This window comes from Canis lupus, chromosome X (genome assembly GCF_003254725.2).
Source record: "Canis lupus dingo isolate Sandy chromosome X, ASM325472v2, whole genome shotgun sequence".
Taxonomy (NCBI): domain Eukaryota; kingdom Metazoa; phylum Chordata; class Mammalia; order Carnivora; family Canidae; genus Canis; species Canis lupus.
This window is the reverse complement of record NC_064281.1, coordinates 89,709,891-89,781,979: the sequence shown is the minus strand read 5'-3', so window position 1 is coordinate 89,781,979 and position 72,089 is coordinate 89,709,891. Positions and strand designations below refer to the sequence as shown.

At 39.8% G+C, this 72,089-nt stretch overlaps 1 protein-coding gene across 4 annotated transcripts; it reads right to left on the bottom strand.

Moving 5' to 3' along the window:
- Nucleotides 1-30,710: 30,710 nt before the first annotated feature.
- Nucleotides 30,711-45,308, bottom strand: LOC112649384 (splicing factor, proline- and glutamine-rich-like). 4 transcript variants are annotated; one of them, XR_004813103.2, is made up of 4 exons: nt 44,754-45,308; nt 40,550-40,609; nt 33,613-33,763; nt 30,711-32,018 (listed from the first exon to the last, which is right to left on the bottom strand). XR_004813103.2 is itself a non-coding variant. In XM_025431623.3 (3 exons), the coding sequence occupies exon 3, from the start codon at nt 39,289-39,291 to the stop codon at nt 37,297-37,299; it is 1,995 nt and encodes a 664-aa protein (XP_025287408.1). In that variant the 5' UTR covers nt 39,292-39,440; nt 40,550-40,609; nt 44,754-45,002; the 3' UTR covers nt 36,178-37,296. The 4 variants fall into 4 exon arrangements, 3 of the variants coding, with proteins under 3 accessions (XP_025287408.1, XP_025287406.1, XP_025287407.1); XM_025431623.3 differs by lacking the exons at nt 30,711-32,018; nt 33,613-33,763 and adding an exon at nt 36,178-39,440 and having other exon boundaries at nt 44,754-45,002; XM_025431621.3 differs by lacking the exons at nt 30,711-32,018; nt 33,613-33,763; nt 44,754-45,308 and adding exons at nt 36,178-39,440; nt 42,620-42,800.
- Between the last annotated feature and the right edge of the window lie 26,781 nt (nt 45,309-72,089).

Sequence of the window (72,089 nt, the reverse complement as noted above, 5' to 3'; positions counted from 1 at the left end):
TTTGCACTTTACAAATCGGACTTTTGGCAGTGGCAGAAGTGAAAAAGAGCTCTTATGAGATCCAGTATAGTTCCTGGCCTGTCTGGAGGGCTCCTCCCTGTTTATTTTGTGTTGCATTCTGTGCTCCCCCTTCCCTTTTTTTGCCTAAACCAGGTTTGTTCTCTTCTGTACCCCACTGCTACCCTGGTTGTTCCCTGGCATCACACTACAAAGGCTGCAGCAGCACAGTTTGGGTGTTAGATCTTTGCCAAGTCAGCGCCCCCGCCTCTGCACACACCCAAGGGGAAGAAAAGAAACTTTATGAAACATAACTCCAAGCTTCTGTTAAAATAATTTTTCTGTTTCTTTGAGTTCCAATTTAAACCCAATCATTCTTTTTTTCTTTCTCTTAAATTTACACTGCCTCGACTTAATACATCTTTTCTTAATTTTTGGGACTTCTGGTTGGAAAAATTCACAAGTATCCAGTATGGAATTTCTCTCTTTATGTGGTTCATAAATCCTTCTTAATTTTGATTCACAAACTCCATTTTTCATCTATAGTTGCCATTGTTTCAATTTTTCCTTCCTTTCTCATCATACAGAGGCCAAGAAACTGTATATCTTGGATGATCTTTCCAGACTATCCTGTATGGCACATTCTTCCTTCTGTCTGGTACGAACTCTGTCTCTCAATTTCTCTCTTTCTCATGAAACAAATGCATAACTTTTTGCATCCCTTTAACCTGCCTCTACTTTATCTCACTAATTTAGCTGTCAAAAACATCAACAAAATAAGGCAGAGCCTCTTCTTTCTGTCCTTATCACACTTATGCTGTATCTCTGCAAATATTGAGTGTTTATCCCAAATGACCAGGTTAGCTATAAAGAATGCATGTATTTGGGGATGTAACAACAGGGGTAGTGATAGAGAGAGAGAGAGAGAGAGAGAGAGAAATTTTTATTTAGAATAGGAATTCCTTCTTCATACTCTTCACTGAATGGGGCCAAGACCACAGGGCTAGAAATAAGTAAACAAAGTCAAACTAAAACTGAGTTTACCATGGGAACAAACTGCTTTTAGGGTATTTGGGAAGATCCAGAAGAATGAGCTCAGACAATAGTAAATCCAAAATATAATCCCCTCTTGGAGAAATTATGGCTTAAGAAACTCAACTTTCCATGGTCAAGAAACTAGCCTTTCCATGAGAAAAGTCAGTCTGTACTTACTTTTCCAATCAGGTTAGGCTAATAGCACAATTTATCCTCATGCTATCCATCTTCAAAATGTGCCCCAAAGTCTGTTGTAATGTGGATGTGAATTAGACTTATTTGTATCCCTGGAGAAAATAGCTAGGGCCAAAAAGAGGAAAGTACAGAGAAGCAGATTTCAGGCCAACATAAAGAGTAAGTTTTGAACTGAGAAAGTTTCCTGAAAATCAAACCAGCTGCCCCAGGAGATAGTGTTTAAGCAGGAGCTAGGTGACCTTGCCAGGAATGTCATCAAAAGGACTCAAGGATAAATGTGGTGGGGAGGAGCCTAGGATTTTTTTCTGACCCCCTAATAATCCATAGTTTTATCATTTTCTAAATAACCTCTAGCAAGCGTTTATCTGAATATGTTCTTTTATTTTTTATTTTTAACTTTTTAAAGATTTATTTATTTTTGAGAGAGAGTATGCAGAGGGGTTGAGGGAGAGGGAATGACTCTCAAACACACTCCCTGCTGAGCAGAGTCTGATGTGGGGCTCCATTTCACGACCCCAAGATCATGACCTGAGCTGAAAGCAAGAGTCAGATGCTCAACTAACTGAGCCACCCAGGTGCCCCTGAATATATTCTTTTATACCATTGCCTTCCATCCAGGCATTCCTACTTAATCTACTTTTCCCTGTAGTTCTTAGGCTAGATAAGCCCTGGGACTGGTCCCTGCACTAATAGAAAACATAACATGAAGTTTCCTGGCTGGGATCAGTGTTCACATGAAATTCAAACGTCCTTTGTGCTAATCCTCAAAGTTGATTTCTAATCCATTTTGCCCTGCTCTGCTCCTTTGCTGTTTGAGGCTCTTCCGAACTTGGCCTTTTGACCAGTGGCTGGCTGGCTTTGCTTTTCAGTAAGTTGGTCCTCCAGGTTCTTGCTTTCCCCCAGATTGCTGACTCCTTGCCCTGACCTTCGATTTGCATGAGCTTTTGGACTCCAGATTTCCTCTATCATCTGCAAAATTGAAATATTTGGGTTCTAAAAACAAACTATAGAACTTTAAATCCAGGCTGCTCTGTCACTTACCAGCTCTGTGACCTTAGACAAGAGAGTGGCCCTCTTGGGATTTCAGTCCCTTCTTCTGAAATGTAGAGGATCAAAGCATCACCTAATTAATTAGATTGTTTCAGAATTAAAGTGTATGAGAAGCCAACAGCATCAGTGATTCTGAAAGTCCTGAGACATGCTCCAGGAAATGCTGGAGTAACCATTAGCAGAGATCATGTTTGGTGGCTACAGCATTACTCCTTCAACCTCAGCTCCTTGCAGATGTTCTCCTTGGGGTTCCTTGTGGATGTCTCAGTCACTACCCATGTCCCCAGAATGATTTTTGTCTTTCTGCATAATCTGCCCCTTGAACCTTCCCAAAAGAAATTTAAAGTGGCTTATAGTAAGACAGACATAGGATAGAGGCTCTATACAGATCTTTTCTTTTTCCCTCTTACATAGCATCTGAGTGGCCATGCTTCTAAGATGCAGTGTAGCAGAGTAGGAAAAAAGGTAGCTTCTGGAGTCAGACTGCTTTAATTCAAATTCCACCTAACCTGGCCATGTGAGCCTGGCCAAGTCACCAAATCTTTCTGTGCCTCCACTCTCCCAAATGAACCAGAGATGATAACAGTAGCATCTACTTCATAAAGTCTATGTATGGGTGATATGCATGAATTATGAATTAATGAATATGAATATATGAATGAATATATGAATTAATATGCCTTAGGGATGCCTGGGTGGCTCAGCGGTTAAGCATCTGCCTTTGGCTCAGGGTGTGATCCCAGGGTACTGGGATTAAGTCCCACATTGGGCTGCCTCAAGGAGCCTGCTTCTCCCTCTGCCTATGTCTCTGCCTCTCTGTGTCTCTCATGAATAAATTTTAAAAACCTTTAAAAATAATAATAACATGCCTTAACACTATGTTCCTGGCACCTAATAGGTATTCAATTGATGTTAATTACTATCATTTCCTCTTGTACAAAGGGGATATGTCACACCCCTATGAATAAAAATGATTCTTTGTAGGTTTGGAGGAAGACAATATTAGACAATCCAGGAAAGGAAGCAAGCGTACTTGATTTCCATGTCCTCTGGTAGTATGGATAAAGTTATCAAACATGCAAATGAGAATCACTAAGCTCTTCAGTTGCTCATCCAGTTGTCTGCTCTTTAGTTTCCCAGTAATAGCCTCTAACCAGTCTCTATATTCTGTTACTGTTACCCGTATTCCTGACACCAATTTTCTATAGGCTACCACAGGGGACATAACCCACAACCTTTAAGGGCTCCAAGGAGGTGCTATATTAACATAGCAATACTAAATTCCATATTCATAGGCCTCAAACCTCATGAATTTATACTCATGTCTGGAAAAGAGGAGTACATCAAGGTCCTCACTAACATTAGGAGAATTAGCCTAAAATGATCCAGACCTGGGAAGAAGTGACAGAGGCTGACAGGAGATAATCATCTGGAGACAATGATGGAACTCATCACAGAATCCCATGGAAATTAGGAATAAATGGACTGTGGTTTCACAATTTTTTACTAAGGAAAAACTTATGGGGGATGACATTGGGAGGAAAGGAAGATATCATTTGAGAGTAATATAGAATTCTCAAGCACACTTGCAAGTTCCCCATGGCCCTTATCTGGGTATAGGCTGGGAGTATAGGTGGGTCAGGATTGCCAACTGCCAGCTTCTGTTCCTGCTTCTGCCACACCTTAGACGTGTGACTTGGGGACAGCTTTTTGCCCTCTCAGTGTCATTTATATTCACATCACTAAAAAAAGGGAAAACCATCCTTCACCCCAAAATCTGATAAAGGAACATGGGGAATGGTATCAGTGTTGCCTTTGGGAGAAGCAACAGAGATATAAAGAGCAGTACTCTGATCTTCATTCTGTAAGCCTGTATAGAGGCTGGACTCCAGTCAGAGTCCCAAACAATGACTTATTTGCTAATAATACACTGCCTTCCCATAAGCCATTTTGTAAGGGGAGAGAGTAAGAATTAATTAGGAGGCCAGGGTTTAGAATCAGATTCTGGCTCTTGCACTAACAAGTTGTATGACCTTGGGCCAAGTTCATTAGTCCTTGACTGAATTCATTTTCCTCAGCAGTGAAATGGGGGCAAACACAGTACCTACACTCACCAGGTTTCTGTGAGGATTGAAGAAAAGCATATGAAGTACTGAGCTCAGTGCTTGGCACATGGCACGTGTTGAGTAAATGTGACCTATTATTATAATTTAGCCTTGCTATCCCACATCTGGGCACATCATGACAGAGAAGGGGATGAAGAAATGGAATGTTTCAAACAACTGCATGATGTGAGTTGTTGCAGGGGTGGGCTCAATGCCATTGAGGAGTATATATTGTTGGACAGGGGGTGGGGGTGAACTGGTAAAACCAAGGTGAACCTCAGGAAGAGATAAGGCAACAATCAGAAGCAACTGAGGCTGGGACTGGTTTCAGGCAAATGAAAGCACAAGAGAACTAGTTGGGGCATTTGTTCTGGGAGACTGAGAGCTGCCAGGAGGAAAGAATCAGTTCATCAGCACCATGTTAGCCAGAGTCATAGCTTGGACCACATTCCTTACGTTTATTGGCAAATCTGGGTGCCAAGCGTCATGGTAGAATCTAAATGCACAAAGGGAAAGGAAAGGAAACCAAAAGCCTTCAGTCTCTTGCACACTCCAGGCAAGGGCCTACTCTGCCGATCACCCAAACTCCAGCGGGTCCAACACACGGGCAGTCAGATAGCCAGTCTTTCCACTGTTCCATCATCCACAGAACAACGGAGTATGCCTCTTGTGAGTCACAAAATTTGCTTACATGATCATCCAGCTTGATTCAGAAGATTGTTTTCTCACAAGATTCAGTTTTCCTCTGATTGAATTCCCAGACTCTGTTCTCACAACGCTATTCCCAGAGCAGACCTCTCCCTAGGTCAGGGATTTTACAACTCTGATTCAAAGACCTTTAAGACGCCTTAATGAGGTTATGGTTTCTGAAAGTATTTAGTTTGAATTACAATAATCATATTGTTAAAGGTATCTTTCAAAACATAGTAAAATAATAAAAAACACTTAAATGGAATAAATATCAAATTGTAATATAATAGAAACAACTACAGTGTTAATTTGTGCTACCGGGTCAATTAGTTTTTAGGGCTGCCTTGATTGATAGCTATTCCTACCATTTCTATTTAATTCGAGAGTCCGCAGAGATTGTAAATTGAGCTATCCAAAACACTGCTTCTACTTGCAATTTATCTGTGTGAATTAGGAATGTGTCTACACTGTGCAACCAAAATCTTATAGAAAAAATAAATTAGATACTGAAGCCGAACATAAGAATACAACTGTCACCCAGAATTCCAGATTTCCAAGGTGTATATTCATCAAAACTTCATTCATGTACTGATTATACCTTAAGTAAATGGTATAAATTTGAACTTCAAATATTCTAACATATGTTTACATACTACAGCTTTCTGTAATATCCCATTGATAACAATAAAACCTCCTGTTAAAAATAAAATTTAGAGGGACACCTGGGTGGCTCAGCAGTTGAGTGTCTCCCTTTGGCTCAGGGCATGATCCCAGAGTCCTGGGATCGAGTCCCACATTGAGCTCCCTGCATGGAGCCTGCTTCTCACTCTGCCTGTGTCTCTGCCTCTCTCTATGTCTCTCATGAATAAATAAAATATTTAAGAAAAATAAAAAAAATTTAGAAACTATTGTCCTGGGGATCCCTGGGTGGCGCAGCGGTTTGGCGCCTGCCTTTGGCCCAGGGCGCGATCCTGGAGACCCGGGATCGAATCCCACGTCGGGCTCCCGGTGCATGGAGCCTCTTTCTCCCTCTGCCTATGTCTCTGCCTCTCTCTCTCTCTCTCTCTCTGTATGACTATTATAAATAAATAAAATAAAAATTAAAAAAAAAAGAAACTATTGTCCTAAGTGAACTCTGAAGTTCAAAGTTTAGTAGGGTGAAGTCAATTACAAAGCATAAGCAAAACACATGGCATCCCAGTGAGGAGCCTGCACCAAGGAGACTCCTGGAAAGGATGGGCAGCTATGTTTCCACATCAATGTATTCTCTCACGAAACTGGAGGATATTTCTGTAGAGCTCTCCATATTGTTAAGGCTCTTCAGCCTCAATCATTTCTCTTTTAGGTACTGTCCATATTCATGACACTCTATCTGCCCACTTCAATTAGAATTGACTCTGTTCTCATCTTACCATGACTGTATTCCTTTCTGAAGCAGTAAATGGCTCAGAAGAACACAAAATACAGATTGTCCTGGATCCCCAATTCTACACAACAGTGACAAAGTACTTAGGAGGCTGGGAAGAATATGGAACAAAGTGCGCTACATCAGATAATTAGCCAGCCATTGCTATGCTTCACCTAGTGTCCTTCAATCTGCCCCACTAAAATCAAGCTCTCTTCCTCAGGGCACCTGGGTGGCTCAGGAGTGGAGCATCTGCCTTTGGCTCAGGTCCTGATCCCGGGGTCCTGGGGTCGAGTCCCACATCAGGCTCCTGCCGGGAGCCTGCTTCTCCCTTTGCCTGTGTCTCTGCCTCTCTCTTTGTCTCTCGTGAATAAGTAAATAAAATCCTTTAAAAAATTAAATATAATCAAGCTCTTCATACCTCGCTCTGATGGGTTCCTCACAGTTATTCAAACTGAAGATCAAACAATTTTGGTGCAACTCATTTCAGAGATGTAACTTCTCAACAGTGGCCCTTTCTTTCCAACCTTGTTCCCTGCAGACTCAACCTGGTCCACTGAAGTGGTCTACTTGAATAGTCCTTAGGTGTCTGTATTCCTGTCCCTGACTGGCTTGATTGAGTTCTCTCTTGACTTCTGCTCTGAATTCTGCTCTGGTTCCTGCTTTCCTCAGTGTACCTCCCTTTCCTTCTCCTACATTCTCTCAGCAAGGGTCTTAGCCTAGCTCTTCATGTTCTTGTCTCTTCTCTGTCAACTCCAGGCTTCCTAGTGTACCTTAAACAATCTGCCTCTCCAATGATCCCACCTGCATTACTCCACACAATATTTGGCTGAAAAGAAACAAAAACCAGTAACCAATTCTGCTTTGTGATCATCCTAGAAGGATGAAGATGATTCCATCCTTCATAAAAATTGTAAAGTGAAAGATGGTGCACAGATCCTTTTTTACACAGTAATATTTTTTACACAGTAATTCAGACTGCTTGTTTTCTTGGTCCTGTAAACATATATCAATAAAACCAGCAAAAATGAGAATAGAAGTAAACCATGCTATAGTTAACAATTCAAATAAATCCCTCTGATCCTGGGGCCTTTCAAACATGTTATTTCACTGTTGACTTACACAGGCAGGTGCCTCTACTTTCTGCTTCCTGTTAACTGCATTCTGTTTATTTTTGAGAATTTCCCAAGTTCCTTTTGCCTTATTTATATTTCTAAAAACCTGATCATCACTGCAGTTGTACTTAAAAGCAGCTAATTGTATTCCCTCTAAAACATAGCTGGAAAAGGGGAGTGGACAGGTTCCGGGTCCCTCCCTGCCTTTCCCTCCTCAGATACATTTATCCAAATAAAATCACATTAAAGTGAACATCTAGGCATCCTTGAGGGGCAGAGCAGATAAAAACTTGCAGTTTAAAGGGTTTATGTAGAAATTGGAAGGGAAAAATGCTTTGGGCAGGAAACGGTTGTTTAGGAGGGAGATTTCAGGTGCAGTCTGTACATAATTCTCAACAAAGGAGCTTCATTATTTTTCCTATCATCACACAGCCCACTGCTTCTTCATTGGGCAGTTCACTGCCCTGTCCATTTAGCAGCAAAGGAATCTATAACTGGAGGAAGTCTGGTGAAATAAAAGACCCAGTAAATTATGATGCATCTATATAATGGAATACTAAACTGATATTAAAAGAATAAGGTAGGTTCATGTGGGCCAATGTAAGAAATTTCCAGAAAATATTGCAAAAAAAAATGAAAGGAGGAAAAGGTTTATATCCATAATTCTATCATGATACAATTTATGCTATGTAAGACTATGAACAGTATGTGAAGGGAAAGGCATTAAAAAGAAGTGAAGATAAGGCCAGCAGGATACACGCTATTAATGTTGGCTACCTTTGGGAAGGGATACTTCCCAAGTGTTAATGGGCACTTTCACCTCTCATTTTATATACTTTGGAAAATTTTAACAACAATTGAGGATTAATTTTGTGACATACACAAGAAGACAAAAAATGAAGATGATTTCAGGACTAGAGTTGAGATAGGTGTGATCCTCATAAGCCTTGCCCTTGAACTCTATTCTTCTCATCTGCCAATACAAATTCAAAATAGCACAGGCTACAGAGGGTCAAGTTAGTTCCCCAATGAGTCAAAACTCCCACACATGCTTTCCTTTCAGCCTAGAATACCCTCTTCTCCTCCTTCCCCTTGATTAATTTCTTCTTGTCCTGCTTTTTGTGCTTAGAGGTCACTAATTCCCGACAGATACCCCCACATGCCATTCTACATCATACTTCTCCATTCTCCTACCCATCCTGCTTGTGAGGCAGGGCTGAATCAAGGACCAGGTGAGCAGGTTGTCAGTTGGCCCAGTTAAATACCTTCTCAGTGAAAAGGAGAAGTGATAAAGGAACTATAAGAGAATAGTTACACTTCTAAAGGTGAGTTGCCCTCAAATGTCTGGTCTTAACAGATACATACTAAGCTCCAAGAGAACCTGGACTTTATCCATCATAGCACCTACCATTCAGCATTATGATCATCTGCTTGCTTGTCTGTATCCCTCACAAAAATACACATACTATGGGACCTAAGGGAAGACTGCCTTTCTATCTTATTCCACTGTACCTCAGAACTAGTACAGTAGATGCAAAATATTTGTCTTAACTGGAGTTGCTATAACAAAGTACCATAAATGGGGTAGCTTAATCTATAAACATGTAGTTTTCACAGTTCTAGAGCTTAGAAGCCTGAGATCAGGATGCCAGCAGTGGCAGGTTCTTGGTGAGGGCCCTCTTCCTGGTGGCAGAAAGAAAACAAACTCAATCTCTGGCCTCTTTTTAGAACAGCACTAATCTCATTCATTGAGGGCTCCATCCTCATGATCTAATCACTTCCCAAAGACCCCCACCTCCTAATATAATCACATTGGAATTAATATTTTTTTTGGAATTAATATTTTAATGTATGAATTTGAGGTGTCAAAATATTCAGTATAGCAATATTTATGCAATGGAATAGATGTATATATACATCACAAAGATCAGTGACTTAAAAGAAGTGAGTCTGCAGATAGAAAAATATTGTATCCTTTACCCTAGAAATGTAGATTCTTCAGTCATAGGACTGAGAGAACCAAGAGGAAAAAAGAACTGGTAACTAAGCAGAGCTTCTAGTGGGAGAAATTGAAAGTGACCTGTCCTTGATTAGACAATTGCCTTGACATAGGGGAAGGTTTTTAAACCTCAATAGTATAGACATCTTGGGCTGAATAATTCTGACTTGTAGGAGGCTGTTGTGTGTATCATAGGATGTTTATCAGTATCTGCCCTCTAATACTAGATGCCATTGACACAACTCCCCAAGTTTTAACAACCAGTCTTGCCAAATGTTGCCTTGGAGGCAAAAATCAATGACGTAGGATTTTCACATATATAATTGAGCAGTGCTATGTAAAAAAGACAACACTTACATGCTCATAGGCAGTCCTTTTTTGACATATGATTTGATCTTTACAGGCAGAAGGGGTCCAAATGAGTGATTATGATTCCTGGGTACGTAGGGATTAGGCCAATAGTCTCACCTTAACTAAATGACACAAGGGTTAATGTATAGTCAACCTTTACTAAGCATTCCCAGGTTTGAAACTCAGTTCCAATTATTCTCAAGTGATTTGGAAGGTTCATGACACATAGTCATTTGTCAGTGTGCTGGGGCATGAAATTGTACCATGTACTCTCTGGGTGGTGTGTAGAGGTAAGTTACCTAGCTAGTGAGTGAACCTAGCTGCTCACTCAACACAGACATCTTTTTTTTTTTCTTTAAGTGCCTGCATCATAAAATAGCTTTGTTGTTCTCTATTGTATATGGAAGACATAGTAATTTTTAAAAATTGGGTGGGGTGAGGGGGTAAATTTCTCACAAAACGGCTGTACAAGAACGCCAATTTGCAATAATGCTGATGAAAGTGAAGCAATCTAAGAATATGGAGGCTTATATTATTGATAGAATTTAAGAGCTTTATGAATTATTTTAGACTGTATTTATAGGATTGTTATAGACCCAAAGGGTTCCCTTAAAATTTTCAGCCATACTTCACTACATTTTATAGAGATATTATATGCAATAGTGGTATTAATAAATTTGGAAATCTGCAAAGATCTTAAGACATTACCCTCAAGAATTTCAAGGATCTTTGAAAATTTAGAGGTCTCAGATGTGCCCCTTCCTCTCTATACCCAAAATCAAATTGCAACCAGCTGGATGGCTGCTTGTCTCCTTAATGCCATCAAGTCCCCTTCCATGTTAATGAGCAAATATATTCCCTATGTGAAAATCAGATTATGGAACTCCCCTATTATCAAGCCTGTAGTATACCACCCTAATAGGATGGCAATTCCAAACAATAATCTTGTGTATGGGTGAACTTTTAAGCTCTTCACCAACATGCTACAGTCTAGGACTTAGTATCCTCATTTTGCTGAACATTCTCACTCAGTTCTTCACTGTGGCATCCTTTACCTAAACCTAGGTTCTTTCCTGGTACCTCCACATTGTCCATCAGGCCAGGAGAAGTCCAAAGAAAGAGCCCTCCTTTCTTCTTTTCTACCATATCATGTTATTTCTTGCCTTACACATTCCACTAAAGATTAACTACCATGAAAATGTCATGTGGTATAAATGAAAAGAACATGAGGACACAGGCAGACTCAGATTTGAACCCATCTCTCCTACTCACCAAAGGTGTGAAATTGAGCAAATTATTCCATTCATCTCTACAATCCTCAGTAGGCATTTTGTGATAATTACGAGAATTAAATTTTTCCCTTGACCCCCCCCCACACACACTTACACCTCAAACTGGTTGCATTTTTTCATTTTCTCTATCATCCTTCTTTCAGTCAATGGCGCCCAGTATTTCATTCGAGAAACCTCCGTCATGAAGTCTTATCAGTTTTATGACTTGTTGTCTCTCATCCACATTATTACCATTCTTCCTTCATATCTTGCCTATACCATGTTAGCCTTCTAACTGGTCTTCCTCCTTTCATCCCCCATACTCTCCATCAATTCCCCTCGTAGTTCCCAAGATGATCTTTAAAAAAAAGATTAATTAGGTTGTGTCATTATCTTCTTAAAACCTTCCAATGGCTTCTACTTGAATTAAGATACAACCACATTTTGTATTATGACCTTCAAGGTCCTATTTAATTTAGCCTCAGACTACCTCTCTGACCTTATTTCCTGTCACTTCTCCGTATTTCACACCACTTCCTCTCCATTCATGAATTGTAACCATTCTCCCTGCTTCCACTCTTGCCCACCTTCAATCCATTCCTCACACAGCAGACAGAGTAACCTTGAAATATATAAAAAAATAAAGAGAGAAGATATTTATATATCTACCAATTCTACCTCTAAAACATACCTTGAGTTTACCCACTTCTTTTCATTTGTACCCTAAACCAAGTCATTATCATCTTTCACAGGAATTTCTACAATACGTTCTTAACAGATCTTCCTACTGGTTGACTTGACCTCTGCAAATTATCCTCCACACAGCAACTAGGGTGATTTTTTTTTAAGTTCAATATAAATATCTCTCTCTCCTATTTAGGACCCTTCAGTAGTTTCCCATTGATTTAAACAGTACAGTTCAATGGTTAACAAACAGGTCTCTGGAGAAAAACTGGCTGGATTTTAATCCTAGCTCCATTACTTAATAGCTGTAGAACCTTGGAAAAGCAACGTCTCTGGGACTCCATTTACTTACCTACAGAAGGGAACAATAATAGCAACCTACCTCATTAGGTTGTTGTGGATCTTACACATAATACACATTCAGTAAATGTGATTTGTTATTATTGGGGTTAAATAATTCAAAAATTTTAAATAGAGCTTACAAAGCCTATAAAAAATCTCACTCCTATTTGTCTTTCTAGCTTCTTCTTTTGCCATTTCCCCCTTTGCTCACTGTGCTCTATCACTTTGGCTGTTGTTCCGGCTCTCAGAGTAGACCAGTAGTTCTCACACTTTAGTTTGGATTGGAATCCTCTGGAGGGCTTGGTAAAACACAGATGGCTGAGCTTCAACCCCATAGTTTCTGCTGACTCAGTAGGTCTAGGGTAGGGCCTGAGAATTGGCATCTCTAACAAGTTCCCAGAGGATGCTGATGATGCTGTTCTGAAGACTACACTTTGGGAACTACTGCAATGGCTTTTCTTATTGCCTCAGAGCCTTCAAACACATACAAACCTTTAGTCATACATCAAGTTTAGACTTTAAGGCTTGTCCTTATGAAAGCCTTCCTTTGACCTTCCAGACTAGGCTAAATACTTTTGATATGTTTTTCATAGCATGTATAATATTTGTAATACTTATTTAATTATTTTTTTGACTTAAGAAAACATGTCAGACTGTCCTTGTCAAGGCAAGGACTCTGTATATTGTTTTCAAGTCTATACCTCCAGAGCCCTGATGCATTGCTTGGCACTCAAAAATCTTTATTGAATTCATTTTTTAAAGATCTTATTTATTTATTCATGAGACACAGAGAGAGAGAGAGAGAGAGAGAGAGAGACAGAGACAGAGACAGAGAGACAGAGAGAGAGAGACAGAGAGAGAGAGAGAGGCAGAGACATAGGCAAAGGGAGAAACAGGCTCCATGCAGGGAGCCTGATGTGGGACTGGATCTCGGGACTCCAGGATTACGCCCTCAGCTGAAGGCAGGTTCTAAACCACTGAGCCACCTAGGCATCCCTATTGAACAAATTTTTAATAAACAATTATAATCTGTATAAAAACAATGTTTAAAGTTCACTCAATGATCCCATTTCCCTTCACAAATATCCAACTGTTTTTTTTTTCCTGAGACTAATAGTTTTTCCAATCACTACGTTATTGACTACAGATTCTTCAGATTCTTCCCCACTTCCTTGTCCCTACCTGTGCCCCAACCAAATACAGGGCTTTCAATTTAAGCTATACCTTTTTTAAAGATTATATTTATTTATTCATGAGAGACACAGAGAGAGAGAGTGAGAGAGAGGCAGAGACACAGGCAGAGGGAGAAGCAGGCTCCATGCAGGGAGCCCGATGTGGGACTCTATCCCGGGTCTCCAGGATCAGGCCCTGGGTTGAAGGAGAGCACTAAACTGCTGAGCCACCTGGGCTGCCCTAAGCTATACCTTAAAACCAACTGAAGAGCTTTGCAAAAGGTACCAGGAAGGTCCCACCTCTGACTAACTACACCAGAATTTCTACATTTTAAAATAAAATTTCTCTATATTTAAGGATGCCTGGGTGGCTCAGGGGTTAAGTGTCTGCCTTTGGCTCAGGGCATGATCCTGGGATCCAGGATTGAGTCCCACATCTGGTCCCTTGCAGGAAGCCTGCTTCTCCATCTACCTATGTCTCTGCCTTTCTCTCTCTGTGTCTCTCATGAATAAATAAATAAAATCTTTTTTAAAAAAAGAATTCCTCTATATTTAAAAAATATCCGCAATAAGAGTTGAAAAACACTACACATGAATGGGTCTCTCTCTAGAGGTAAAAGAAGTTTCATACATGTTGATGGTTCTACAGTAATACTAAGCCCATGGCTGGTTCATCTGATACATTCTGAGAAAGTTAAGCACTTATTTGGCTGCCTTTATTATATTATAAGCTCCTAGATCTGTGTTCCTCAAACTGTGTTCTATAAACCTCTGCATCAATATGGCCTGGTGTTCTTGTCAAAAATACATGTCCCTTGGAACTAGGGGTAAGATGGCAGAGTAAGAGGATCCTAGGCTTACCTCATCCCACAGAGAACACTGAGATAGCACCCACATCAGTGTGAATAACCCAGGGAACAACCTAAAGACTGGCAGAATAGATTCTCTACAGCTAAATGTAAAGAAGAGGCCACATGGAAGAGGGTAGGAAGGGCAAAGACAGGGCCAGGAACCAAATAGACCCATGAGAGAGTTAATGGGAGGGAGAGACACCATAGGCATGGAGAGGGGAGAGGAGCAGAACCCATACCAGACACATTAGGCATGAAGAGCCCACATCGGGAAGACTAATCCCCATAATATTTGGCTTTGAAAACCAGAGGGGCTTAATTTCTTGAGTTATTATAATCAGTGGAGCTTAACACCTGGAACTTTAAAAATCAGCAGACTCAGCTCTGGGAGAGCCAGAGGACTATGGGAAGCTGAGTCTTCACCCTTGAAGAGGCAGCACAAATAAGAGTCCCACTGAGATACAGCATGGAAGCAGCAGTCTGAAAGATGCCTGGGTATATGGGAGCAATTTGTTTGCTAAGCTCAGGGTCTGTAAGGAGGGGCAGGGATCTTTGAGAGAATACTCCACGAACAAAGGGGCTGGTGGGCATAATTTCTTCCTCCTGCCCCCCTCCCAGCCTAGACACACTAACACCAGTGTGAACACCCTCCATTGAGGTTTACAGTGGACTCTGCCCCAACTCTTAATAGTAGGCCCCCAGATCTCTCCAACCAGAGATTTTAATTCAATAGGTTTAGAGTAGAGCCCATAAGTCTGAATCTTAATAAGTCCCTTCACATGACTGTGGTATAGATAGTGGATGAAACACACATTGACAAATAATATCAATATCTGGTCTACCTCATATGAAGTCAAGGGATGTCTAGTTTTGCAGAAGAAGAAATGTATTGGGAGTGGGGAGTAGGGGTGGGATGGGCGCTGGGGAAATGGCTTTTGGAGAAAAAAAGAGCTCAAAGGTCAAAGTCTCTAGAAGGTAGATTTTTTTTTTTAAAGAATTTATTTATTTATTTATTTATTTATTTATTTATTTATTTATTTATGAGAGACACAGACACACACACACACAGAGAGAGAGAGATTGAGAGAGAGAGAGAGGCAGAAACACAGGCAGAGGGAGAAGCAGGCTCCATGCAGGGAGCCCGAGGTGGGACTCGATCCCAGGTCTCCAGGATCAGGCCCTGAGCTGAAGGCGGCGCTAAACCGCTGAGCCACCTGGGCTGCCCAGAAGGTAGATTTTTAAGGAAGAATTTTAAAGTTTCATTTTAAGGAAGAATTTAAAAACCAAAATTTTTCAACAGAATTGGCTACCTGAGCAATTTGTGAGTTTATTTTACTGGAGATGTTAGAGTGGAGGCAACAGATGCATTTCTGTTGAAAATCATCATTTCTCAGCATAGGTAATGATCCACTTGGATTTAATCATCTAAAGGTAACTTTCACTACTGTAGATTGGGCTCCATCCAAAGCTTACTGAATTAAATAAACTATCTGGGGATTAAGCTTTCAGATGTACATTTTTAAGGAGATACCTAAATAATTATGATATAGTTGGACCATATTCATGCTTCAAGAAAAATTGGTAAAGGGGTTACATGCATATGCTTTGCATGATATGGAATTTAGTCTAAGTTTGCAGACACAGATCTTTTCTAATCCATTGAGAGTAAATTCAATAGGAGGTGAGCAAGAGATTGAATGGGGGAAATGGGAACACTCTTAGTGCATCTTAGATCAGTATTTCTTCCATATATTTTCGCAATGACAGTCTAGAAGTGGTCACTAAGTATTTGTATTTTTAATCTTCCCAGAGGATTCCAATGCACTGCAAATATATATTAAAAAAAACAATATGTGCGTGAATAGGTCTCTCTCTAGAGTTAAAAGTAATTAACTAAGGATCACCTGTATCAGAATCATCTTGGGAAGATTATTAGAAATGCACATTGCTGGACTTTACTGAAACCCTAATAAGTCTAAATTCCTGGGAGAGAGGACTCAAGAATTTCCATTTTATTTTTTTTAATTTTTTTATTGGAGTTCAATCTGCCAACATATAGCATAACATCCAGTGCTCATCCCACCAAGTGCCCCCCTCAGTGCCCATCACCCAGTCACCCCAACCCCCCGCCACCTCCCTTTCCACTACCCCTTGTTTGTTTCCCAGAGTTAGGTGTCTCTCATGTTTTGTCACCCTCACTGATATTTTCACTCATTTTCTCTCCTTTCCCTTTATTCCCTTTCACTAATTTTTATATTCCCCAAATGAATGAGACCATATAATGTTTGTCCTTTTCCGACTGACTTATTTCACTCAGCATAATACCCTCCAGGTCCCTCCACGTCGAAGCAAATGGTGGGTACTTGTCATTTCTAATGGCTGAGTAATATTTCATTGTATATATAGACCACAGCTTCTTTATCCATTCATCTTTTGATGGACACCGAGGCTCCTTCCACAGTTTGGCTATTGTGGACATTGCTGCTAGAAACATTGGGTGCAGGTGTCCTGCCGTTTCATTCCATCTGTATCTTTGAGGTAAATCCTCAGCAGTGCAATAGCTGGGTCAGAGGGCAGATATATTTTTAACTCTTTGAGGAACCTCCACACAGTTTTCCAGAGTGGCTGCACCAGTTCACATTCCCACCAACAGTGTAAGAGGGTTCTCTTTTCTCCGCATCCTCTCCAACATTTGTGGTTTCCTGCCTTGTTAATTTTCCCCATTCTCACTGGTGTGAGGTGGTATCTCATTGTGGTTTTGATTTGTATTTCCCTGATGGCAAGTGATGCAGAGCATTTTCTCATGTGCATGTTGGCCATGTCTATGTCTTCCTCTGTGAGATTTCTCTTCATGTCTTTTGCCCATTTCATGATTGGATTGTTTGTTTCTTTGCTGTTGAGTTTGATAAGTTCTTTATAGATCTTGGAAACTAGCCCTTTATCTGATACGTCATTTGCAAATATCTTCTCCTATTCTGTAGGTTGTCTTTTAATTTTGTTGACTGTATCCTTTGCTGTGCAAAAGCTTCTTATCTTGATGAAGTCCCAATAGTTCATTTTTGCTTTTGTTTCTTTTGCCTTCTTGGATGTATCTTGCAAGAAGTTACTGTGGCCGAGTTCAAAAAGGGTGTTGCCTGTGTTCTCCTCTAGGATTTGGATGGAATCTTGTCTCACATTTAGATCTTTCATCCATTTTGAGTTTATAAGAATTTCCATTTTAAACAAGCTCCTCAAGTTATCTTTATAAATGCTAAAATGTAAGAACAACAGTTCAATACATAATTGTATGTCTTCAACTTCCTTTGTGTCTCTTCTCAGGGTTTAATTGTCTTTGGTACTACAAAGTGAATTCAATAAATTTCATTGACAAATTGACTGGTATGGCTGATATTGTCAAATTGTATATTTTACCAAACATAATTACTAAGTGAGATTTTCATTTGCTTCTGTTTATAGTCAACAAAAGGTCTATTAAGGCATTCATTCAAGAGGAGTAAAATAAAATATACCCAGTAGTTTTCTTTCTTTAAAATAATTAAAGCACCTTTTAAAACTGTGGGTTTACTGGTTGGGGGATGTGGTTATATTTAGTTTTCCAAATTCTTTTTTTTAAATATTTTATTTATTTATTCATGAGAGACACAGAAATAGAGAGGCAGAGAGATAGACAGAGAAAGAACCAGGTTCCATGCAGGGAGCCCGATGCAGAACTCAATCCCAGAACCCCAGGATCACACCCTGAGCCAAAGGCAGATGCTCAACTACTGAACCACCCAGGCATCCCAGTTTTCCAAATTCTTAAGTCGTCTAGTTGAATACAATTTGTAGAAATAAGTCTGTGTGAAGGAGGTAGGGATAAAGCCCATTGTGAGATTTAAGCCATAAAATAAATTTCAAATTTAGCAGCTTATCTGGATGTTGCTAAATACATGGGTATCTTACATCTGATTTTTTTTCATTCAGGTTTTTTATCAATATATTAACCTAGACATCCTAAAGTACTAAGATGCAAGATTGCTATAATGGCCTAGTTATCTAACTGAAGCACTTTGAAAATAGATATATTTTTCCACAGAATCCTATTAATAGTCCAAAATAATTTCTAAAGGAAAAGATCATCTGAAGACTTTGGGAATATCGTTATCATAATTATTTTCTGTTACTGTTTATAGTCTCTTAAACTGTTTCTAATATGTTTCTATGGATTTTCAGCACATTTTGAAAGACAAATGAGCTTTCCTAAGAAAATGCTTACTCATGCAATCATAACTTCAAATTTACATATTCAAAGATACATCCAACAATCTTACTGCCAATTGCTTCCTTGCTCTAGCATAAACCTTCGAAGGACAGACTTTGGAAACCTCGGATCAATGAACTGTTTTAGGCCTTTCCCTGACCCTATCTGGTGCCACAGGGCAGATGGCTAGCCCAAGGGAATTGTCTCTGTCGCAAGCCTGCCTTACCAATATAACATTCTTATCTCACTCATGACCAACTCAAATATATCATCCAATGTCTGCTGAGTTACATATTTGCCCTATATGTCTCTGTGTGTGATCATGTTAAGCTTTGAGGAGATAGTCCTGGAATAAGGAGGTACCGCCATCTCTATCATCTGTAGCAGTCTGTATTGAGTGCTATATAGGTCCTTTACATATTACCTATAATCCTCAAAACTGCACTATAAACATAGGAACGGTATTATAATAATCACACAGTGGCAGAGATAGAGGGTCACAATAATTGAGTAACTTATCCAAGATCAGAGTCAGTGACTTTGAAAAGCCAGAGCTTTTAACTCAGGGTCATCTTTGGTTAGCACTATATGCAAACCAACACTCAAGAGAAGTGATCTAACTTGGTATTAAACAGCCCTGGGCTGTGAAGACTCCATCAATTACTGGCTGCAATTTTGGGCAAGTTTATCTTTTTGGGCCTCAGTTTCCTCCTCTTTATAGTGGGGGATAATAATAGTACTTATCTCATAGAGTTGTGAAGATTAAAAGGGTTAATACATATACCAGGTGCTTGGCAAAAGATACATAAATGCTAGGTAGTATTGAGTTTAAATGAAGAAGATGAATAATCACTCACTGGTTAGATGAAAAAGAGGAAATTAGCCTCTCTGTATTAAGATAACATTACATGTCAATATTTGAAGAAATAAAGTTCAAATTTTGACTAGAAAGAGGTAGTTAATATTTCACACTCCTAGACAAATACTGGATTTCCAAAGCTTAAAATACTTTCCCAGACATATATTGTTCCCTACTTCAAATGCAATCATCAGCAATTCTTTTAAGTGGTCTTTCTCAGAACCCACAATTAAATGGCCAATTCATCTTCAATAAAGCAGGAATGAATATCCAATGATATTCATTGGACAAAAGATAGTCTCTTCAACAAAAGGTGCTGGGAAAACTGGATAGTAACATACAAAATAATAAAATGGGAGCCCTTTCTTACACCACACACAAAAACAAATTCAAAATGAATGAAAAACCTAAATGTGGGACAGGAAACCATAAAAATTCTAGAAGAGAACATAGGCAATAACTTCTTTGACATTGGCCATAGCAAATTCTTTCTAGATATGTCTTCCAAGGCAAGAGAAATAAAAGCAAAAATAAAAATCTACACAGCAAAGGAAATGATCAACAAAACTAAAAGGCATTCTACAGAATGGGAGAAGATATTTGCAGATCACATATCCATTAAGGGGCTAGTATCCAAAATATATAAAAACTTATTAATTCAACACCCAAAAAATGAATTGTCCAACTTAAAAATGAGCAGAAGACATGAATAGATATTTTCCAAATCTAGATAGTCAACAGACACACAAAAAGATGCTCCGCATCACTCATCATCAGGAAAATGCAAACCAAACCACAATAAGGTATCACTTCATACCTGTCAAAATGGCTAATATAAAAACTCAAGGAATAACAAGTGTTGGCAAGGATGTGGAGAAAAAGGATCCATTGTGCACTATTGGTGGGAATGTAAACAGGTGCATCCACTGTGGAAAACAGTATGGAGTGTTCTCAAAAAGCTAGAAATAGAACTACCCTATGATCCAGCAATGACATTACTAGATATTTACCTAAACATTACAAAAATACTAATTCATAGGGACACGTGCACCGCAGTGTTTATAGCAGCATTATCTACAAAAGCCAAATTATGGAAACAGCTCATGTATCTATCAACTGATGAATGTATACAGAAAATATAGTATATATACACAATGGAATATTACTTGGCCATAACAAATGAAATCTTGCCATCTGCAATGATGTGGATGAAACTAGAGAGTATAATGCTAAGTGAAATAAGTCAGTCAGAGAAAGACAAATACCATATGATTTCACTCATGTGTGGAATTTAAGAAAGAAAAAAAAGAAGCAAAGGGACAAAAAAGAGAGATGCGAACCAAGAAACACTCTTAACTCTAAACAAACTGGTGGTTACCAGAAGGGAGGTTGGTGGGGGATGGGTTAACTAGGTGTTGGGGATTAAGGAGTGTGCTTGTGCTGAGCACCAGGTGAAGCATGGGAGTGTTGAATCACTATACTATTCACCTGAAAGTAATTTTATGCTGTGTGTTAACTGGAATTTAAATAAAAAAACTTTTTAAAACTTAAATGGCTTTTTTCAAATTTGCTAAATAATGACTATGAGGTCTTTCTTCCCTTCCCCAGGAAGAACATTGGCAACCAGACCAATGAACTGGCTCTTTATTACTAATGAAGCACATTGGATTCTTATCTTCAGAAAGTCCTATAGTGTGTTTTTGGTTTTTCTCCATATGAGGGAATATCATCTTGTGAGAAGTCTTCGAATCATCATCCTTAAATTAATCTGTGATTGTCCTTAGGTACTCATGGGGCCTTTGAATCTGTATCTAAGAATACTCAACTCCTTTTGAATAACTGAATCATATTAAGGTTTTTGTGGGCAGTGAATGGTAAAGAAACAGGTGCCAAAATTTCTAATATTCTCTTGTATTTAAATAATTTAAGAAGAACAGTTGAACCATATGCTCCTGGTGACTTAGTAACCCTGAATTATGTTCCTGGAAATAGTTTGGACAGTGAGCACAGCTTGTCTACCACAGATCTCAAGAATTGGAACTTGTGAAATAGGTTTTCTGCTTCTCATATTAGTTTTTTAAATTCAAAAGATTATCCTCATTTCACAATGACAAAAGCTGAAAGTCAAAGAGACTATAAGTGGTTCATCATTATGATGGAAGAATTAGTATTATTACTAAAGATTATATTGAACATGGTACCTGATGTTCCAATTGCTATGACTCCATAACAAATCACCCTAAGACTTAGTGGTTTAAAACAACAAAAATTATTTCATTATGTCTCCTGGTTTCCATGAGCCAAGAAATTTCAGGAAGGATTCAGCTGAGTGATTCAAGCTCAGAGTCTCACATGTAATTGTGGTCAGATGGTGACTGAAGCTGGAACTTTAGGGGAGCTAAGGTGCCAGGCATTCTTTTCACTTAAGGTTGTCTCATGGACTCTCCATGTGGCCTCTCCATATGGGCTAGTTGGGCCCTTCCTCATGGCACTGCATGGAGCCCTCAAGACAGGTAGACTGCTTACATGACAGCTCAAGGCTCCAAGCAAGTATTCAAAAAAATCAGGCAGACACCATATCACCTTTTGTGACCTAGCCTCAGAAGTCCATGCAATGCAGAAGTTACATACAATTAGGAGCCCACCCCGATTTAAGGAGAGGCAACACACACCCCACTTCTCCAAAGGGAAGATGTCAACATCACTTTGTAAGAAAAACATGTGGGATGGGAAATGTTGTTGCAGTTGTCTCTGGAAAATACAATCTGTCACACTTGGCATGTATGCTTCTTTATATATTGTTGATTTATGCATCATATTGAACAAAACGTTTTTTTGATGTTTTAATGGTTTGTTTTCTTAGAAAATATATCATTCAGTGGGTAGATATACTTTCCTACATTCCTTAAGGACTATAGAAAAACCTGTTTAGACTAAGAAGACAGTGAGAGAACCAACATGCACAATTATCTAAACATATTTGGTTTTGAAGCCCTATCAATAGCATTTCTATCAATACTTTCTGAAACATCATTCCATGGAATATAGTTGGAAAAATTCTGCTACAAACCAACAGTGATAACTTTTTGTGAACACTTAGAATTTAAAAATTACAAATTGGCAATTTTAGTAGTATTAGTATACCTGCTTACACACCCCTTGTCAAAAATTCCAACAAGAAATGCTATTTCTCTGTGTTAACATTATGTGTAGATATGTTGCTGCATTTTTGTTGAGATTTATTGTTGGATGCTATATCTTCCATTGATAAAAGAACATTCTCATCATTGAATTTGTATCTGTAGTGTTAAACTTGGTTTAGCACATGATATCAATTGGCATTTCCAGTGAAGGGAAAAAAGTGAAGATTCATTGCTAAACATCTCACAAGAAATTACCTTAGTGTGTACATAATTCATTCTATTTCATAAATTATGGGCATATCCTCCATCATCCAAAATCTTGGAAATTATGGTTTTATAATAACTTAATCACAGAGTATAGATCACCACAGTTAAAAGATAGCAAGTGAATACATCATTTAGTATTCGAGGCCAAGTTTAGCTAAAGAATAATTTCAAATGTTTTAATTGATATCCGCAATGTATTTTTGTTCGATTAGAGTTTTAAATGAGAGCCAAGAGCAATGGTGACCTTTAAATATCCTATTCATTTTAAGACTGCAGTAGATGATTTTAAACCAATTAATTATAAAGCATTATAAGTAAATGAGTTATTAGCATTCATGAATTCTATAACAGCCAATTTGTTCCTGTTCCCAAACCCTTGAAGTGCCTATTTTATAATTTCTTGGAGATGTAACCATAGGAACTAAGTGGTTGCTAACATAAACCTTTATAATTAATGAGGGTAAGTTTTCACCTTTTTGAATCATTTTAAAATGTACACAGAACTCACGTAATGTACCTTAAGGACTACAGTTTTCTTCAAAGTTAAAAAGTTGTCTTACAGCTTTCCATTCCCTAGGGTTCATTTATTCAAGAAGCATTTATAGGGTACTTGCTTTGTACCAGGTACTATGTTAGCTACCTTGATGGATAAAATAGGAATAAAACACTGTCACTACCATTGAGGTGCTTAAAGTATAAGAGGAGAGTTAGGACATTTACCCAGATTAGTGTGTTATCAGCCAGAATGTCTAACGTATCATAAGGAATAAACCAAGTTGTTTCCTTGTAAAAGTAATTTTTTGCACAACCTCCTTTTAGCCTACCACATCTTACTCCATAAAAGGCTATGAAAACTGCAAATAAAACACCTTTGATCTATAGTCCTGGTGATATATGTAAGTCTATAAAATGGATTAAGGCTTTGATCCAGAAAACTTATCATTTCTCCCTTCCATTTGCAAACACTTTAAGAAGAGAATTCCAATCTTCCTATCTCCCTTTCTCTCCTCCACAAACCCAAACTATCCCCCCCTCTTGAAATATCTATATCTATCTATCTCCATGCCTCAAGGGAGGAGTATGGTATAGACTTATATATTGAATAGAAATAAAAAGGCAAGTAGAAGAGGTAGAGAAAGAAGGGGAATAAATCTAGTATCTTTTCAGAGTCAGGGAACTGAATGATATCCATTAGAAGAACCTGAGAATCCTTTCTCATTAACCACTGTTATTATTTGAAAGACATGACTCAATCATCTCCATGATTTAACGGAGTCAATCACAGCAACAGTTTGGTTGTCAATATGATATTAATTACATTAATGCTTGTCCATATAAAGGACTAGTTATCCAAAACACTGATTCAATCATTCTGCTGTATTTCTGCCTTATAAGCACAGTTTTGATGCTTCTCTAAATCTCTAAATCTTGGAAGTGAACTGCAGAAGGCAAAATCAATACATTGGCATAATAGACTTTGTTAATTCCTCCATGGTGTTGGCAAGGCACAGTTCATTCACATCATGGATCTTATCTTTTCTGTAATTGAATGCATATATTTTGAATCACTTTTTGCCTTGACTTTCATTATAACATAAGAGATATATTCCTTAAAAAAGATAAAATGAAACCAAATAAAACACAAGGGTCACAAAAGAGAATAAAGAACCACATACTATATGATTTGAAATTATACGTTTAAGGAGAAAATGTTAATTGTCTGACAAATTGCTGATACTATTAAACTACGGGACTTAGGGATTGGTTAAGTTCTGTCTTCAGCTCAGGTCATAATCTCAGGGTCCTGGGATCAAGCCCTGAGTCAGGCTCCCTGCTCAGCAGGGAGTCTGCTTCTCCTCTTCCCTCCCATCCCCCCCACCTCCACCCCCCACTCCTGAACCCACGTGCTTGCTTCTCTCTCTCTCTCTCCCAAATAAATAAGATCTTTTTTTTTAAATACACAAAACGTGGCACTTAGATTTATTCATCATAAACAAAAAACTTTAGAATTCCTAGAAGTATTAAAACATAAACCTGCCAGTTTCATGAAATTCACGTTTTAGTGAATTTAGTGAATTTTGTTTTTAGTGAAAAACAAAACAAAACAAAACAAACAACAACAACCCCACCCAGTTCCTATCAACAAACTTCTTTCCCAAGTTCTGAGCGTCAGTGCATGTGGATTTGGGAGTCCTGTTTCCTACCACTTTGTGGATGCTGCTAGCTTATTTCTAAATATAAACACTGGACAGAACAGAGAATAGGGAGCATGAAAGAAGCAAGGGGCCAGCAGAATCAGCAATCTATAAATAAAAACAAAAGGACAACTCTTGTAACGTTTAAGTATCAAATGGGTAATGGCAGGAGGTGAGGGAGGGGTGCTGGGGATTTAAAAAGACTTATAATAAAGGGAAAATCAATTTTATAAAATATCGGCACCATACACAATATATTTTATCGAACTCTAAGAGATGTTTTGAAGTTCTGATTTTTCTTTGTTAAAGTTCCACTTAACAGGATACCTTTTTCCTTCTGAAATGCTTTTCTCATTTGCTAAATGCTATAGCCCTTTAGCCTTCTTCTCTGCAGGATTTATTTCCTGAATCAAGGGAGGAGGATGCCTGAATATCCTTTAGTAGTTGCTCCTTCTCCCAAGACTGCATTCCTCTCTGCCATTGACTTCAATATCTGTTCAGAGTCCGGTAATGTTGCCCCTTCTGTTGATTTAATTAACACAGAGGCTCAGTGAACTCTTCTTTAAAGGAGTTTGACCTAATCTTCAGCTGAGACATACGATTCTCTTACAAGGCAGCACCAGTCTGTGCTCTACAGTACCTGTGCAGAAGTAAGATTAGCATCCTTGAAGAAGCTATGGAACTTTTGAATGTTTCTTTTTAGGTGAAACTTCAGAGAGCAGGTGAACCCAATATGCACAGAAGGCTTTCATGTCATCCTCTAAAATGAGCCGGAAAATATTTCCCTAAAGTTTGAGAATTCATCTAAGTTTACCGTTTCGTCATACAGGGGAGCACCCTGAATGACAGGGTACAGGGCTCAACAACTGGCTAAGGTCCGACATGGACTTCAGAATGACTAATGCTCAAAGAAAACCAAAACACTGGGCTTCCTCTGCCTCCTTCCTTCTCCATCTGGAGCTTGCAGTGGCTTACTTTCCCAGATCATTCTACACACAAACCCCAGATAGAAGTTGCAATTGGGCCTTAAGTGTGGTTTCTTGTAGCAAAGGGCTTATATTCATAGTTGAGCCACTTTTGTTCTTAGCTTGAGCACACCCTCCCTAGATAGCCTTAAAAAAAAGAAAGCACTAAGAAAATATTCAGGTGAATGGTCTTGAGAAGAAAGGAGGGACGTATGGGCTGAGAGGAAGGTCAACAAATTCTGAGCCTTAGTCAAATACCTTATTAACGATTAAGAATAAATTGATTTTAATAACCTCAAACTGTTCTGCTAGGTCTTTTTCTTAAATAGATTCTTATATTAGAGCATTTTTAGGCTGGAAGAATTGCTAGAACTGGTACAAAGTTTCTGAGTAACACATGCCAAGTTTGGCCCATTTTATTTTTTAAAGATTTTATGTAGGGGATCCCTGGGTGGCGCAGCGGTTTAGCGCCTGCCTTTGGCCCAGGGCGCGATCCTGGAGACCCGGGATCGAATCCCACGTCGGGCTCCCGGTGCATGGAGCCTGCTTCTCCCTCTGTCTGTGTCTCTGCCTCTCTCTCTTTCTCTCTCTGTGTGTGTGTGACTATCATAAAAAAAAAGATTTTATGTATTCATTCATGAGAGACAGAGAGAGAGAGAGAGGCAGAAGCAGGCCCCATGCAGGGAGCCCGATGTGGGACTCGATCCCTGGTCTCCAGGATCACACCCTGGGCTGAAGGCGGTGCTAAACCGCTGGGCCACCAGGGCTGCCCCGTTTTGCCTACAGTTAGTAAAGAAAATGCCACAGTTAATGAATCAATATTGATACGTTATTAATTAAAGCTTATACTTTATGCAGCTCTCCTTAGTTTTTTTACCTATTGTTCTTTTTCTCTTGCAAGTTCCATCAGGATGCCACATTACATTTAGTTGTCCTGTCCATTTCGGCTCTCTCAGCTGTGGCAGTGGCTTGGGCTTTCCTTGTTTTTGAAGACCTTGACACTCTGAGAGAGTACTGGTCATATGTTTTGTAAAATGTCCCTCAATTGGTGCTTTTCTGGTGTTTTCCTCATGATTAGACTGATGTTAAGGGTTTCATGGTGGAGGATCACAGATAAACCACTCTCATCACTTCTTACCAAGGGTACAGGCTCTCCACATGTTTTATCACTGATACTATTAACCTGGATCACCTGTTTGATGTAGTTTTGTCAGGTTTCTCCAAAGTAAATTTACCATTCCCCCACTCTCTTCCGTACTCAGCTCTTTGAAAGGAAGTCACTATGCACAACCTCCACTATGCTCCATCTCCTTGAAAGCAGACTATCTACATAAATCTTCCACAAGGGAGGTTTGTCTAACTCTCCCCCCTCCATTTGTTTCTTTATTCAATCATTTATTTATATTAGTATGAATTCACAGATATTTATTTTTCTAAGTTGTGTTATAATCCAATACAACCTTATTTTCTTGCACAAATTGTTTTAGAGTTGGTCATTGGGAGCTCTGTCACTTGGCTTCTCTGTCCTTTTGACATATCCCCATTATTGTGATTTTGGTTTGGTTTGGTTTGGTTTGAGGGCTACCTTAGTTTCTGGTGCTAGAGGATGCTCTGGCACTAAAAAACCAGACATTTTCTGCCCCGGTCATTTCTCTGAGAATTCTTGGTTCCTTTTATTGGAGAATGGTATTAGAAACAAAGATTTGTGGTCTAGGCATCTTCATTGCTACTGCAGTGTCATTTGCTGCTGGCCCTCTCAGCTGAGAGAGCAAGGAAAGTTATTTGTGTATACTAATCTATGTAAATACACATATCTAGAAATAGTTCTACATGAGTTTGTCTTTACCTATATTAAGGCAGGTAAGAGTTTTTACTGATGTCTCCAACTCTAATCCATTACTACGTGGATCCTGCTAGACCCCTTCCCTTGCTTACCTATAACCTCACAACTCCAACGTCAAGAAACCTGGCTCTTGTACAGCCTGGGTGGCTCAGCAGTTTAGTGCCACCTTCAGCCCAGGGCCTGATCCTGGAGATCTGGGATCGCTCTGTGCATGGGGCCCGCTTCTGCCTCTCTCTCTGCCTCTCTCTCTCTCTCTCTCTCTCTCTGCGTGTGTGTGTCTCATGAATAAAGAAATAAATTCTTAAAAAAAAAGAAACCTGGCTCTTACCAACTGCCATCTACTTAGTTAATTGTTCATTTCCAGGATATAGGCATAGTGGTTTCAAAACTGTTAGTGTCATCTCCATGGGAAATACCTTTATCAAGTAGAGTACAGTGCTTCTGTACAGTTCCTTTTGACTTAATTCTTACAGTTTATTTATTTTCAAAGTTATTTAGGTCAACATATTATTCTCCTCAATGAGGTCACTTCATACCTTTTTGATATGGTTAAAATCTTATGTTACATTCTTAATTCATTTCAAGATCCCCTAACTTCCTAATTGACTTAAACATTTTTGTGCATTAAGGTTGATTCTTTGTGCTGTCAAGTTTTATGGGACCTGACAAATGCATTATGTCATGTATCCACCATTGCAGTATCATATGAAATAGTTTCAGTGCCCTAAAAAAAATCCCTTCTGTTTCACCTGCTTATTACCCTCCCCCAAACCACCAGTAATCACTGGTATATTTACTATCTCTATAGTTTGGCCTTTCCCAAAATGTCATATAAATGGAATTATGTAGTATATAGCATTTTTAGACTGCTTTCTATCATTTAAGAATATCTGTTTAAGATTCATCTATGGCTTAAGAGGGTTTTGGAGAGATTTTTAAAAAAGATATTATTTATTTATTCATGAGAGACACACAGAGAGAGAGAGGCAGAGACACAGGCAGAGGAAGAAGCAGGCTCCATACAGGGAGCCTGACGTGGGACTCAACCTCGAGACTCCAGGATCACGCCCTGGGCCAAAGGCACCAAACCGCTGAGCCACCAAGGGATCCCCAGATTGTTGTTTTTTGTTTGTTTGTTTTTAGTAAATGTATACCACATTATGGATGTACCCTAGTTTGTTTATCCATTAACCTATTGAAGGATCTTGGTTGCTTCTTTTTTTTTTGGTGACTATTAATAAAGCTGCTGTAAACATTTGTGTACAGGTGTTGTTTGGGCACAAGTTTTTAACTCATTTGAGTAAATATCTTGGAGTATAATTGCTGGATGGCATGGTAAGACTGTGTTCAGCTTTATAAGGAAATTCCAGACTACCTTCAAAAGTGGCTGTACCATTTTGCATTCCCCACCAGCAGTGAATGAATGAGTCCTGGTTGCCCTGCATCATTGCCAACAACCCTGCATTGTCAGGTTTTGGGTTTGGTTTTGGTTTGCCATTCTAATACATGTGTGCAATGTCTCTCTGAACTTACCTCACTGAGCAAATTGTTTTTTATCCCTTCCTTGCAAGAAATCAAACTATGTTGCTGATTGGAATGCATGCTTGAAAGGAGAAAAATAAAATCTATTCGAAAATTATTTGACAATTTTCCTGTAAATGATACAATAGCACAATATATGAATATATAAGATTATTATTCAACCATGAGAAGGTGGGAAATTCTGCTATTACTACAACATGGGTGAACCTGGAGGACATCATGCTAACTGAAGTTAGTCAGACAGAGAAAGGCAAATTCCACATGATCTCACTTATATGTGGAATCTAAAACCAACAATCAAATAAACCTAGAGAAACAGAAAGGAGAATGATGGTTACCAAGAACTGAGGGATAGGGAAAATGGGGAGATGTTGGTCAAAGGGTACAAACCTCCGGTTATAATCTGAATAAATTCTGGGGAGCTATTGTACAGCATGACTAGGGTTGATGAGCTGTATCGTACACTTGAAGGTTTCTAGGAGTATAAATCCTAAAGGTTCTCAACACACGCATACACAAACTAAATATATATACTAATGGGTGTGTTAACTACCATTTCTGTGGCGATCATTTTGTGACCTATATGTAGGTCAAATCATCATGTTGTATACCCAAGATTTACAGAATGTTATATGCTGATTCTATCTCAACAAAGCTGGGGGAGAAGGGTGCAAAGTATGGTTTTATTTAGCCTCACCAATTGTTTGCTTATCCAAAGAGAATGTATTTCTCTATTTCTTCAGTCTCAAGTATTTGGGTAGAAATTTGCTTCTTAATCAGTGTTTCAAATGTTCACTCACTTATAAGCTAGTAATAATGTAACCAAATAAAGGTTTTCTGGAATTATATTTTCCTTTTAAAAAGCACTGGCTTTCCCATTAAAGATGTGGACAAATTCTATAGCTTTTCATTATATGTCAAGTTCCTTAAATATCTCTATTTTAAAACCAATGAGTTAAAATTACAGGCATCAGGCATAATAAAAAAGTGATTTTTAAAAGCACCTGTTAGACTTCCAAAATTTCTTACAATAAGCATGTAGCATAGAGCATAAAATATAAAAAAGAGTGGCCAGGGAATCAGGGACCATAATTTTAGTCCTGGCTCTGAGACCCTGTGTGACCTTGGACAAGTTATGTAATCTCTGGGTGATAGATTTCTTGATCTGTAAATTTATGGGTTGAACTAAGTGTTTTTTTAATCATCACTCTCAACTTAAAAATTGTGTGTTTTAAATGCAAAAACAAAAATTATATGATACATAAGAAAGGAAACTACAGCATTAGTTTTTCATTTTTAACTTCTACAACTGTACATTTTTAAAAAGTCAAATCTGAATAGACTTTTCCTAATAAGAAAATTCTATTAGATTTTTATTAGTAATCATAGTCTTACTCAGTTACCAATATTTTTATGCCCTTTGTCAGAGTATTGACTTACAGCCATTTCAGATTAAAGTTAACAGCCATTTAATTTCCAAAGTTCAGAAAGATGGGAAGTTCCAAAAAGCATAAAGTTGTCTTATATTAGCACTAGTTTCTTACATTATTCAATAACCTTTGGAAAATCCACTTGGTTTTAAAATAGAATGCTATACTTTCAGAGATACAAACATGGCTCACCATGAATTCCCCAAAGTTTAAAGGTTCTGTAACAGTTTTCCCTCACAAGTCTTTTAGCTTAGTAATAAAGAGATCAGGCTTTGGAGACAGACAAACCCAGGTACACATCCATGCCTTACCAATTTTAAACTTTATGTTCTCAAATAAATTACATCTCTAAGATCAGTTTTGTCATCTGTAAAAGAAGAATATTACCATTTCCTTATTTAAGTTGTGAGACTCAAATATCATTATGAATGTGAAATTCCTGATAAAGTAAGCATTCAAAATATGGCAAATACCATTCCAGTTAGCAACAGCAGCAGTGGCGACTCAAGGAAGAACATGCCTTAGCAGATATGTCAATTTAATTTTGTTTTTTTTCTAAGGAGGCTCCACATTCAATGTGGGGCTCAAACTCCCGACTGTGAGATTAAGAGTTTCACACTCTACCGACTGAGCTAACCAGGCCCCCCAGGTATGTCAATTTAATCCAAGAAGTTTTAACCTTCTTTACTGACACACACTATATATTACAGAATGGTATTCCAGCAGTTCCTATAGGCCACTGTGATCCTGTCTTTTGTGGGGTTGTGGTATCTGAGGCGGCCCCGTTATTCTACTGTTTCCATTCATCACAGTTCAGAAGAGGACAATAAGTGGCCACTTGGGAGCCATCTTTAAATCCCATACCATGAAATAACAAAAACGATGAAAACAAGCTGACACAGGAATGGGCACGAGCAAGCCATCGAAGGTCTGGATACAGAATTTGATTATACAAATGGAGAAACCAGAGGATGGATGAAGCGACATATTTTCTCCCAGTGATCCAGGTAAAAAAACAGGAATGGTACTCCATTCTAAACCTAGTCCACCAATTATGCTTTCTGCAATCTCTACAGCATAAGTCATTTTGCTTTGTGTTTGAAAGACAGATGGTCTTTGGTGTTCAGTGACACTTTATGAAATCATATTTAGAACGTGGATGAAAACTGAATTGGAATCCAGAGAGTACTTCCAGGCTTTGTTGTTTTGTTTTCCACTTAGTTGAAAGCATATTCATTGAGCATGTGGATAAGGTCTCTCAGATGGTGATAGCTGAGAAATTAGAAGGGACATGTCAGTGATGAGAAGTTCTGGATGTACTTATGGTACAAAGACTATATCGAATATTTCATAGAATATAGGATATCAGAGTCAGAAATAGTCTTAGCAACTAATCCAACCTTCCAATTTACAATAAGGAAACTAACCTTTGGTGAGTTTAACTACCTCACTCAAGATTATATTTGGGTCAGAGACAAAAAATCTCAAATTAACTCAGAGAATACAACATACATATTTTTTGTTATGAATAAAATAGGAGAAATGTCTGAGAAAAAATATCTCAGTCTCATCTTTCCAAGAACTAATATATAAGAAGAGAAAATATTGTACAGAGGAGTAAAAAATTAATAATCAGTTTCACTTGAAGCAATTCTAGAAATATAACCTGATTTATGTGACATTTAAATATTGGACCCATGTTTTCAATATATTTCACATAAATTCACTTGAAATCCTTTAGTTAATAATTTTTATTCATTTATATATTTAAAATCAAGTATGACTTCTAAGTGAATATGAAAGAGCTTTGTAAACTATAAAGTATGATATAAAAGTGGGTTATTAATAACAGTAACATTTTGCAAATTGCATTTTTTTCCTATTTTTCAATCCACATTATATTGTTACAACTATTTTTGCAGTAATCTGCATTAAGTAAATAGAATGGTTTGTAAGTCATGAAATCTATTACTCAAAACTCCATCTAAGTGTTAATATGTTTAGACACTAATTATATTTTTATAATCAATTTTTTAACTTATTCTATATTTTACCCCATATGTAATGATATTGATGTACCCTATCCATTGGCCTAGTTTATACTTTCTTTCCTTTATTATTACTCCAAAACAGGAAGGCAACATTATGCAAGCATCTGGGTCCCAATGCATCTCTGGAAATCTTTCTTAAATTTGTATATTCTCAACACCATTTTCTAAGAACCAGGGATTCACTCAGATTTATACAGAGATCAGGGATCAGTGTAACTGGAATTGAAATCCCTTATAACTTATCCCCTCTTTCAGCATTTTTATCCTTCTTTGAAGCAAAAATAACCATCTGAAAATCACTGAGAGGCATGGTTTACATCTAGCATTTCCATTTGCCTCACACTAAAACTTCATTGTGCAGAGAAAATGTGACTTATTTATTTTATTTACAACCAATCTGGCCTTTTTCTTGATTCCCCACCCTCTCATTGGTGGGGGTTAAAATTAATGTCCAATTCAGTTTAAACCTTAGTCTGATCTAAAATTAAACAGTCACTTTAGAAAATGTTCAGATTCTCTCAGTGAACAGCTTAGTTTCTAGGGCAGCTTCCCTTCCTCCCTGCTTCTCTCCTGGCTGAACTGTAGTTTTAGGGGGAAGAGGGATATGGCTTATGTAGTGTCACGGCAGAGGGAATGTGGGGACCCTCACATGTCAGGTCCTTGACCTCTGTTCTCTATGCTGATATCCATTGCCCACCTGGCTGCACATTGCTGTGTGCACTCAGAGTCAAAAATATGACTAATGTAACTGATGATCCCCATCTCTCTTTTGCTTTATTCAGAGCTGGTACCATTCCTGATAAAGTCAAAGTCACCTTGAGGGACATGGGTGGCTCAGTCGGTTAACCATCTGCCTTCAGCTCAGGTCATGATCCTGGGGTCCTGGATTCAAACTCTGCATTGGGCTCCCTGCTCAGCGGGGAGCCTGCTTCTCCCTCTGCTTGCTGCTCCTTTTCCTTATGCTCTCTGTCAAATGGATAAATAAAATCTTTTTTTAAAAAAAGTCAAAGTTGGGACGCCTTGGTGGCTCAGTAGTTGACTGTCTGCCTTTGGCTCAGGTAGTGATCCAGGGATCCTGGGGTCGAGTCCCACATCAGGTTCCCTGCAGGGAGCCTGCTTCTCTCTCTGCCTATGTCTCTGCCTCTCTTTCTGTGTCTCTCATGAGTAAACAAAGAAAATCTTTTTTAAAAAAGTCAAAGTCACCTCAATTTGTGCTAGCTGTTTACTCCTCATTCTCTGATGTGGGAGAGCTTGGTTCTTGTCTCATAGAGTCAAAGAATGAATCTCACAGGCAAAGGGGAGTAAAGTGATAGAAGTTTATTAAGCAAGGATACAGAGAAACCTCTCAAAAGTGAGAGGGGTCCCAACGGGTTGCCACTGAAGGTTTTTTGGCTAGTCATTTTTTAAAAGATTTTTTTCATATATTTATCCATGAGAGACACAGAGAAAGAGGCAGAGACATAGGCAGAGGGAGAATCAGGCTCCCTGCAGGGAACCTGATGTGAGACTCAATCCCAGGACACCCAGATCACACCCTCTGCCAAAGGCAGAGGCTCAACCACTAAGCCACCCAGGTCCCTTTGGCTGGTTTTTTACTTAGAAACTGACTAGGGAGTTTATGGCCTTGAGATTCTTGTTCCATCTTGGGTGAATGACGTACTGCTTTCTGAGTCTAATGAGTCTCTGTGATTACATTGTAGCCATCAAAGAAAGATATTCCCTAATATTTGGAGCCAGGTAGCCGGATCTACTTCCTTATCTCTGTTTTTGTTGCATCTCAGTGCCCTTGGGATTTATGGGAGCCTGACTCTGGGGCCCCCCCTTTATCTCTGCCTAGCCCTGTCTGTCCCTTACTCATTCCTCCCCCTGGAATAGTAACCTTAACTGCTGTTAGGGAGTGGGACGATGACTGCTCTGGCTTCTTGAGGCTGGAAAAGGACAGTGTGAGGGGTCGGCAGTCAGGGTATTCTCAGAGGTATGTCAAGAGGTCCATGGTATGGCTCCCAAGAGATGTTGGAAGGCATGAGGAGACACAGGCTCCAACAAACACAGAAAGAAAGTCAAAATCCAACAATTAGTTCCATCAGTATAATGGCATCTCTGAAATATTGACCCCAGTTTCCAGGCCAATCAAATAATCCTGGAGAGACTCTGATTTTGTCCAGTTGAGCTCGAATGTCACTTATTAGTTGTGAGATCTTATAATAATTGTTAGTTATATTAAAACAGCACATGTGTGGAAACTCTTTAAAACCTAAGTGATGTTGAAGTGGTAAGTAATCAATAGTTGCCCGATTTTCTAGAAATCCTGCCCTAACTTCACTTAGTTCTTGATTTAGAGCATCTAAGACTAGGGATGTATTGTTTAAGGTTCTGTTGAGCAAACAGTTTTATCTCATGATGTAAGACCTTTCCTAGTGCTGGGAGAGCCACGAGGGAGAGGGCTAAGGCTGCTGTTTCCCCATCTGATATGAGAACCACATTATCATTGCAATTGGAGGGTAAATGAGGCAGTTGTTGTTGATAACGGGTTGCTGGTGGTGAGAAGAACAATAATCCTAGTTTGCCTACAGTATATAACCCCGAGAATCATTTAGGAATGATATAATGGGCCATACTGGCACAAAGTAAGGCCCATCCTCTTGGTAGGTATAAGTCTCTAGTTGGCAACAGGAGTTGTAAGGTAAAGCTGCACTGGGTAGTAGGCTTATTGCAGGCTATGCATATGCAATTGACTGGGACTATATGTTTTAGACGGGGCCTGTACTGTAGAGAAGCTTGAAGCTGAGCAAGATTGTTGAGTCGTTAAATTTCTGCCTGGGTGGCCCCCACACCCACTAGGCTATAGAAAAGCAAACTTTGTGGGGAGTTACTGTTAGCAACACAAAACTGAGATTGCCTCATGACATTGAGAGCCATATGTATCTAAAACTTGGATGCAGTCAATAGTCTCATGGGGTTTGGGTTTATAGTGACCTCAGTGGGAAAGGAATTTTGTAATCAATATCGTGAGATCCTTTTTGTATTTTTACACAGGTGTATTTCTTGCATCTATTAAGTACTCGTAACCAGTTGTATGGTATAATTTTTATTTTGTTTGTGGAATTGATCTGTTAAGTTGGTGAAACTGGAAGTGTCGGCTGTTTTCTGTTCATAAATAACAGTATTTTCCTTTTTCTACATTATGGGGCCAACAGGCAAAGAACAGTTGAACCAGAATTGGAAGTTAAGGGTCCTCCCACAGTTATATTAATGACCTGGGATGTTAAAATAGAACATTCCGTCATAGCGCTTATATGTATATTATTGCATAATAAAAGTAACCCCAAAACCATGGCTTAGATTTACTTGCCTTGTTTTTTGACTAGTAAACGAAAGTCTTCTATAGGCTCACAGGAATAGGTTGGAGGATTACTTGCAGGACTATCGAGGTCTGATGTCCACTTCTTTTTTTTTTTAATGTTTAACAATCTTTAAATCAAATGTGAAAGTTCAGTACAAGCCATTTGTAGGGCTTGGGAGTTGATCTTTTAAAAACAAGAATGGAGGAGCGCAACAGAATGATCTTTCCACTTTTCTTCAGAAACTTTCAAGGAAAAGATAGATCATACGGCCATAAAGATCCATTTAGTCATACCCACTTTCTCCCCTATCAATAGTCTTTCACCTATTCCATAATCTTAATACACATTCCTGAAGGAAGATTTACAGTTCAGCTTGCTTACATAACCATTTAAAAAGACTTAGCACCAGCTTGATTCCTATAATGCCAAACAAATCAAATAATGAAACTACTTCAATATGAATTTCTTCTTTTTATTTTTATTTTTTTAAAGATTTTATTTATTTATTCATGAGAGACACAGAGAGAGGCAGAGACACAGGCAGAGGGAGAAACAGGCTCCGTGCAGGAAGCCTGACGCAGGACTAGATCCCGGGTCTCCAGGATCACACCCTGGGCTGAAGGGGGCGCTAAACCAGGGAGCCACCCGGGCTGCCTTCATTTCTTCTTTTTAAAACAAGAGGGTACTTATATGTAGAAAGCAATACTTAGCCTACAGATACATTTCCCAGAAATGGCATGTGCCGTTCAAAGGCCTAGACATGCTCATGCTTTCAAAGTGCATAGCCTAATATGTATAGAAGCATGAATGGCAAAGTTGAAGATCCATATTATAACTATATTTTCTATTTATTCGAAGCACAGTAAAAAAAAATGGTACACTTTGGAAATTCAGTGGCACAGGGTACACTGCCATCACTTGAGGGACATTATACAAGTAAAAAAAAAAGGAAATAAAGAAAAAAATTCTCCTGTTTGAAACACTGCATTACATAATTTTACCTGCCCAAACAGACCATTTACAAATATTAGGTCAATAAACTGCTAACATCCATAAAAAGGTAGCTTTTTCTTACTAAAATGCAAGAATTTAAAAGATTGGTATCTAAACAAGAAAAGACAAAAAGAAACTGGAATGAAAACCTAGATATCACATCTAAAATTGGGGCTTTTTGTTTGGGCCTTTATACTCTTCTCTCCCTCTACCATATCCTGCTGGAGTCCCAGGCCCCATTCCTCTAGGACCCTGTCCACCTACAGGTTCCACACCTCCCTGCCCAAAGTGCTCAGTAGGCATGTCGCTTCCCATCATGGAACCGCTCATGGTTGCTGGTGGGACTCCAGGATTAGCTTCATAACCTATGCCACCACCACCACCTTGAGGTGGAAATTTCTGGCCTCCTGAACCATAGGGATCTCCCATGTTCATTGTTCTTCCACCACCCATTCTCATGTCTCTTTCTCTTGGATCCATGTAGCCCATCCGGCTATAACTTTCCTCTCTTTGGCGTCTCATTTGTTCTTCCATCTCACGCTGCCGAATCATCATCTCTTCTTCCCTTCTACGCCGTTCTTCTTCTTGCTTTAGTTGCATTTCTTTGCGTTTCTGCATTTCTTGATTGTGAAGTTCTTCCATGCGTCTTAATTCTTCCTGGCACCTCATCAGATTTTGACGCAAAAGATTTGCCCGATGCTCATGATAGGCATCTTCCATTTCATTTTCCAATTTGTCTTTCGCATCTTTCATGATTTTTTCAACTTGTTCCCTTTGCTGTTTTTCCATTTCATCCAGGGACTTCCATCGCTGAGAATATTCATACTCAAGTGTGCCATACTGGGCAAAACGAGGAGGCATTTCTCTCTCATTTTGGTACATTGGATTCCTCTGTGCAAGTTTTTCAGGAAGGCCATCTTCATCATCTAATTGTTCAAGTGGTTCCACAATGACTGGACGAGGCATTGTTGTCAGTAAGAAAACACCTTTGCCGCATCTTTCAAATGCTTTTCTTGCCGCTGGTTTAGAAGCAAATTCAACAATGCCTTTCCCTGTAGATCTCCCACGATCATCCACAATTACAACAGCCCTCTCAATAGGACCAAACTGGCTAAAGGCTTCTTCCAAGAGTTCATTGGAAACGTAAGGTGAAAGATTTCGCACGGACAGGGCAGCAGGATGTGTGGCAAAGCGAACCCGAAGCTGCCTACCCCTCATGGGTGTATCATCGAGTTCAGCTTTGGCAATTTCAGCCAGTGCCCTAGATTCAAGTTTAATAAGCCCGAATCCTTTGCCTTTGTTGATAAAAACTTCTCCTGGTTCTCCGTATTTAGCAAAGAGTCTTTTGAGTTCATCCTCTGTGATATCAGCAGGCAGATTCCCAACAAACAACCGACAGCGCTGAGTGTAAGTTTTCTCTCCAGGCCTCCTCAGGAGGGACAGGCTGGCTTTGAACCCCTCCGAGTGCACCTCCTCCTCGCTGCGGCCGCGGGGCGGGGGCCCCTGCCGGTGCTGCTGGCCGTAGGGCGGGTGGCGCTGCCCCCCTCCGCGGGGCTTCCCGCGCCCGCCACCCCGGTGCCACGGCGTGGGGAGGCCGCCGGGAGTCCTTAGCCCCGGGCCGCCTGGCATTGTGCCGCCTTTCGGGCCTCCGGGGCCTGGGCCCTGTTTAGGTCCGGGGCCCGGGCCCCCTGCAGGTGGAGGCGGCGGGTCCCCGGCCTGGGGCGGGGTGGTGGGGACCCCGCCGCACGGCGGCGCGGTCTGGGGCGCCCCTGGGGGCGCCGAGGTGACTGCGGGCAGCGGCGGCGGCCGCGGGGTGGGTCCGGGGCCCGCAGGGGCCCCCGACGTCGGAGGAGTGGCGGGCCGTGCCGAGCCGGAGGCCGGCGGAGCGCTGCCCTCTCCCGGAGCCGGCCAGGGTCCCTGAGCACCGACGGGCTTGGACGGGGCCTGTGGCGGCGGCGGCGGCTGGTACGGAGGTGGTGGCGGGATCGGGGGCTTGGGGCCGCCCTGGCCCGGGCCGGGCCCCATGGGTCCCCGGCTCTGATTGAGGCCCATGCCGGGCGGCGGGGAGCGGAAGTCGTGGAGGCCACCGCGGCCGCGGCCTCCTCCGCGCCGGTGGAAGCCACCGCCGCCCCGGCTCCGGAACGGGTCCCGAGACATGAGTGTGATCAAGGGGCAGTCGAGGCAGAAGCAGAGAAGTCGCTCGGGGAAGTAGAGGCCACCTTGCTTCGCACAAGATGGCGGATGACACCGGCCTGATGTCCACTTCTTAATACAGGAATGGTGAAGCCAGGATCCAAGACCTGAAACTTTGACAGCAGTTGGAGTAGAGAGAATGACAACATATGGTCCCTCCTAACACTAGATCCCCCGGTTGATATTTGGAGATCCTTTTTCCCCGCGGCTGTTTATTGGATCTAGCCTGAACAGCATTATAATTACGAGGTATCACTACAAGTAGGAGAAAACTTGTCTCAAGAGATAAGGGCATCCCCCAGTAAACCATCCAATCTCATCATAAAGTGAGATCATCCACTATTTACACAAGCCCATAGGTAACCTCATGCAGTGGGGTATGCTCTGGCTCTAAAGGAGCGATTTTGTCATCCCAGCCATACTGAACTGATCAAAGTGCGAGTTGAGTTATATAATTGCTGGGGAATGAATCCCATTTTTTTTAGTTGTTTAAATAATCATTATACCCATGGGGTCCTGTTATTATCCCATAGAAAAAAAAAGTATAGAGTATCTTGTACATGAGCAATTGTATAGAAATACAAAAACTATTTCTCTGAAGTTTACCTCAAGTAGTCTAGCTTAGGCAAACAGCATTCATTTAAAAACCATCAGAGCGGGATCCCTGGGCGGCGCAGCGGTTTAGCGCCTGCCTTTGGCCCAGGGCACGATCCTGGAGACCCGGGATTGAGTCCCACGTCGGGCTCCCGGTGCATGGAGCCTGCTTCTCCCTCTGCCTGTGTCTCTGCCTCTCTCTCTCACTGTGTGCCTATCATAAATAAATAAATAAAATTTTAAAAAAAAAAAAAAAAAAAAAAAAAAAAAAAAAAAAAAAAAAAAAAAAAAAAAAAAAAAAAAAAAAAAAAAAAAAAAATAAAAACCATCAGAGCTATAATTTACCATCTGCAAGGATGTGTTATTAAAACATAGTTTCCCTCTATAATAACTCTCATTTTTTTTAAAATCAGAGGTAGCCAAATCAGGACTGACCTGTCTGTAAAACGAGTCCACTTTTAACAAACTTGGCCTGATTATTTACATACACTCAGCAAGAATAATGATTGATCATATAGATCTTTTAGAATCTGCTTTGCTGGAACAGTTTTATAAGGAATCTCTAGGTTGAGCTTTTAGTAGCCTCACCAGGCCAGAAGCCAAGCCAAGTACTTGCCATCAGACATACCGGTAGATGTGGGTGGATTCCTCTTCACAAGGTCCCCAAAGTATCCTGACGTTCCTGCACCTGCCAGGAAGTGACATTCTTTACTTACCTGGTGAGGCTGCTGGGAACTCTGGAAGCAAGGTATCAGGCCACCATTTCCAAGGGGCTTTGTGACTCCATGTTTCATTAAGTCAAACTTAGTTTCTTAAAGCTGTTTGGTCATATCTGAGTCTATGCATGTCTCTCAAATAAGACATCCCAGTCAAACCCTTGGTAAAAGAACCAGTATTTTCAGTGGTGTCCTGTTTAAAAGAGCAGATTCTTATTGAACTTATGCAAATGACTATGAAAGAAAGAATACTTACTGAGACCTGTTGAATTTCAGAGGGTTCAATTAGAGAGAAAAGTCACTGCTTTATTTTATTTACAAATGAATACTTTATCGCATTTCTGTAAGTCATAGATATCTTAGGTTTTCTTAACCTGGGAGAGCAAACATCAGAGAACCAGTAGTGTTTCAAACAAGAGTCACAAAACTATAATTATCCTTTTGGTTTACTTAGTGCCATGTTACTATTTTTCTTTAATTTGAATGCAACTTTGTTAGTTCTGGAAATTCTTACCCATTTCAGTTTTGATCTTAAAAACCTCAAAACCTTGTATTTGTCCTAAAGATCCTTTATATGAACCTCCTTGGAGATGAAACTCATTTTCCGAGAGAATGAGAACAACTATAAATGATAAAGCCTTAGAAATGGACATGGTTAATAATCAGATATGAGTTCATTATGATGCAATTGAGAAGGAAACTCAGTTATTTCTGTGACACATAACATTTCAGCGATCAAAATATCAAGTGATGACCTTATATTAAAACTTTAGGAATTACATATCATCTCTAGAATAGTTACAGCATTTACCCAAATGTAACCTAAGGCTTATCATTTGCTCAACAGTAATTTCAGAGTAACTTAATATGCCAAATAAAAGGCCTAATGAGTCAAAAAGTCTCCATTTACAATTTAAATCTTGGGAAGTTTGTTAAAACCTTAGAAAGTTTTAAAGCACATTCCTAAATACGATTAGGGATGTTAAATGCCTGATAAAGGCAAAACATAGAAACTAGTTTTTCTGGGCTGGCAAAGAGAAAACAACTGTTTACATTTTCTTATCAAGGGAAGGCCAACAATTCAAGAAAACTTGTCTTTTCAAACAGAGAGAAAGCAGACTTTTAATCTTATAGCTGTGTATTTTTAAAAACCCTTCATTTTAATCTTAGTCTATCGTCACCACATCTAAAATACCTTTCCAAAGATTTCCCTTCACAAACCTTCAACAACTTTCTTTTACATGCTGATTTTGTTCCAAGCCATTTTTTTTTCAAACAACCAGTCTCATTTAGGACCAAATTACCTTCTTTTACCTTTAAGAAAAATGCATTTCCATTTATTATATCTTTTTTATATATTTCCACCCTTTCTACATACAGAGTTGTTTCCCTTATTCTCCATCAGTCTTAATTACATTAGCAGGATTTAGTCTTCAGGGAAAACTAAGTAGTAACCAATTGTGAACTATTATATCAAAACTCTTTATAAGACAAATTTATGAATTTATTAAGCATGAAGCATGTTTACCAACAGACTCAAATATCCTTAGTTTCTCTGCAATAAGAAGTTAAAAGCACAAACCTATATCCAATAATAAATGCTTTAGGACTTTATCCTATTTGAAAAAGACTTAGCTATCCAGTGAATTCAATCTCAATTACCATTCAAGCTGAACTTTAAAGTTTTCCATTGCCAAAACCTTTGAAGCTATCTTAACAATTACCTATGAAAACTTTGAGACAGACAAGATAAACCATCATTTTAAGTCATCTTTTTGCTAACAAATTACAACAGAGCTAACCGGAGCTTATTTGACCTCTAGCAAACCTTGATAGAATAAAAGCTTTATATTTAATGCTGATAACTTTAAATATATGTCTATCATATCAAATGAACAAACTTAAATTAATTTACATACTGAATATATTTCCCCTGGGTCCACTTTTAAAATTCAGTGTGTTCCCCATTTGTCAATTGTTACCTGAGACACTGGTGGGGAAATCTGAAGTGAGCAGTGTATGCAAGTGGCACCCAAAGTGGTGCAGAAACAGAAGCAGGGGGAGGGGAGACAGAAAAGGTGAAGTGCAACCAGAAAAAGGGTTCCCAGTTCTAAAGCTCATCCACTTGGACAAATGAGCAAATGCCATGTTCTTCCACCAATGAGTGGAATTAGGCAGTCCACGTCAGGCAGGAGAAGATGAGGAACTTCCACCAAACAAAGAGAGTTTCGGCAGCTGCTTGGGAATATTCCTTAACGTCCCCATCCTGAACTAGACTAACCACAATTGGCTCCAATGATACCCATTAACCTAGGAAATAAATGAGGGAGAAGCCCCCACATCTATTAGGAGGAGGGGCAGTGAGAGGGTCATCATCCCCTTCGCTAGGGAGGGCCTGTGTTTCCTCCGATTGATCCCATGGAGGCCATACAGTGTTACAGGAGCTCAGACCTTCCCTAAATTTTGCAATCCAAATAGTTTCCAGTGGGTTAAAAGACACCTCAAGGCAGAGGCTTTGGGAACTGAAGAAGAGACCGTGCCTTACCGTGAAGGTCATTTTACCTTGCCTTGAAGAACCCACTGTTTTTAACCCATGGAAAATGCTAGACAAGTTTTACAAGGGGGGAATTACTCAATTTTGCAGTACCCAATCCAGAGGGGTCCCTGCAGAGGATGGTTTTCTTCCCTTCCCACAATCCTGGTAGGAGTCAGTTACCCCATACCTGTTATAGGGAGGTGACTGTGCAGGTGCCCCTACATATTAGCTCTCCCCTGTGAACCAAGGTGCCCCCTGGTTCACCTACCCAAAGTGAAAGAGTGGCTTAACATCTTGGGTTGAGGAGGGATCAGGCTGGCGGGAGCAGTTGCCACTCCTACCCATCCCTGACCTGATCCTCCTTGTCTCATCTGGATTTGCCCCAAAAAGTCTGGCCTAATCATACAGTTTAGCAAGGTTAATAGTTTAAACTGTGATATTCTTTTTATTTTATTTTTTTAAAGATTTATTTATTTATTTATTTATTCATGATAGACAGAGAGAGAGAGAGAGAGAGAGGGAGAGAGGCAGAGACACGGGCAGAGGGAGAAGCAGGCTCCATGCAGGGAGCCTGACATGGGACTCGATCCCGGGACCCCAGGATCATGCCCTGGGCCAAAGGCAGGCGCCAAACTGCTGAGCCACCCAGGGATCCCCTGATATTCTTTTTAGAAGGCAAAGAATGCAAGCGAAATACTTAGGGTGTCTCAGTGGGAAGCGTGTGCTGCTTGTGGGTGAGGCTTCCCCAGGATGTGACCCCCAGGGCCGGTCTCCATCCTTTTACATGTCTCAAAGACCCCAAGGCCACCGAATAGTAACCCAAGGGCAGGTTCAGAGCACTGGATTGCCAGTCCTATGTGCGCCCTCTGGATGAACCTTAGACTAGCAGGGAATCCTAGAAATGACCTCATTCTTCAGAGCTCTCCTGCCAGAGCCCTCAGCCCTTGGCCCTGTGAATTCGCTTGCATTCCTAGCCCCCTGGTGCCTGAGCACTCAGGCTAATTATAAGCCAATTTGAATTAAGTTTCCTCGCCTTACCCTTGGTGGTTATTCTGTTCCTACACCTGAGGTCCCATTTGCAAGCATGGCCCCACTATAGGGAAAGTCCCTGAGGCTGGAAAAGCAGAAAAAAAAAGCCAGAGAATGGCAAGAGGAACTGGATAGGGTTAGGCCAGCATTCCTTTTTTTTCTTTCTTTCTTTTTTAAGATTTTATTTATTTATTCATGAGAGAGAGAGAGAGAGAGAGAGAGAGGCAGAGACACAGGCAGAGGGAGAAGCAGGCTCCATGCAGGAAGCCCGATGTGGGACTCGATCCTGGGTCTCCAGGATCACGCCCTGGGCTGAAGCTGTGCTAAACCGCTGAGCCACCTGGCTGCCCCCAACATTCCTTTCTTTTGGGGAAGGGGGATGGACCAATCCTCTCTCCAGAAGCCTGTCACCTGAGTCTTAAGACTGGAGGCCATGCTATTCACCTTTAACTGGCTGACAGGTGCCCAGTTTTGCTGTTTGTTAAAAGAAGGGGTTATTTAAGGGAGTTAAATCTCCCAGGAAAGAAAAAGAAGAGTCCTCATTTACTCACCCTTTGATGGCAGTGATCCTGGGTTTAGGCACCAAAATGTTGTAGGAGAGCTTGGTTCTTGTCTCACGGAGTTGAAGAATGAATCTCTCAGACAAAGGAGAGTGAGCAAAGCGATAGAAGTTCATTAAGCAAAGATACAGAGAAAGCTCTCAGGAGGAAGAGGGGGTCCCTACAGGGTTGCCGCTGAAGGTTTTTGTGGCTGGCCTTTTATAGAGAACCTGACCAGAGAGTTTATGGCCTTGAGATTCTTGTGCCGTCTTGAGTGAATGACATGTCATTTTGGGTCTGGTGAGTCTCTGTGATTACATTGTAGCCATCAAAGGAAGATACTCCTTAACATTTGGGGTCAGGTGACCAGATCTACTTCCTTATCTCTGGGTTTGTTGCATCTTGGTGTCCTTGGCATTTATGGGAGCCTGACTCTGGGGCCTCCCTCTTATCTCTCACTGCCTAGCCCTGTCTGTCCCTTACTCCTCTCCATGTCCTCCACTGAGCCAACTAGCCCAGTGGTCCAGACCCAACCCGTTCTACTGGGACACGTTTTCCTGCTTTGGAGGGTCCACAGGCAGTGCCATTGACACTTAATCTAATATCTAAACCAATCAAACATAAGGTAACTCAGTAAAGCCAAATGCCAGGCGTTCAGTTTGCACAGCTAACTGATAAGGCATTAGTACCTCCCGTTAATGTAGGAACAGCCTGAGAAGATACTTCTCTCCAGAGTTGGAAGTGGGGAATAGGAGGAAGAATGCCGTCTGTCCTCAGGGTTACACTCACTATTCTAATATACTACTTGAGACTCACAGTGTGATTGTTATTTGTTTAGTGAGTACCATTGGACTCCTTGTCATAATCTCCTGAGGCCAGAAAAATGCAGCTCTTTTTTTCTTCTTCCTGTATGCGTATTCCCTCTGCCGAACTCTGTGCTAGCCTGGCCCTTAATACACTGAAGGAGGAAGAGAGAGAATCTACGATACAGCTGTTTGGATTGCAAGGCTTTTTTGCCTGTATGATCAGATTTTTTTTTTTAAGTTTTTAAGTCTTTTTCTTTTTTAAGCTTCCATTTGAAAAAAAAAAAAAAAAGGAGCACGAAGTATATAACTTCAGGACAATACGGGAAAACATCTACCAGCCAAAAAGAATTGCAGTGAAAGAAAGTTAAGGGGTACCTAGGTGGCTCAGTCCATTAAGCATCTGACTCTTGATCTCAGCTTGGGTCTTGATCTCAGGATTATGAGTTCAAGCCCCACATTGGGCTCCATGCTTAGGATGGAGCCACTTTAAAAAAAAAAAAGGTTAAAGGAAGTAGAGAAAATATAGGGATATGTAGAAAGCAGGGGGAAAAAAAGATAGGAGAAATCATTCAAATAAATTACTGCAATAAACGTACAGTGACCTAAATCACCAATTAAAAGACTAATACTCTAATACTCTAATATTGACTTTTTAAAGACACAGCTATATATTTTTTAAAGATTTTATTTATTTATTCATAAGAGACAGAGAGGCAGAGACACAGGCAGAGGGAGAAGCAGGCTCCACGCAGGGAGCCCGATGTGGGACTCGATCCCATGTCTCCAGTATCAGGCCCTCGGCCGAAGGCAGCGCTAAACCACAGGGCCACCGGGGCTGCCCACAGCTATATAATTTTATAAAAGTAAGCTTAGATATAAAAACACATAAATGTCGAAACGAAAAGATTAGGAGAAAAACAACTTAAAAAAATATACTGATAGTCTATTTTCTTCTAGCTTTTGAGTCAGTTAATAAAATTGTTGCTGTGAAAGCCAAATATATATACTGATTGCATATATCACATAAAATAGAATTTAGGGGGAAATAGTGACCACATGATGAAAAACATTTAACTTAGGGGGCGCCTGGGTGGCTCATTTGGTTAAATGTCTGCCTTTGGCTCAGTTCATAATCCCAGAGTCCTGAGATTGAGTCCTACATCAGGCTCCCTGCTCAGCTGGAAGTCTGCTTCTTCCTCTCTCTGCCTCTCCATCCTACTGGTGCTCTCTCTCTCTCTTGCATGCTCTCTCTTTCTCTCTCAAATAAATAAATTAAATCTCTTTATAAAAAAGAGAGAGAAAAATGTTTAACTTCACCAGGATGATATGAAATTCTAAAACCTAAGTGGATGCCATCATCCTTGCTCAAATATATGAGAAAAAATTGACAGAATTTCGTGTATAGATGGACAAAATTCAGCATGATAAAAATTTATTTAATATATCTATTTCAGGAGGGGGGAGGGGCAAGATGGAGGAAGAGTAGAGTCCCCAAATCACCTGTCCCCACCAAATTCAATAGATAACCTTCAAATCATCCTGAAAATCTATGAATTCGGCCTTAGATTTAAAGAGAGAACAGCTGGAATGCTACAGTGAGAAGAGTTCGGCTTCTATCAAGGTAGGAAGACGGGGAAAAAGAAATAAAGAAACAAAAGGGGGAGGGGCCCCGCGAGGAGCCGGGCTAAGGCCGGGGGGAGTGTCCCCAGGACAGTAGAGCTCAGTCCCGGAAAAGCAGGAGCTGCACCAACCTTCCCGGGCGGAAAGGGGCTCGCAGGGAGTTAGAGCAGGACCCCAGGAGGGCGGGGATGCCCTCGGGCTCCCTGGGACACTAACAGACACCTGCGCCCCGGGGAGAGCACGCTGCACGCCTTGGCCGAGCTCCCTAAAGGGCTACAGCGTGCACACATTGACCCGGGAGCAGCTCGGAGGGGCTCGGGCGGCGGCTCCTCGGAGGGGGATGCGCAGCCGGGACGCGAATCCAACAGCACAGGCCCGGGAGCACAGGGCGCCGGGACACAGCCCAGAATCCGGCCTCCCCCGGGACAGGCAGAGGCCGGGAGGGCCCAGGACAGCAAGGACGCTCCTGCCCCGAGCTGAGCAGATCAGCGGCCCCGCCCCGGAGCCTCCAGGCCCTGCAGACGGAGAGCTCTGTAGTTACTGCGGGGGCTGAATCCAGGTTTCCAGAGCTGCCCAGCCACTGCGGTTGTTCCTGCAGGGGCCTCACGGGGTAATCAACCCCCACTGAGCCCTGCACCAGGAAGGGGGCAGAGCAGCTCCCCCAAGTGCTAACACCTGAAAATCAGCACAACAGGCCCCTCCCCCAGAAGACCCGCTAGACGGAGAAGTTCCAGGGGAAGTCAAGGGACTTAAAGTACACAGAATCAGAAGATACTCCCCCGTGTTTTTTTTTTATTTCTGTTTGCTTCACCCACCCTTTTTTTCTTTCTCTTTATTTCTCTTTTTCTTCTCTTTTTTTCTTTTTTTCTTCCTTTTTTCTTTTTTCTTTTTCTCTTTTCTTTCCTTCTTTCTCTCCTCTCTTTTTCTCCTTTTCCCAATACAACTTGCTTTTGGCCACTCTGCACTGAGCAAAATGACTAGAAGGAAAACCTCACCTCAAAAGAAAGAATCAGAAACAGTCCTCTCTCCCACAGAGTTACAAAATCTAGATTACAATTCAATGTCAGAAAGCCAATTCAGAAGCACTACTATAAAGCTACTGCTGGCTCTAGAAAAAAGCATAAAGGATTCAAGAGACTTCATGACTGCAGAATTTAGATCCAATCAGGCAGAAATTAAAAATCAATTGAATGAGATGCAATCCAAACTAGAAGTCCTAACGACGAGGATTAACGAGGTGGAAGAATGAGTGAGTGACATAGAAGACAAGTTGATGGCAAAGAAGGAAACTGAGGAAAAAAGAGACAAACAATTAAAAGACCATGAGGATAGATTAAGGGAAATAAACGACAGCCTGAGGAAGGAAAACCTACGTTTAATTGGGGTTCCCGAGGGCACCGAAAGGGACAGAAGTCCAGAATATGTATTTGAACAAATCATAGCTGAAAACTTTCCTAATCTGGGAAGGGAAACAGGCATTCAGATCCAGGAAATAGATTCCCCCCCACCCCAAAAAAATCAATAAAAACCATTCAACACCTCGACATTTAATAGTTAAGCTTGCAAATTCCAAAGATAAAGAGAAGATCCTTAAAGCAGCAAGAGACAAGAAATCCCTGACTTTTATGGGGAGGAGTATTAGGGTAACAGCAGACCTCTCCACAGAGACCTGGCAGGCCAGAAAGGGCTGGCAGGATATATTCAGGGTCTTAAATGAGAAGAACATGTAACCAAGAATACTTTATCCAGCAAGACTCTCATTGAAAATGGAAGGAGAGATAAAGAGCTTCCAAGATAGGCAGGCACTGAAAGAATATGTGACCTCCAAACCAGCTCTGCAAGAAACTTTAAGGGGGACTCTTAAAATTCCCCATTAAGAAGAAGTTCAGCAGAACAATCCACAAAAACAAGGACTGAGTAGATATCATGATGTCACTAAACTCATATCTTTCAATAGTAACTCTGAACATGAATGGGCTTAATGACCCCATCAAAAGGCGCAGGGTTTCAGACTGGATAAAAAAGCCGGACCCATCTATTTGCTGTCTACAAGAGACTCATTTTAGACATAAGGACACCTACAGCCTGAGAATAAAAGGTTGGAGAACCATTTACCATTCAAATGGTCCTCAAAAGAAAGCAGGGGTAGCCATACTTACATCAGATAAACTAAAATTTACCCCGAAGACTGTAGTGAGAGATGAAAAGGGACACTATATCATACTTAAAGGATCTATCCAACAAGAGGACTTAACAATCCTCAATATACATGCCCCAAAAGTGGGAACTGCCAAATATTTAAACCAATTAATAACCAAAGTGAAGAAATACTTAGATAATAATACACTTATACTTGGTGACTTCAATCTAGCTCTTTCTACCTTCGATAGGTCTTCTAAGCACAACATCTCCAAAGAAACCAGATCTTTAAATGATACACTGGACCAGATGGATTTCACAGATATCTACAGTACTTTACATCCAAACTCAACTGAATACACATTCTTCTCAAGTGCACATGGAACTTTCTCCAGAATAGACCACATACTGGGTCACAAATCGGGTCTGAACCGATACGAAAAGATTGGGATCGTCCCCTGCATATTCTCAGACCATAATGCCTTGAAATTAGAACTAAATCACAACAAGAAGTTTGGAAGGACCTCAAACACGTGGAGGTTAAGGACCATCCTGCTAAAAGATGAAAGGGTCAACCAGGAAATTAAGAATTAAGATTCATGGAAACTAATGAGAATGAAGATACAACCATTCAAAATCTTTGGGATGCAGCAAAAGCAGTCCTAAGGGGGAAATACATTGCAATACAAGCATCCATCCAAAAACTGGAAAGAACTCAAATACAAAAGCTCACCTTACACCTAAAGGAGCTAGAGAAAAAACAGCAAATAGATCCTACACCCAGGAGAAGAAGAGAGTTAATAAAGATTCGAGCAAAACTCAACGAAATCAAGACCAAAAGAACTGTGGAACAGATCAACAGAACCACGAGTTGGTTCTTTGAGAGAATTAATAAGATAGATAAACCATTAGCCAGCCTTATTAAAAAGAAGAGAGAGAAGACTCAAATTAATAAAATCATGAATGTCCAAAAAAAAATAAAATAAAATAAAATAAAATAAAATAAAATAAAATAAAATCATGAATGAGAAAGGAGAGATCACTACCAACACCAAGGAAATACAAACGATTTTAAAAACACATTATGAACAGCTATACGCCAATAAATTAGGCAATCTAGAAGAAATGGACGCATTCCTGGAAAGCCACAAACTACCAAAACTGGAACAGGAAGAAATAGAAAACCTGAACAGGCTAATAACTAGGGAGGAAATTGAAGCAGTCATCAAAAACCTCCCAAGACACAAAAGTCTAGGGCCAGATGGCTTCCCAGGGGAATTCTATCAAATGTTTAAAGAAGAAACCATACCCATTCTACTAAAGCTGTTTGGAAAGATAGAAAGAGATGGAGTACTTCCAAATTCGTTCTATGAGGCCAGCATCACCTTAATTCCAAAACCAAAGACCCCACCAAAAAGGAGAATTATAGACCAATATCCCTGATGAACATGGATGCAAAAATTCTCAACAAGGTACTAGCCGATAGGATCCAACAGTACATTAAGAAAATTATTCACTCTGACCAAGTAGGATTTATCCCCGGGACACAAGGCTGGTTCAACACTCGTAAAACAATCCATGTGATTCATCATATCAGCAAGAGAAAAACCAAGAACCATATGATCCTCTCATTAGATGCAGAGAAAGCGTTTGACAAAATACAGCATCCATTCCTGATTAAAACTCTTCAGAGTGTAGGGATAGAGGGAACTTTCCTCGACATCTTAAAAGCCATCTACGAAAAGCCCACAGCAAATATCATTCTCAATGGGGAAGCACTGGGAGCCTTTCCCCTAAGATCAGGAACAAGACAGGGATGTCCACTCTCACCACTGCTATTCAACATAGTACTGGAAGTCCTAGCCTCAGCAATCAGACATCAAAAAGACATTAAAGGCATTCAAATTGGCAAAGAAGAAGTCAAACTCTCCCTCTTCACCGATGACATGATACTCTACATAGAAAACCCAAAAGCCTCCACCCCAAGATTGCTAGAACTCATACAGCAATTTGGTAGCGTGGCAGGATACAAAATCAATGCCCAGAAATCAGTGGCATTTCTATACACTAACAATGAGACTGAAGAAAGAGAAATTAAGGAGTCAATCCCATTTACAATGGCACCCAAAAGCATAAGATACCTAGGAATAAACCTAACCAAAGAGGTAAAGGATCTATACCCTCAAAACTATAGAACACTTCTGAAAGAAATTGAGGAAGACACAAAGAGATGGAAAAATATTCCATGCTCATGGATTGGCAGAATTAATATTGTGAAAATGTCAATGTTACCCAGGGCAATTTACACATTTAATGCAATCCCTATCAAAATACCATGGACTTTCTTCAGAGAGTTAGAACAAATTATTTTAAGATTTGTGTGGAATCATCAATAGCCAAACTGTGGAAGGAGCCTCAGTGTCCATCGAAAGATGAATGGATAAAGAAGATGTGGTCTATGTATACAGTGGAATATTACTCAGCCATTAGAAATGACAAATACCCCCCATTTGGTTCGACATGGATGGAACTGGAGGGTATTATGCTGAGTGAAGTAAGTCAATCGGAGAAGGACAAACATTATATGTTCTCATTAATTTGGGGAATATAAATAATAGTTAAAGGGAATATAAGGGAAGGGAGAAGAAATATGTGGGAAATATCTGAAGGGGAGCAGAACATAAAGACTCCTAACTCTGGGAAACGAACTAGGGGTGGTGGAAGGGGAGGAGGGTGGAGGGTGGGGGTGACTGGGTGACGGGCACTGAGGGGGGCACTTGGGATGAGCAGTGGGTGTTATTCTGTATGTTGGCAAATTGAACACCACTAAAAATAAATTTATTATTTAAAAAATATATATCTATTTCACTAAATGATAGGTAAAATGAACAAAATAATAATAAAGTTTTGAATGATTTGATAAACTTAATCAACAAATCAGTTTAAAAGACATATATTTGTATGTTACCCCATTCTAACAATTATAGTCTATATCCTTCTCAAGTATATGACATTTATGTGAGAGTAAAACAATCTCTGGGTCTTAAAGCAAGACTGAAATTAGAAAAAAAAAGACCATATAGACTATGTCCTTTTATTCTACTGTATTAATTTTAAAATAAAATAATAAAAAGATTATCAAAATTATAAACACACTTGGGGGCACCTGTGTGGCGGCTCAGTCGGTTAAACATCTGATTCTTGATTTCCGCTCAGGTCATGATCTCAGGGTTGTTTGGCTCCTCGATGGACGTGGAGCTTGCTTAAGATTTTTTCCTTCTCCTTCTGCCCTTCTCTACACACTCACACAGTCTCTATCATTCTCTCTCTAAAAAAATTATAAGCAAACTGTAAAGGATAGGGTTAATTTGTGGTCGGTTTCTGGTAGTGCTACACTTCTCCCTAGGGACACTTAGAAATCTGCTACTCACCCTTTACCGAGGCGAGGATAAAATGTACTAGCTAGTGATTTAGAATGTGTACACAATCAGATTTTGAAAATCAAAAGATGAATATCCTCCTTTGCATTTCTTTGGTAGCATTTTCACTTTCTTCTACCTGACTACTTCCTGCAGATATGTATAAGTATTATGGATCAACTAACATGGGTACTTTGTACTGGGAAAGGCACATTAATAGTTTTCCATATAGAAAATTGCAAGGGCAGGAAGAAGGGATGACTTTCCTAATCCTAAAACAGAGAAGACAGAAATAGAGATATTTTTTTGAAGTAAGAGAGGTAAGGTAGATCTAGCATACTGAACTTCCCCTTCCTAGTCTACTCATTTCTTCAAACGTTGGGAATTCCCAACTACAAACATTGGAAAACATTTAATTTTCCAGATCTACAAAGAGAAGATTAATTTTGCTTAGAGACACCCCCACTGAAGTATCAGGTGATTTTAAAAGCAGGAAAAATAGGCGGGGAGAAAAATTATGTGACTTATACATTTTTCTTCTTTTTAAAAATATTTTATTAATTTATTCATGTGAGACACACAGAGAGAGAGAGGCAGAGACACGGCAGAGGGGGAAGCAGGCTCCACGCTGGGAGCCCAACATGGGACTCGATTTCGGGTCTCCAGGATCATGCCCTGGGTTGAAGGCGGCGCTAAACCGCTGAGCCACTCAGTCTGCCCTTTTTTTCTTCTTTTGTCCTCCTCCTCCTCCTTCCTCTAAATGGGAAAGGAAGAACTGTTTGTGGAACAAAATATGCAAGGCAGTGACAATTTACCAAATGGGTCTTTGAACTTCTGCTAAATTATTTCTAAAAAATTCCAAAGGTTGGAAAAAAGAAAAAAAAAAAAAAAAAAAAATTCCAAAGGTTGGAATGACAGGTATTTTGTCCCAGCCATTTGTTGTTGCATCAGATATCCCTTTAATAAGAGTGCACAAGGTAGATTTAACTATTTGGGCTCTCTGACACTGTAGGAGATGAGTTAATGGTGCCTCATTACTTAAAGGTAAAAATATCCAAGTACCAATTAACCAATTTAGGGGGTTCTATAATCTTTAATCATTGTTTGGAAAATAATCTTACAATCTCAGACACAGAGAAAAGATAGAGCCATAAAAATAGAAGTGTACTGCATTCCAGTGTCAAGACTCTAAGTCTGTGTAGATCACCTCCCACTTTCATTTTATGTCGGTGTCTTTTTGTGTCTCTGAATGGAGGCTGCCCTGAAATGATGAGCATTTCCAGAGAGTTCACTAGTTCTGGAGATGACCCAGGTACGAGGGAGAAAGAAAAGAGCATGGAGGGAAGATGGCATCTGGCCCTGGGAATCTTGAAATGTTGACTATGAAAGATAAACTGGCCATCAAGACATTCCAGTACCTAGATGCAAGGGTTTTAAGCAAAAGTCAAAATGTATTGAAGGTGGTGATGTAAGAAGATCCTGAACTCACCTTCTTCCACAGATACACAGTTACATATAAAATACATATGAATCGACAGTTACATATGAAACAATTTCCTCTGAGGAAAAAACCCCAAAAAACTAGCTGAGCAACTCCTACATATAAGGCAAATGAGGAAACACACACACACACACACACACACACACACACACAACCAATGAAGCAGGTAGGTGAAGTTGAGACACAATCTTGCCATAAACGCTATTCCTAGCATGGCAACCACAATCCAGGAGGAACTTAAAATGTGAAGCTTCTTCCTGAGGAGCAGAGGGTTTGAACCCTACCTCGGGCACCCCAGCTTTTAAGACCTGAGCTTGAGAGACAAACCCCCAAAACATCTAGCTTTACAAATCAACAAATTGTGAGTTCACAAAACCCACAAGACTACAGCAAAGTAAGAAATGGCTCTTAAAGGACTCCTGTACTCAGACTCACCTGCCCCAGGGCCCAGAAAGAAATGATAACCCATCTGTCCCAAGGCCCAGGAAAAGAGTAGTCAATCCAGAGGTGTCAGGCTTTATGTGAAAGAGGTTCACCGGCTAATCTTAAAGTGTTGGCCTGAGGGGCAGGCCTTTAAAACACCTTTGGGGTCCTTTGGCATACTCTCCAGAGACAGAAGCCGGAGTATGCCATCTTTGTGCTTTCCCTCTGCTGCACTCCAGAATGTCAGTATCTCCTGGAGGGAACCTTTGACTCATGTCTGGTGCCCCAGTTTTTGCAGCTGCCACTCAGGAGAATACCCTTTGATCACCTGGTTGTGGTGGCCAGGGCGACTTGTGTTCCTATGCTCCATGGAACTATAACAATCAGAGGGATCGTTCTTGGCAGGCTACCACCCCCAGGGTGCTACATAGACAGCTGACTGAAACACACTCTTAGTCTTTCTATGAAAGTGGCCTCTTCACTTGTCTTAGAGCTTTGGCCTGGGTGGTAGGCTTCAGAGTTGGCACACATTTTAGAGGTCTCTGGAGGCACTCTCAGGGAACATAGGATGGTGGATGCCATCTCGTGCTCTCCCTCTGCCTGGCTGCAACTCATCAGTAGCTCAGAGCATGCCTCTTTCCAAGGTAAAATAGTTCATATCACCCTGTGTAAACTAAACCCGGGTCTTCACGGATTTAAACTTACATATTATATATGACCCAGTGAGTGAAAGGCTGATAATTGCTACTGCTTCTCCTTGAACATCCCATTTTGACCCGGTGCCTCACAGTGGAGCACAACAAACCTAAGGCCCCTACACCTAATATTGTAATTATTGACTCTGTCCAATCAGCAACTGGTAAATATTTTGCTGTTAAAGATTTGGCTACTGTGTTCTGTTCAGTGTCTATTTCAACAGCCTCTCAGGACTGTGTGCCTTCACCTCTGAAAGGACACGATGCACCTTTTCCAGGCTACCCATGGGATACCTCAATGGCCTTGTCATTACACACAGTCTTTGCCAGCAAGATCTTAACTGCATCCACCTTTCCCTATGAAGGTGAACACAGGCGTGACATTATATTGATGTCATCTTCCTCCGAAGAGATTTGTTTGACATATATTAAGGACACAGAAATATTCACAAAGGAGCTCACAAAAAAGGGACAGGCCATTACCACACATAGTGCAAGATCCCACCACCTCTTAAATTCCTGAAAAATCTCTGGGAAACCAGGAGCTGCTCCATCTTTGAACCTGTCAAGAAAGACTTATTGACACTTTCAGCACACACAATGTTAAGATAAGTTCAACGTCTCCTAGCCCTTTTTGCTTTTTGGAGGCAACATATTTCTTTTTTTTTTTTTTTTTTTTTATGATAGTCTCACAGAGAGAAAGAGAGAGAGGCAGAGACACAGGCAGAGGGAGAAGCAGGCTCCATGCACCGGGAGCCCGACGTGGGATTCGATCCCGGGTCTCCAGGATCGCGCCCTGGGCCAAAGGCAGGCGCCAAACCGCTGCGCCACCCAGGGATCCCGGCAACATATTTCTTATTTATAATTTCACTTCATCTTACCAATGCTGTTACTTGCAAATGGGCCCACCTTAAATAAAGTCTTCTCCAACGGAAGGCTTTAGAATCTGTCCAAATTGAAATTAAAAGGTACTTTTGTGAGTGCCCTCGGAGACCCCTTCTCTGAACAGGCTGTGCCATCCTTCTGTCATTCCTTTGGGAATCTGAACCACCAATCACAGTAACTAATTGGCCATGGGCTTCTGATGCAATAAACTGCCCTTAGCTCTGCACCATTCACAACTGGAATGGTCATTGTGGCCATGTACTGGGCTCTCCTGGAAATAGCAACTTTTACAGACTTGGAGTTTATGACCTTATGTATCCAGATGTACACTATGCCATGAGGGGTGGAAGAGGCACCCACAAGGTTAGCATGGCTGAGAACTCCTGGCTATAAGAGGGAGAGAAACCAGGGCCTTCTACAGGTGGATGTGGCCTTTCCTGTCCTCAGTCCTTTGTCAGATGCCATGGTGCTGGGGGAGGTCACCTCTCCCAGGGGGAGGCTACTTGGAGAGACCCTTTGCATCAGCTGAGTAAATAACAGTGGGAGTTTGTACACTTTACCTATGGTATTGCCACTGTCATACACAATAGAGTTCAAGGTGTTTTTAATCTTTTAATCAGAATGTTCCTAATAAAGAATGAGACTCAAGGACCGGCACAATTGGTCCCATATCAGACAGTCACTGTAGCACTGGATACCCTGGTCCAAAAAATTGCCCCATTTGTACAAGTTTACAAACTTGTGGGAAATGGCCTAAAATTTGTTCCCTTTGGGTTGAAGAACACTGAGAAGCTCTTGCCTCACAGATGCCCAAAAGGTAAATCAAGGTAACAGATTGCCTCACCATATAACAAAGCTACAATACAAAGCCTCATGAAGACACTCCTTATGCCCTTTGCAATTCCAGGCATTACTGATAGTGACCAAAGTACTAGTTTTGCTTCTCAGAATGCCAAACCTTGACCTCTTGAATCAGATATTCAATGGAACTTCTACCTTTCCTATAGGCTCTGGCAGATGGTTTAATTAGGAAGCATAATGAGCTTCTCAAAGAACTCCCATTTAAGTTAAAAAATATCAAATGGAGCCCATGTTTGTTGTCATCTCTGCCAGAGGCATTGATTAACCTAAATTTGTACTCCCTGGGGACTTGCACTTCTCACAATGACACACTGATGCCCTCAATATACTTTATTGGCTATAAAGGGGTGCACTTCTAAAGTTTATTTATTTTTTACAAAAACCTCATCATGTGGCCTTTTCCCTCTTGATCAGGTAACTACCTTTTTTCCTAGGGAGGTACTTCTCCTACCCCCTAGAAGGCTCGGTCATTAAGGTTTAAATTGACGTCAATGCACCAAGGGTCAGTTGTGGAGTAAGCCCTAATATTATGTGTGTCTCAATATCTTGGGAAAACTAAGAGGGCCTCAAATAGCCTAGCTGCAAATTGGATCTCCATTGTGCTCACATGGATATGGTCTCCTAGCAAACAACCCTACCAAAAGGACCAGGCATACTGCTTGATTATGAAAATTTCGGCTCACTTCCAGCCAGAGGAATTTGTGTTTTTTTAAAATATTTTTATTTATTTGTTTGTTTGTTTGTTTGTTTATTTATATTGGAGTTCGATTTGCCAACATAACGTATAACACCCAGTGCTCATCCTGTCAAGTGCCCCACTCAGTGCCCATCACCCAGTCACCCCATCCCCCCGCCCACCTCCCCTTCCACTACTCTTGTTCATTTCCCAGAGTTAGGAGTGTCTCATGTTCTGTCACCCTCTCTGATATTACCCGCTCATTTTCTGTCCTTTCCCCTTTAATCCCTTTCACTATTATTTATATTCCCCATATGAGTGAAACCATATAATGTTTGTCCTTCTCCAATTGACTTACTTCACTCAGCATAATACCCTCCAGTTCCATCCATGTCGAAGCAAATGGTGGGTATTTGTCGTTTCTAATAGCTGAGTAATATTCCATTGTATACATAAACCACATCTTCTTTATCCATTCATCTTTCGATGGACACCGAGGCTCCTTCCACAGTTTGGCTATTGTGGACATGGCTGCTATAAACACTGGGGTGCAGGAGTCCTGGCGTTTCACTGCATCTGTATCTTTGGGGTAAATCCCCAACAGTGCAATTGCTGGGTCGTAGGGCAGCTCTATTTTTAACTCTTTGAGGAGCCTCCACACAGTTTTCCAGAGTAGCCAGAGGAATTTAGACAAAACAAGTACATCCACAAGAACCAGGGGTTGCCTCATCTTCTTGTTACTACAAAGCCTATCTTCCTTAGCACCTACTGGTTCACTATGTTCCTGAATGAAACACCTGTGTGATCCTACAGGGTATGGTGTCCTCCTTCCCTAGGTTGTGAAAATATGTGATTAATAAACTACTATCCATCTCATTGGTAAAACATCTGCTGTGTGTTAGACCATACTTGTGGCCCTAGAGCAAGACTTTCTCCCTCACGTGGGCTGAAGTAGAGGTGAATAAAACATTGACTCTAGGATCAGGAGATAGACGTTAACTTTTTTAGATATAAATTAAGAACATAATGGGCAAAGAAAATTTCCAAAAAAGAAAAATAACAAGGAGGGCCTCATCTGGCCAGATATTAAAATGTACTATGTATGTACAGAAAATAAAATTCTTCAGTGCTGGCAAAATAATAGATCAGTGAAACAGAAAAGAGTCCAGAAATAGATCCAAGTAGACAGAGGAATTTAGTATATGATAATGAGTATTTTATTTTATTTTTTTAGAGGAAGAAAGAGGGAACATGAGCTGCGGGGGGGGGGGAGAGAGAGAGAGAGAGAGAGAGAGAGAGAGAGAGAATCTTAAGCAGGCTCCATGCCCAGTGCAGAGCTTGATTTCATGACCCTGAGCCAAAATCAAGAGTCAGACAATCAACTGAGCCACCAAGGTGCCCCGATAAAGGGTATTTTTTAAAATGAGGAAAAGAGAAGGGCCTGGGTGGCTCAGTCAGTTGAGCATCTGCCTTCAGATGTCCTTTGGGGTCCTGGGATCAGCTCCACATTGGGCTCCCAGGTCAGCAGGGAGCCTGCTTCTCCTTCTCCCTCTGCCATTCCCCCCTGCTTGTGCTCTCTGGTTCTCTCTATCTCTCTGTCAAATAAATAAATAAAATCTTTTTTAAAAATGAGGAAAAGATAAATTGTTTAAGAAATGATGTTGGAACAACTAGCTATCTATTTTGAAGGAAAAAGAGATAAACCTGGATTCTTTTTTTTTTATTGGTGTTCAATTTTCCAACATATAGGATAACATGCAGTACTCATCCCGCCAAGTGCCCCCCTCAGTGCCCATCACCAAGTCACCCCAACCCCCTGCCCACATCCCTTTCCACTACCCTTTGTTTGTTTCCCAGAGTTAGGTGTCTCTCATGATAAACCTGGATTCTTAACTTTTTCTTTCCTTTCAAATAAATGCCACCTAGCTCAAGGATTTACACATAAAGAATAAATTTGGAAAATGTTTCTTGAAAGAAAACGTGGGGAAAATGTTTATATTCATGAAATTGAGAAAACCTTTCTAATTTTTTAAAGATTTTATTTATTTATTCATGAGAGACACACACACACACACACAGAGAGAGACAGAGACATAGGCAGAGAGAGAAGCAAACTCCATGCAGGGAGCCCTATGTGGGACTTGATCCCAGAACTCCCGGGATCACACCCTGAGCCAAAGGCAGATGCTCAACTGCTGGGCCACCCAGGCGTCCCAAGAAAGCCTTTCTAAAGCAAGATGTGAGACCCAGGAGCTTTATAGAGAAATAATGATAACTTTAATGACATAAAACAACTTACAAATTTTCTCAGGAAAAAGCACACTAGAAATGTCAAAAGATAAATGGAAACTGGAAAGTATGTTGACAGCACATATGACATACAAAGAGCTAGGTTTCCTAAGATATAAAGAGCTCTTCCAAATAAGAAAAAGAAAAACCAATATAAGGATGAGCAAAGTGTACAAACAAGAAAATCACAGGAAAAAAATATATAAATGACTTGTAAATATGAAAAGATGCTTAATCTTACCCATAATTTAAAAAAATCTAAATGAAAACAAGTATGGCTTTTATATCACATACTAAAATATATATACATCTACACACATGGATATTTATTGCAGGTCTGTCTATAATAGCAAAAGAATAAAAACACCCTTTGTGTCTTTCATTCAGGTAAATATTTGAATAAATTTTGTACAATGTTAACTGATAAAGAATGTGACTGATTTATATGTACCTATAAAAGTTTCTGAGATATATAGTTAACTGTACACAGCAGAATACAGAACAGTGTGAATAGTATGCTCTCATTTGTGTACAAAATAAAAATAAACAAATGCATCTTTTATATGAAAGTATACATAAGACACTATAATCGTGAGTGTCTCCAGGGAAAGAATCTGGGTATCAAGTGTGGTAAGGGGATGTCTTTTATATTGTGTACCCTTTGCCTTGTTAAAAATTTTACATGTGCACAATACTATTTTCAATAGAAGAATGTTGTTAATTAAGAAAAAAGTCATGGGACATTTGGACTGAGAATCAGACAGAAACCATTCCTCTTAGCATGAGTATTATCTGAAATTAAAGAAAATTTGTAAGCATTGTCTTAAAATAGCAAAGGAAGGATATGGTTTAAAAGTTTCTAGCAAGCAAGGGATGGTAAATGGAAATTACTTGTACAAATACCATTATTACTAATTTTTGTGGGATATCATCGGGGTACTCTTTATTTACTGTTCTGCTTTTGTTATTTTTAAGCTTATTGAGGAATAATTGACAAATATAATGGTATATATTTAAAGCATACTTTGTGATAATTTGATATGCATATACATTGTGGAATGGTTACCAAGCTCAAGATGAATAACACATTCCTCACCTCGCATAATTAATGCTTTTGTTTACTTACTGTTTAAAAGCTTTCATCAGCTGAGGCAGGGCTTGATCCCATGATCCTGAGATCATGACCTGAGCTGAAATCAAGAGTTGTCTGCTTAGCTGACTGAGTCACCCAGGCACCTCAAGTTTTTAATTTCCTTAATAATATTTCACCTGCAATTGAAATATGCAGAGGAATTTCCAATGCTACTCCATAGCATTCTTGGAAATGGATATATATATATATGTATGTATATATATGAATGACACATATTAACTGCTCATTGAAGATATTTAAGTTATTTGGTTGCTTTGTTTCCAGGGTCTTTTAGGATTTACAGATGATTCTATTATAGGAATCTAGAGAAAGTGTTTTAAGAGTCCAAAGGAGGGAGCAATTTATTTGAGATGGAACTATGGGGAAAGCTTTATGGAGAAGTTAACATTTGCACTAGTCTTTATAGGAGGAAAGAGAAAGGGCATTCTATAAAGAAAGTTTAGAATTTTTAAAAAGGTGAGTGAGGAGTCAGCAGAGAAGTCTGGCTGACTCTCTAGACAGTTCTTATAAATTGACAATTAACTTGGTGAATTCTTCACTGTATCTGGACTGGCATTCAGACAGTTTATCAGTAATATCTCATTTATTTGTTATATGTATTATGTGTATATTTTTGCCTGTATGTGTATAATAAAGGGTATAATTTATGCTATTTTTTTCAAAATATGAATCAAAATTTAAAATGTGGTCAAAATCATATAAGCGTTTAAGTGTCTTCATAAACTAGACATCAATTTTGGTGGGGAAGCATGAAGATATATACATCCTTCCAGTAATTAAAAGAAAATAATTTTCAAACTACAGAGTTCATAACTGTCAGATTTTAAAAAATATTCCATTTATTTATTTATTTATTTATTTATTTATTTATTTGAGAGAGAGAGAAAGAACAAGAAGTGGGGAGGGGCAGAGGGATAGAGAGAGAGGCAGTTGCCCCACTGAGCAGGAAGCCCGATATGGGACTTGATCCCAGGACTTGGAGATCACAACCTGAGCCAAAGGCAAAGATGCTTAACCAACTGAGCCACCCAGGCATCCCATGTCAGATATTTTTGATCACATTATTTACAAATGTACACTGAGCACTGGGTGTTATATGTAAGTGATGAATCACTAAATTCTACTCCTGAAACTAATATTACTCCATATGTCAACTAACTAGAATTTAAATAAAATCTTGAAACATTAAAAAAAAGGATAAAATATATTTTCCTTTTTCACCAACCAAACAAAATTATTTTTAAAAAAGTATTGGAGCTTCTCAGAGATGTAGAGAGCTTGAATAAACATTGTCCCCACCCTAAAAACAAGAAAAGAAGCTGGACAAACTGCCAATTAATGAAATTTCTTGAACCTTACAGGGAACTAAGTTTGCAGTCCAAACAAGTAACTAAAAACCCAGAAAAAAAAGCCTGGAGGAACCTATGGGGAGAAACGGGACTTACTTAAAAATGCGTATAGTAGTTTTTGCCCTTATGAGTAGAAACATTAGAAAAAGAGGTATGAGTAATACATAATTAGTGGAAATAAAATAGAATCATCAAAGTGCTCAATTAAGCCCAGATCAGTGGTACACCTACAGACACACACACTCATAATTAATATCATAGCATATATGAAGAAGTCAAATTAGTACCTGCCTAATTTCTCCCTTTGTTAAAAAGATGAGTATCATAATAACATTTTCTTTACAGGGTTGTTTTGGTGATTAAATGTGAATAAATGTTATCAAATGTTTAGTGCAACTATTGGCACACAGTAGGATGCTAGTAGACTCAGTATATATATATATATACATATTGAGTGGAATTTACTCATTGGAGGTAGTTGAAATTGAAGTGGTCTGGGTTGGCCAAGGTTTGTTTATAAACGAGGTTGGACCTGGACCCAATTTTAGCCTTGTTGGATGATCAGGATGACCAAAGCAGAGAGGATATTCTCAGAGAGGGAGGTGGGAAAAGGTGTGTGTGTGTGTGTGTGTGTGTGTGTGTCTGTGTGTCTGTGTGTCTGTCTGTATATGTGTATAGGATGGAATGAAATTAATTTTTTAAAAGATTTTATTTATTTATTCATGAGAGACACAGAAGGAGAGGCAGAGACACAGGCAGAGGGAGAAGCAGACTCAATGCAGAGAGCCCAAAGTGGGACTCGATCCCAGGACCCCAGGATCACACCCTGAGCCAAAAACCACTGAGCCACCCAGGTGCCCCAGGATGGAGTGAAATTATAAAAGGGACAGATATGGATGTGAAGTGAGACTGATATATAAGCCAAGAAATTCCTGATACAGTTCTAGTCACACACACACACACACAGAGAGAGAGAGAGAGAGAGAGAGAAGCTAAGGATTTCTGGCTCATAAAAACAAAAGATGAGGCTCCTTGTTTGCTAATTCGCAGCTGTGGTACTTGTGCCCAAGAAAATCAGTCTCTGTGGCATTTCAACTTGGTGGTGGCATGATGATGGGGTATAGGCGGAGGTGAGAGGACGTTGCCAACTTTTGTTTGGTAGCAAAGCCCTTTGGAACTTGGAAAATTCCAGGTGAGTGCTGTAGCAGAGGACTAAAGACAGTTGGGATTAACCTCACAGTTTCATATTTTCTTATACCCCTATTATTTGGTTCCCCGAGTGATGTGAAGCCTCAGCAAATCTTCAGGGAACCACTGCATTTGGGGACTCCAACTGTGCTTTGTTCCTATCTGCAAGCTGCTAGCAAGCACCCTATGGTGAGTCATCCTCTGTGGGATGAGACCTGGAAGGAGAAAAACGGAAGAATCTCTAGATGTAAATTTTTTTAAAGATTTATTAATTTATTTGGGGAGGTATGTGGTCAGAGGGAGAAGGAGAGGGAATCTGAAGCAGACTCCATGCTGAGCATGGAGCCTAACACTCGGGGCTCTATCTCGTGACCCTAAGATCATGACCTGAACTGAAACCAAGAGTCAGATGCTCCACCAACTGAGCCACCCAGGTGCCCCTAGATGTAAAAATTTTAATAATGGAAAAGATCCAGAGGAGTTAATGAAGTAAAATATAACTTCTGTGTTACAGCCACCACAATGCAATACTGATTAACCAAATGGGGCCTTGATTTGCCTGGTTACTGCCTCTTGAGTTTGGGGATTGGATAGAAATTGAACTAATGTGATGCCTTAAATGCCAAAGAGCGTGAGGTAGCACACTAGATGCCTGGGTATGGGGAAGTAGAAAGTTGGATTTCATTCTCATGTGCACTTATGAAAAATTGAGACAAAAATGGGGGAACATTATGCTCTCTCTCACTCATTAATTCAACTCTGTCCCAATCCTTCTGACCTGACTTAGCCTGGCCCTTTCCTCCACCTTGATCTTTCTTAAAAGCAAATCCAAGCATACCACATCTCTACTTGAAAACCTTCAGTGCCTCTCCATTCCCTTTGAGAAATAACACAATAATCTTAACAGACACTTTGTGATCTGACCCCACAAATATCTCCAGCTTTGTCTTTCTTGGAAACTGTTCCCACTCATATAATTTATGCCTCATAAATATCAGAATGCTTGTAATTTCCCGTACATAGTCTATTAATGGCATGTTCCCATATCTTTGTACATGCTGTTCCTTCTCGGGAGTGCTGTTTCTGCACCACTCTGCTGGTTAATTTCCACTTCACCTACCGTGATCTAATTGCTTTTCATCTTCTCTGAGATTTCCTCTAACTTCAGAAAGAAAAAATCATTTCGCCATGCTGCTACTGTTATTTGAGCTTATTTCTGTTGCTGCATTTATTACAATGCACCGGAGATTGTTGACTTGTGTGCCTTCCGTAATAGACTGCAAGTTCCTTGAGGACAAGGACTTCCCCTTCCTTGGTTATCAGAGATCTAGTTTATAATAAATATCTAGTGACTGTGTGGCCAGTATAGGATAGATCATTGTGGTTTTAATGAATCCAAGAGCTATAAGAAGGTAAGAGTTTGAGCAGCATCTTCTATGGCTTGGTTATTTTCAGACCCATCCTCCCAGGTAATCACTCAGATTGCAAGAATTTTAACAATTGGTGAATAATTTCTGTTTTCCAGAACCTTTTAACTCTTCAGTCTGTTAATCAAACAGTCTGTATTGAATACTAAAGTCAGACTATATGACATGGCTGTAGTCTTTGAGAAATTTGCGATTCGGTTCAAAAAGATTCTGGCCTTCCTAGGTTTGTATATGGAAAGTGGTTACTGACTATCTGTATTGCCTGGGACTGGCTCAGTTTTAGCACTGATGGCCCCAGGTCCTGGGAAGCCCCTCAGTCCTAGGAAAACCAGATGGTTGGTTATCTAGGAGATAATCAGTAGTTCATCATCTTGATTCCTTATCCTTAATATAAACCAGAACAGGGGCTAAAGTTTGTATGCAAATATTAGGGATATGATTTTTCTCCTCATAGTGCCTTCTCAGGACAACAGTAGAGGGGAAGGGAGGACCTAATAAGAAAGAAATCCTTCTATTCTGATTAGTTGGTTTCCCAAAGAAAACTAGTAAGTAAGGGTCCTTACTGGTATTTTGGATTTGGGGCCAAGAACTGAAATTTATCTTGCTAAGAGAGGAGAGTCAGGTTTCTTGAAGGTGATTGCTCATTGTCTTGGGTAGTTGGAGTAACAAAAGCGATCTCTTTCATGGACACACAGTCAGGCTTGATTGAAGTCCAGTTCTACCATTTATCTACAACGAGATAGATTACATGATTTATGTAATTATCCCATGTTTTTGTTTCATAATCTCTTGTATGGAATAGCAAAAGTGACAACCTCAGAGGGCTATGAGGAATATAAAAAAACATACAAGTGAAATTGTAAATTGTGAAACATAATAAAAACTATCATTTAGTTTTGGTAAGTGGCTATTAGGTCAGTGAGAATACAGTATACAGACTTCTATGTGCTTTGACACTTTTTGCTCTTGATAAATGGTGGAAATCAGCGTTTAGGGGAGATATTATCATTTATTCACACAATTATTGCCCTGTGGATAAACATTTATTCAACATATACTATGTGTCAAGCGTTCTGCTGAGGGCTGAGGAAAGATTGATAGTTTGTGAAGAAATTGATTACAATCTCAGTTTTAATGAGATCATATTCTAAGAAAATGAGTATGAACTTCTTTGTTACCTTTTTACATTAAGAAGGAAAGCAGTCCAATCTTGGATGTGATGATTGAGGGGACAACAGTATATAAATTTTTAAATACCAGATGGTAAAGGAAACCTGGACTATTTTAGAAGCTTACGGAGTCTGTCCCAGGTTATTTGGATAGATTGAGTACACTCTATTTTTTTTGGAGTTTCGATTTTATTTTTAGAAGCAGCCAAAATTTGGAGCCAAAGCTGTGAGTAAAGTGGGTGAGTAAACAAGAGAATATGATTTTAATTTAAACAAATAGGTAGTGGCTATTCAAATAGTGATTCCATTTTTTATGTGGCTTATAAACTTCAAAGACATTTTTCAAAAAGGAGTTCTAAAAGGATCTGGAAGCCATAGCATATTAGTTGGAGAGTGTGTATTTTTTTCTAAGCTGACAGCTTTAGAAGAACAATTTTCATTTGAAGTACACTTTTTTCTCTATGTGATTTTAAAATCACATTTAATAACATAGAAGTCTATTATTAAAACTAATTTAGGGGCTCCTGGGCGGCTGAGTCAGCTAAGCATTTGCCTTTGGCTCAGGTCATGATCTCAGGGTCCTGATCGAGCTCCATGTCAGGCTTACCTGGTTAGTGCAGAGTCTGCTTATCCCTCTCCCTCTCTTTCTGCCCATCCTCTCCCCACGCTCTTGTGCATGTGCTCTCTCTCTCTTACATATATAAATAAAATCTTTTAAAAACCCCAACTACTTAGAGAAAAATAGTGCTTGCAAACCCAACCCTTTAACAAAATTAATGTTTCAATGTTATATTTTGTTACATAATAGTTTCTCATAATGTACTATTTTCTGTTTATAAGATGGAATTTCATTTTGATGTATACATCTCAGCCATCTGAAGCCCCAGATAAAAAACAGACAAACCAAACCAAACCAAACCAAACCAAAATACACTTGTTTTTGGCTGGGCAGACTATCCATGATTTGCTGTCCTTTTGCATGCAATTATTAGCAAATGCAAAGTTGCTCCTGGTGCTTTGTACAGCTTCTTTTGTTTGAAAGCTTCAGACCTGCATCTTCAAAGTACCAGTGTTTAGACTGTCTTTTGTCTCCTGCTATGAGTCCCAGCTTCCTGGGAGGGACTGCTGCTTGAGGAGTCTGTTGATGGCTAAATGGGGATTACTGTATATGACTTCATGTGACTTACCAAGGAACATAACAAGGCCCCGCATAGGGAGGCAACATATATGAAGAATCTGGCAATTTAAATGCAACACATAGAGGAAATTCCTAATGTTGTACATGGGAACTTTCTGTGCTATTTTTGCAGCTCTTCTCTAAATCTCAATTTATTTCAAACTTAACAAATATCAAACATGTCAACAAAAAAACCACAAGTGAACCACCATCAACTGATCCTTATGGTGGCATGGTATTAAAATTGTTGGTCCTTTTTGCTTTTGTGGTTGTTGAGCTGCATGATTTGTGAAACACCTCTTCCTTTTTGTGTCCTCAGCACAAAAAGGGGGATGCCATTTGGGGGATTCAATATTGTCTTGGCATGGCAGTACGTAGAATAGACTTCTGTTCCATGTTTGTCCTATATCTTCTGCCAGCATAAATTAAGCTGTAGCTAATCACTGCTGTTTTTTGGCTTCCATCCCCCGGCATTTGCTATGATGATCTTGGCCCCACTGAGGCCCCCCTGATAGACTGTGCACTCTGTATCTTGTTTATTCTAACTACTAGTCCACATTTACTTGGCCTGCCTTTTATCAGCCCCCTATGTACCGATCCATGGAATAGGAATTTCCCAAACTATATTAAGGTACATAGATTTCAGTGTGACTATCCCCAGATCCATCTGCCTTGACTTTCACAAAATCATTGATATTTGAGTCCTCTGCTTAATGTGTGTCTTACAATATCCTTGATTAACAAGCTGAGCAGCAAGACAGATTCCCTCTGCTTTAGAGAGCTCCCTCCAACTTAACTAGAATTTTCTTCATACTGTCTCCCCACTGAGGTGAGTATAGAGAACATAGAATTCATTATTAGAGATACTTACTATCTATTAACCTCATCCATCAGTCTCTGTTTTCTGTCTTCCCCACTGGTTCAAACCCCTCTCCTTTTGGAAAGTTAAAATAGTTTATATATAATTATGAATTATTCCTAGCCAATTTTTATGATATAAATGTTATTCACAGAGTCCTTGAAGCCTTTGGATGTTCATATTTATACTCAGGCTGCAGTAACCAAAAAATATTTCATATCCTCAAGTCTTAAGATAGATTCTAGAAAACCAGAAAATAAATTGACTTTCAATGCTATTGATTGTTGTCCATAAGTTTTACAAATTTATTTGAAAATTCAAGGAAATAAAAGGTATGCAGATTGTGAAGAAAGAAAGAAACCTGCCTTTGAGGATGATATTGTCTATATAGAAAATCTGAATAAATTAACCAAAAAAAAACCCTTCTGTAACTAATAAGTGATTATAGTAATGGTGCAGGTTACAAGGTTAATATGAAAAAGTCAGTCACTTTCCTATATGCCGGCAATGAATAAATAGGTTTCAAAATTAAAAACACAATACCATTTATATTTTATTACCACCTAGAAAATTGAAATACTTACGTATAAATCAAATACAATATATATAAGATCATATGAGGAAAACCACAAAATCTGATGAATGAAATCAAAGAACCAAATAAATGAAGAGATATTCCAGCTTCATGGATAGAAAGACTCAATATTGTCAAGATGACAGTTCTTGCCATCTTGATCTAGATTCAATACATTCTAATCAGAATCCCATCAAGGATTTTTTGTGGATATTGACAAACTAATTCGAAACTTTTTATGGAGAGGAAAATGATCTAGAATAATAAATACAATATTGAAGGAGAACAAAGTTGGAGGGCCAACACTGCCTGACTTCAAGGCTTACTATAAATCTACAGTAATTAAGAGAAGGTAGTTTTGGCAAAAGAAAAGACAAATAGAGGGGCACCTGGGTGGCTCAGTGGTTGAGCATATGCCTTTGAATCAGGTTGTGATACTGGGGTCCTGGGATCAAGCCCCACATCAGGCTCCCCGCAGGGAGCCTGCTTCTCCCTCTGCCTGTGTCTTTGCCTCTCTCTCTGGGTCTCTCATGAATAAATGAATAAAATCTTTGAAAAAAAGAATAGACAAATAGATCAATGGAACAGAATAGAGAGCCCAGAAATAGACCCACATAAATATAGTCAACTGATCTTTGACAAAGGAATGAAAGAAATACAATAGAACAAAGGAAATCTTTTCAAAAAATAGTGCTGAAACAACTGGACATGCAAAGAAATAAATTTAGACACAAACCTTATACCCTTCACAAAATTAACTCAAAATGGGGTCTCCTTGGTGGCACAGTCAGCTGAGTGTCTGACTCTTGTCTTTGGGTCAGGTCATGATCTCAGGTTCATGAGATCCAGCCCTGTGTTGGACTCCACACTAAGTGTGGAGCCTGCTTGGGATTCTCTCTCTCCTTCCTCTGCCCTCCCCCACCTTATATACATGTTCTCACTCTCTCTCTCTCTCTCTCTCTCTCTCAAAAAAAAAAAAAAGAACTCAAAATGAATCACAAACCTAAAGGTAAAACACAAAACTATAAAACTAAAAGATAACAGAAAAATCCTGTATGGTCTTGGGTATGGCAATGACTCTTCAGCTACAGTACCAAAGACAGATCCATGAAAGAAATAATTGGTAAGCTGGACTTCATTAAAATGAAAACCTTTCACTCTGCAAAATACAACTGCAAGTGAATGAGGAGACAATATTTGCAAAAGACACTTGATAAAAGACTGTTATCCAAAAATGTGCAAAAAATTCTTAAAACTCAAAAATGAGAAAACAAAACAAATTATTTAAAAAATATGTCAAAGACTTTAAGATACCTCACCAAAAGGAGATATCCAGGTGGCAAATAAACATATGAAAAGATGCTCCACATCAAATGCCATCAGGAAAATGCAAATTAAAACAATAAGATATTACTCCACATCTCTCAAGAATTGCTATAATCTGAAACACTGACAACAGTGAATGCTGATGAGACTGTGGAACAACAGGGACTCTCATACATTGCTGGTGAGAATGAAAAATGGTGCAACCACTTTGTTTTTTTTTTCTAAGATCTTATTTATTTATTCATGAGAGACACACAGAGAGAGGCAGAGACACAGGCAGAGGGAGAAGCAGACTCCCTGCAAGGACCCTGATGCAGGACTTGATCCCCGTTCCCAGGATCACAACATGAGCCAAAGGCAGATGCTCAATGGCTCACCCACCCAGGCATCCTTGTACAGCCACTTTGGAAATGTAAATTTGCATATATATAAATATATATTTATTTATTTATTTACTGGAGTTCGATTTGCCAACATATAATATAACCCCAGTGCTCATCCCATCAAGTGCCCCCCTCAGTTCCCATCACCCAGTCACCCCATCCTCCCACCCTTCTCCTCTTCCACTACCCTTTGTTCATTTCCCAGAGTTAGGAGTCTCTCTCATGTTCTGTCATCTTCTCTGATATTTCCCGCTCATTTTCTCTCCTTTAATCCCTTTCACTATTTTTTCATATTCCCCATATGAGTTAAACCATATAATGTTTGTCCTTCTCTGATTGACTTACTTCACTCAGCATAATACCCTCCAGTTCCATCCATGTCGAAGCAAATGGTGGATATTCATCGTTTTTAATGGCTGAGTAATATTCCATTGTATACATAGACCACATCTTCTTTATCCATTCATCTTTCAATGGACTCTGAGGCTCCTTCCACTGTTTGGCTATTGTGGACATTGCTGCTATAAACATCGGGGTGCAGGTGTCCCAGCGTTTCATTGCATCTGTATCTTTGGGGTAAATCCCCAACAAAGCTCTTATCATCAAGACAGTGTGGTACTGGCACAAAAACAGACACATAGATCAATGGTACAGAATAGAGAACCCAGAAATGGGCCCTCAACTCTATGGTCAACTAATATTCAACAAACCAGGAAAGAATATCCACTGGAAAAAGGACAGTCTCTTCAATAAATGGTGCTGGGAAAATTGGACAGCCACATGCAGAAGAAGAATGAAACTAGACCATTCTCAAAAAAAAAAAAAAAAGAAAGAAAGAAACTAGACCATTCTCTTACCCCATACACAAAGACAAAGTCAAAAGTCAGAAGGATCTAACTGTGAGACAAGAATCCATCAAAATCCTAGAGGAGAACACAGGCAACACCCTTTTTGAACTTGGCCACAGCAACTTCTTACAAGACACATCTATGAAGGCAAGGGAAACAAAAGCAAAAATGAACTATTGGGACTTCTTCAAGATACAAAGCTTCTGCACAGCAAAAGAAACAGTAGACAAAACTACAAGACAACCTACAGAATGGGAGAAGATATTTGCAAATGACATATCAGATAAAGGGCTAGTATCCAAGATCTATAAAGAACTCTTTAAACTTAACAGCAAAGAAACAAACAATCCAATCCTGAAATGGGCAAAAGACATGAACAGAAATCTCACAGAGGAAGACATAGACATGGCCCACAAGCACATGAGAAAATGCTCCGCATCACTTGCCATCAGGGAAATTTTGTTATAAAACTCAATAACCTACTTTTATCATATGACCCAACAATCATTCCTTGCTTTACCCAAACAAATTGGAAAACTTCTGTCCACATGAAATCCTGCACTTGAATGCTTATAGCAACT

Coding starts and splice junctions, on each gene's coding strand:
- LOC112649384 (XM_025431621.3), bottom strand. CDS start 42,785: ATGGCATTTGCTCATTTGTCCAAGTGGATGAGCTTTAGAACTGGGAAC. Junction 40,610..42,619: donor TTTCCCCACCAGTGTCTCAG/GTAACAATTGAC, acceptor ACTTCCTGGCAG/GTGCAGGAACGTCAGGATAC. Junction 39,441..40,549: donor GAATCCACCCACATCTACCG/GTATGTCTGATG, acceptor CTGCTGTCAAAG/TTTCAGGTCTTGGATCCTGG.